General features: G+C 37.8%; 2 protein-coding genes across 2 annotated transcripts; both read right to left on the reverse strand.

The window, feature by feature from the left end:
- Positions 1-858: 858 nt before the first annotated feature.
- On the reverse strand, positions 859-30,491 carry LOC127727799 (mucin-2-like). Its single transcript, XM_052234914.1, is given in 24 exon segments — positions 859-1,409; positions 1,611-1,676; positions 2,004-2,589; positions 2,629-3,509; positions 3,852-3,971; positions 4,242-4,433; positions 4,776-4,895; positions 5,415-5,820; positions 5,863-6,050; positions 6,624-6,743; positions 7,317-7,436; positions 7,855-7,882; positions 8,839-9,284; positions 9,591-9,746; positions 10,320-10,439; positions 11,013-12,066; positions 12,607-12,980; positions 13,554-13,673; positions 14,016-14,597; positions 15,864-15,983; positions 16,258-16,301; positions 20,839-21,082; positions 25,497-25,593; positions 30,486-30,491. Coding segments are annotated over 24 exon segments (6,741 nt in total).
- An 882-nt stretch (positions 30,492-31,373) lies between these two features.
- Positions 31,374-55,188, reverse strand: LOC127727800 (mucin-2-like). Its single transcript, XM_052234916.1, has 31 exons — positions 55,182-55,188; positions 54,465-54,488; positions 51,987-52,282; positions 48,590-48,731; positions 47,068-47,106; positions 46,454-46,892; positions 45,831-46,246; positions 45,651-45,734; positions 44,964-45,395; positions 44,460-44,564; positions 44,046-44,327; positions 43,485-43,916; positions 43,197-43,352; positions 42,783-42,884; positions 42,222-42,653; positions 41,355-41,786; positions 41,067-41,150; positions 40,272-40,703; positions 39,333-39,836; positions 38,937-39,020; positions 38,433-38,630; positions 37,746-38,177; positions 36,918-37,289; positions 36,522-36,605; positions 35,331-35,762; positions 35,151-35,234; positions 34,392-34,895; positions 33,645-33,884; positions 33,261-33,521; positions 32,354-32,428; positions 31,374-31,681 (listed from the first exon to the last, which is right to left on the reverse strand). The coding sequence occupies exons 1-31, from the start codon at positions 55,186-55,188 to the stop codon at positions 31,374-31,376; spliced, it is 7,914 nt and encodes a 2,637-aa protein (XP_052090876.1).
- Between the last annotated feature and the right edge of the window lie 16,901 nt (positions 55,189-72,089).

Here is a 72,089-nt window from a genome sequence, read left to right on the forward strand (position 1 = left end):
TAAGTGTGTAATATAAAGCAGAGAAAAAGAAGGGTATTTTTACAGTCTGGTTGTTTTTTGTGTGCGGTCGGTAGCAAATATTTCATGCATATCTAGGATCAGAACAATTATATATATTGTGTATGGTTGTGAAGCAACGATATTAGTATCTGCATCTTCACTGGTGTCTGTAGTTTACCGATGTTAAAATCTCAGTAATCGATAAAGAAATGAAAAATCAAGGTAACGAACAAAAACCTTAGAAAATCGCATGAACTCTATAAGAAGTGAGATTGTGTACGTCGCAGGGTAAGCGTCTTCTTCTATGCATGAATCATACCACATACAAGGATCTGCTATACCCTGTTAATGCTCTTCAGAAAAAGTATCGGAAGAGCTGAATATGTCACCAAATGTGGTTGTAAATTACTAGACTTGTACTTTCAAAAAAATCTGAACAAAAGTGTAACAAAATTCTGCCATCCAAACATTTCATTAAATCACAAATAATTGTAGAGTTCAATACTTGTGAGAATTTTAAATAGTTCAGTAGAAAATATTTTTAATTATTTTAAATCTTATCAAATCAATTATCAAAGTTAAAAATAACTCTTTGTTAACATTTATATCTATAAAATATTTTCAGCCGTTTTGTAAATTGCAAATAAAATTTTCAAGGCGTTTTGTAAAATGCCTTAAAAATAGTCAAGATATAAAATGCCCGAATCTGACAAAATTTTCAGACATTTTACAAAATGCCTAAATTTAAAAATATCCCTGTTACGTATACATTTTTTCCCTCCCGTCTTCCAAAATGACAAATATCATCGATAAGTTGATCTTTACAAAAACGATTGCAATGATAAAATAAAAAACGTTTCAAAACACATAACGTCTAATACCAGAGACAGTTGTTCCAGTTGAAGATGGTCCTATACTAGATACAGTTGTTCCAGTTACGGATGGTCCTGTACCAGGGACAGTTGTTCCACTTACTGATGGTACCATACTAGTGACAGCTGTTCCAGTAATAGTTGAAGTTCCAAATGATATTCTTGGTGGTGATGTTCCGCCTGCAGCACCCTTTTGAGTAGTTGATACCGTTATTGATGGTCCTGTAACATACACCGTTGTTCCACTTGCTGATGGCCCAGTACCAGAGACAGTTGGTCCTACACTAGGAATAGTTGTTCCAGAAACAGAGACAGTTGTTCCACTTACTGATGGTAATGTGCCAGATATAGTTGTCCCACTTACAGCTGGTAATGTAACAGAGATAGTTGATCCACTAGCTGATGGCCCAGTTCCAGGGAGAGTTGTTCCAGTAACTGATGGTACTGTAGCAGAGACCGTTGTTCCACTGACTGATGACCCAGTACCGGGGACAGTTGTTCCAGTTACGGATGGTCCTACACTAGGAATAGTTGTTCCTGTAACAGATGGTCCTGAAACAGAGACAGTTGTTCCACTTACTGATGGTACTGTGCCAGATATGGTTGTCCCACTTACAGGTGGTACTGTAACAGAGATTGTTGATCCACTAGCTGATGGCCCAGTTCCAGGGACAGTTGTTCCACTTACTGATGGTACTGTAGCAGAGACCGTTGTTCCACTGACTGATGACCCAGTACCGGGGACAGTTGTTCCAGTTACGGATGGTCCTACACTAGGAATAGTTGTTCCTGTAACAGATTGTCCTGAAACAGAAACAGTTGTTCCACTTACTGATGGTACTGTGCCAGATATGGTTGTCCCACTTACAGGTGGTATTGTAACAGAGATAGTTGATCCACTAGCTGATGGCCCAGTTCCAGGGACAGTTGTTCCAGTAACTGATGGTACTATAGCAGAGACCGTTGTTCCACTGACTGATGGCCCAGTTACAGATGTTCCTACACTAGGAATAGTTGTTCCTGTAACAGATGGCCCTGAAACAGAGACAGTTGTTCCACTTACTGATGGTACTGTGCCAGATATGGTTGTCCCACTTACAGGTGGTATTGTAACAGAGATAGTTGATCCACTAGCTGATGGCCCAGTTCCAGGGACAGTTGTTCCAGTAACTGATGGTACTGTAGCAGAGACCGTTGTTCCACTGACTGATGGCCCAGGTACGGATGTTCCTACACTAGGAATAGTTGTTCCTGTAACAGATGGTCCTGAAACAGAGACAGTTGTTCCACTTACTGATGGTACTGTGCCAGATATGGTTGTACCACTTACAGGTGGTACTGTAACAGAGATAGTTGATCCACTAACTGATGGCCCAGTTCCAGCAACAGTTGTTCCAGTAACTGATGGTACTGTAGCAGAGACCGTTGTTCCACTGACTGATGGCCCAGTTACGGATGGTCCTACACTAGGAATAGTTGTTCCTGTAACAGATGGTCCTGAAACAGAGACAGTTGTTCCACTTACTGATGGTACTGTGCCAGATATGGTTGTCCCACTTACAGGTGGTATTGTAACAGAGATAGTTGATCCACTAGCTGAAGGCCCAGTTCCAGGGACAGTTGTTCCAGTAACTGATGGTACTATAGCAGAGACCGTTGTTCCACTGACTGATGGCCCAGTTACAGATGTTCCTGCACTAGGAATAGTTGTTCCTGTAACAGATGGCCCTGAAACAGAGACAGTTGTTCCACTTACTGATGGTATTGTGCCAGATATGGTTGTACCACTTACAGGTGGTACTGTAACAGAGATAGTTGATCCACTAGCTGATGGCCCAGTTCCAGGGACAGTTGTTCCAGTAACTGATGGTACTGTAGCAGAGACCGTTGTTCCACTGACTGATGGCCCAGTTACGGATGGTCCTACACTAGGAATAGTTGTTCCTGTAACAGATGGTCCTGAAACAGAGACAGTTGTTCCACTTACTGATGGTACCGTGCCAGATATGGTTGTCCCACTTACAGGTGGTACTGTAACAGAGATAGTTGATCCACTAACTGATGGCCCAGTTCCAGCAACAGTTGTTCCAGTAACTGATGGTACTGTAGCAGAGACCGTTGTTCCACTGACTGATGGCCCAGTTACGGATGGTCCTACACTAGGAATAGTTGTTCCTGTAACAGATGGTCCTGAAACAGAGACAGTTGTTCCACTTACTGATGGTACCGTGCCAGATATGGTTGTCCCACTTACAGGTGGTACTGTAACAGAGATAGTTGATCCACTAACTGATGGCCCAGTTCCAGCAACAGTTGTTCCAGTAACTGATGGTACTGTAGCAGAGACCGTTGTTCCACTGACTGATGGCCCAGTTACGGATGGTCCTACACTAGGAATAGTTGTTCCTGTAACAGATGGTCCTGAAACAGAGACAGTTGTTCCACTTACTGATGGTACCGTGCCAGATATGGTTGTCCCACTTACAGGTGGTACTGTAACAGAGATAGTTGATCCACTAACTGATGGCCCAGTTCCAGCAGCAGTTGTTCCAGTAACTGATGGTACTGTAGCAGAGACCGTTGTTCCACTGACTGATGGCCCAGTTACGGATGGTCCTACACTAGGAATAGTTGTTCCTGTAACAGATGGTCCTGAAACAGAGACAGTTGTTCCACTTACTGATGGTACCGTGCCAGATATGGTTGTCCCACTTACAGGTGGTACTGTAACAGAGATAGTTGATCCACTAACTGATGGCCCAGTTCCAGCAACAGTTGTTCCAGTAACTGATGGTACTGTAGCAGAGACCGTTGTTCCACTGACTGATGGCCCAGTTACGGATGGTCCTACACTAGGAATAGTTGTTCCTGTAACAGATGGTCCTGAAACAGAGACAGTTGTTCCACTTACTGATGGTACCGTGCCAGATATGGTTGTCCCAGTTACAGGTGGTACTGTAACAGAGATAGTTGATCCACTAACTGATGGCCCAGTTCCAGCAACAGTTGTTCCAGTAACTGATGGTACTGTAGCAGATACCGTTGTTCCACTGACTGATGGCCCAGTTACGGATGGTCCTACACTAGGAATAGTTGTTCCTGTAACAGATGGTCCTGAAACAGAGACAGTTGTTCCACTTACTGATGGTACTGTGCCAGATATGGTTGTCCCACTTACAGGTGGTATTGTAACAGAGATAGTTGATCCACTAGCTGAAGGCCCAGTTCCAGGGACAGTTGTTCCAGTAACTGATGGTACTATAGCAGAGACCGTTGTTCCACTGACTGATGGCCCAGTTACAGATGTTCCTGCACTAGGAATAGTTGTTCCTGTAACAGATGGCCCTGAAACAGAGACAGTTGTTCCACTTACTGATGGTATTGTGCCAGATATGGTTGTACCACTTACAGGTGGTACTGTAACAGAGATAGTTGATCCACTAGCTGATGGCCCAGTTCCAGGGACAGTTGTTCCAGTAACTGATGGTACTGTAGCAGAGACCGTTGTTCCACTGACTGATGGCCCAGTTACGGATGGTCCTACACTAGGAATAGTTGTTCCTGTAACAGATGGTCCTGAAACAGAGACAGTTGTTCCACTTACTGATGGTACCGTGCCAGATATGGTTGTCCCACTTACAGGTGGTACTGTAACAGAGATAGTTGATCCACTAACTGATGGCCCAGTTCCAGCAACAGTTGTTCCAGTAACTGATGGTACTGTAGCAGAGACCGTTGTTCCACTGACTGATGGCCCAGTTACGGATGGTCCTACACTAGGAATAGTTGTTCCTGTAACAGATGGTCCTGAAACAGAGACAGTTGTTCCACTTACTGATGGTACCGTGCCAGATATGGTTGTCCCACTTACAGGTGGTACTGTAACAGAGATAGTTGATCCACTAACTGATGGCCCAGTTCCAGCAACAGTTGTTCCAGTAACTGATGGTACTGTAGCAGAGACCGTTGTTCCACTGACTGATGGCCCAGTTACGGATGGTCCTACACTAGGAATAGTTGTTCCTGTAACAGATGGTCCTGAAACAGAGACAGTTGTTCCACTTACTGATGGTACCGTGCCAGATATGGTTGTCCCACTTACAGGTGGTACTGTAACAGAGATAGTTGATCCACTAACTGATGGCCCAGTTCCAGCAGCAGTTGTTCCAGTAACTGATGGTACTGTAGCAGAGACCGTTGTTCCACTGACTGATGGCCCAGTTACGGATGGTCCTACACTAGGAATAGTTGTTCCTGTAACAGATGGTCCTGAAACAGAGACAGTTGTTCCACTTACTGATGGTACCGTGCCAGATATGGTTGTCCCACTTACAGGTGGTACTGTAACAGAGATAGTTGATCCACTAACTGATGGCCCAGTTCCAGCAACAGTTGTTCCAGTAACTGATGGTACTGTAGCAGAGACCGTTGTTCCACTGACTGATGGCCCAGTTACGGATGGTCCTACACTAGGAATAGTTGTTCCTGTAACAGATGGTCCTGAAACAGAGACAGTTGTTCCACTTACTGATGGTACCGTGCCAGATATGGTTGTCCCAGTTACAGGTGGTACTGTAACAGAGATAGTTGATCCACTAACTGATGGCCCAGTTCCAGCAACAGTTGTTCCAGTAACTGATGGTACTGTAGCAGATACCGTTGTTCCACTGACTGATGGCCCAGTTACGGATGGTCCTACACTAGGAATAGTTGTTCCTGTAACAGATGGTCCTGAAACAGAGACAGTTGTTCCACTTACTGATGGTACTGTGCCAGATATGGTTGTCCCACTTACAGGTGGTATTGTAACAGAGATAGTTGATCCACTAGCTGAAGGCCCAGTTCCAGGGACAGTTGTTCCAGTAACTGATGGTACTATAGCAGAGACCGTTGTTCCACTGACTGATGGCCCAGTTACAGATGTTCCTGCACTAGGAATAGTTGTTCCTGTAACAGATGGCCCTGAAACAGAGACAGTTGTTCCACTTACTGATGGTATTGTGCCAGATATGGTTGTACCACTTACAGGTGGTACTGTAACAGAGATAGTTGATCCACTAGCTGATGGCCCAGTTCCAGGGACAGTTGTTCCAGTAACTGATGGTACTGTAGCAGAGACCGTTGTTCCACTGACTGATGGCCCAGTTACGGATGGTCCTACACTAGGAATAGTTGTTCCTGTAACAGATGGTCCTGAAACAGAGACAGTTGTTCCACTTACTGATGGTACCGTGCCAGATATGGTTGTCCCACTTACAGGTGGTACTGTAACAGAGATAGTTGATCCACTAACTGATGGCCCAGTTCCAGCAACAGTTGTTCCAGTAACTGATGGTACTGTAGCAGAGACCGTTGTTCCACTGACTGATGGCCCAGTTACGGATGGTCCTACACTAGGAATAGTTGTTCCTGTAACAGATGGTCCTGAAACAGAGACAGTTGTTCCACTTACTGATGGTTCCGTGCCAGATATGGTTGTCCCACTTACAGGTGGTACTGTAACAGAGATAGTTGATCCACTAACTGATGGCCCAGTTCCAGCAACAGTTGTTCCAGTAACTGATGGTACTGTAGCAGAGACCGTTGTTCCACTGACTGATGGCCCAGTTACGGATGGTCCTACACTAGGAATAGTTGTTCCTGTAACAGATGGTCCTGAAACAGAGACAGTTGTTCCACTTACTGATGGTACCGTGCCAGATATGGTTGTCCCACTTACAGGTGGTACTGTAACAGAGATAGTTGATCCACTAACTGATGGCCCAGTTCCAGCAACAGTTGTTCCAGTAACTGATGGTACTGTAGCAGATACTGTTGTTCCACTGACTGATGGCCCAGTTACGGATGGTCCTACACTAGGAATAGTTGTTCCTGTAACAGATGGTCCTGAAACAGAGACAGTTGTTCCACTTACTGATGGTACTGTGCCAGATATGGTTGTCCCACTTACAGGTGGTATTGTAACAGAGATAGTTGATCCACTAGCTGATGGCCCAGTTCCAGGGACAGTTGTTCCAGTAACTGATGGTACTATAGCAGAGACCGTTGTTCCACTGACTGATGGCCCAGTTACGGATGGTCCTACACTAGGAATAGTTGTTCCTGTAACAGATGGTCCTGAAACAGAGACAGTTGTTCCACTTACTGATGGTACCGTGCCAGATATGGTTGTCCCACTTACAGGTGGTACTGTAACAGAGATAGTTGATCCACTAACTGATGGCCCAGTTCCAGCAGCAGTTGTTCCAGTAACTGATGGTACTGTAGCAGAGACCGTTGTTCCACTGACTGATGGCCCAGTTACGGATGGTCCTACACTAGGAATAGTTGTTCCTGTAACAGATGGTCCTGAAACAGAGACAGTTGTTCCACTTACTGATGGTACCGTGCCAGATATGGTTGTCCCACTTACAGGTGGTACTGTAACAGAGATAGTTGATCCACTAACTGATGGCCCAGTTCCAGCAACAGTTGTTCCAGTAACTGATGGTACTGTAGCAGAGACCGTTGTTCCACTGACTGATGGCCCAGTTACGGATGGTCCTACACTAGGAATAGTTGTTCCTGTAACAGATGGTCCTGAAACAGAGACAGTTGTTCCACTTACTGATGGTACCGTGCCAGATATGGTTGTCCCAGTTACAGGTGGTACTGTAACAGAGATAGTTGATCCACTAACTGATGGCCCAGTTCCAGCAACAGTTGTTCCAGTAACTGATGGTACTGTAGCAGATACCGTTGTTCCACTGACTGATGGCCCAGTTACGGATGGTCCTACACTAGGAATAGTTGTTCCTGTAACAGATGGTCCTGAAACAGAGACAGTTGTTCCACTTACTGATGGTACTGTGCCAGATATGGTTGTCCCACTTACAGGTGGTATTGTAACAGAGATAGTTGATCCACTAGCTGATGGCCCAGTTCCAGGGACAGTTGTTCCAGTAACTGATGGTACTATAGCAGAGACCGTTGTTCCACTGACTGATGGCCCAGTTACAGATGTTCCTGCACTAGGAATAGTTGTTCCTGTAACAGATGGCCCTGAAACAGAGACAGTTGTTCCACTTACTGATGGTACTGTGCCAGATATGGTTGTACCACTTACAGGTGGTACTGTAACAGAGATAGTTGATCCACTAGCTGATGGCCCAGTTCCAGGGACAGTTGTTCCAGTAACTGATGGTACTGTAGCAGAGACCGTTGTTCCACTGACTGATGGCCCAGTTACGGATGGTCCTACACTAGGAATAGTTGTTCCTGTAACAGATGGTCCTGAAACAGAGACAGTTGTTCCACTTACTGATGGTACCGTGCCAGATATGGTTGTCCCACTTACAGGTGGTACTGTAACAGAGATAGTTGATCCACTAACTGATGGCCCAGTTCCAGCAACAGTTGTTCCAGTAACTGATGGTACTGTAGCAGAGACCGTTGTTCCACTGACTGATGGCCCAGTTACGGATGGTCCTACACTAGGAATAGTTGTTCCTGTAACAGATGGTCCTGAAACAGAGACAGTTGTTCCACTTACTGATGGTACCGTGCCAGATATGGTTGTCCCACTTACAGGTGGTACTGTAACAGAGATAGTTGATCCACTAACTGATGGCCCAGTTCCAGCAACAGTTGTTCCAGTAACTGATGGTACTGTAGCAGAGACCGTTGTTCCACTGACTGATGGCCCAGTTACGGATGGTCCTACACTAGGAATAGTTGTTCCTGTAACAGATGGTCCTGAAACAGAGACAGTTGTTCCACTTACTGATGGTACCGTGCCAGATATGGTTGTCCCACTTACAGGTGGTACTGTAACAGAGATAGTTGATCCACTAACTGATGGCCCAGTTCCAGGGACAGTTGTTCCAGTAACTGATGGTACTGTAGCAGATACTGTTGTTCCACTGACTGATGGCCCAGTTACGGATGGTCCTACACTAGGAATAGTTGTTCCTGTAACAGATGGTCCTGAAACAGAGACAGTTGTTCCACTTACTGATGGTACTGTGCCAGATATGGTTGTCCCACTTACAGGTGGTATTGTAACAGAGATAGTTGATCCACTAGCTGATGGCCCAGTTCCAGGGACAGTTGTTCCAGTAACTGATGGTACTATAGCAGAGACCGTTGTTCCACTGACTGATGGCCCAGTTACAGATGTTCCTACACTAGGAATAGTTGTTCCTGTAACAGATGGCCCTGAAACAGAGACAGTTGTTCCACTTACTGATGGTACTGTGCCAGATATGGTTGTCCCACTTACAGGTGGTATTGTAACAGAGATAGTTGATCCACTAGCTGATGGCCCAGTTCCAGGGACAGTTGTTCCAGTAACTGATGGTACTGTAGCAGAGACCGTTGTTCCACTGACTGATGGCCCAGGTACGGATGTTCCTACACTAGGAATAGTTGTTCCTGTAACAGATGGTCCTGAAACAGAGACAGTTGTTCCACTTACTGATGGTACTGTGCCAGATATGGTTGTACCACTTACAGGTGGTACTGTAACAGAGATAGTTGATCCACTAACTGATGGCCCAGTTCCAGCAACAGTTGTTCCAGTAACTGATGGTACTGTAGCAGAGACCGTTGTTCCACTGACTGATGGCCCAGTTACGGATGGTCCTACACTAGGAATAGTTGTTCCTGTAACAGATGGTCCTGAAACAGAGAGAGTTGTTCCACTTACTGATGGTACCGTGCCAGATAAGGTTGTCCCACTTACAGGTGGTACTGTAACAGAGATAGTTGATCCACTAACTGATGGCCCAGTTCCAGCAATAGTTGTTCCAGTAACTGATGGTACTGTAGCAGATACCGTTGTTCCACTGACTGATGGCCCAGTTACGGATGGTCCTACACTAGGAATAGTTGTTCCTGTAACAGATGGTCCTGAAACAGAGACAGTTGTTCCACTTACTGATGGTACTGTGCCAGATATGGTTGTCCCACTTACAGGTGGTATTGTAACAGAGATAGTTGATCCACTAGCTGAAGGCCCAGTTCCAGGGACAGTTGTTCCAGTAACTGATGGTACTATAGCAGAGACCGTTGTTCCACTGACTGATGGCCCAGTTACAGATGTTCCTGCACTAGGAATAGTTGTTCCTGTAACAGATGGCCCTGAAACAGAGACAGTTGTTCCACTTACTGATGGTACTGTGCCAGATATGGTTGTACCACTTACAGGTGGTACTGTAACAGAGATAGTTGATCCACTAGCTGATGGCCCAGTTCCAGGGACAGTTGTTCCAGTAACTGATGGTACTGTAGCAGAGACCGTTGTTCCACTGACTGATGGCCCAGTTACGGATGGTCCTACACTAGGAATAGTTGTTCCTGTAACAGATGGTCCTGAAACAGAGACAGTTGTTCCACTTACTGATGGTACCGTGCCAGATATGGTTGTCCCACTTACAGGTGGTACTGTAACAGAGATAGTTGATCCACTAACTGATGGCCCAGTTCCAGCAACAGTTGTTCCAGTAACTGATGGTGCTGTAGCAGAGACCGTTGTTCCACTGACTGATGGCCCAGTTACGGATGGTCCTACACTAGGAATAGTTGTTCCTGTAACAGATGGTCCTGAAACAGAGACAGTTGTTCCACTTACTGATGGTACCGTGCCAGATATGGTTGTCCCACTTACAGGTGGTACTGTAACAGAGATAGTTGATCCACTAACTGATGGCCCAGTTCCAGCAACAGTTGTTCCAGTAACTGATGGTACTGTAGCAGAGACCGTTGTTCCACTGACTGATGGCCCAGTTACGGATGGTCCTACACTAGGAATAGTTGTTCCTGTAACAGATGGTCCTGAAACAGAGACAGTTGTTCCACTTACTGATGGTACCGTGCCAGATATGGTTGTCCCACTTACAGGTGGTACTGTAACAGAGATAGTTGATCCACTAACTGATGGCCCAGTTCCAGCAACAGTTGTTCCAGTAACTGATGGTACTGTAGCAGAGACCGTTGTTCCACTGACTGATGGCCCAGTTACGGATGGTCCTACACTAGGAATAGTTGTTCCTGTAACAGATGGTCCTGAAACAGAGACAGTTGTTCCACTTACTGATGGTACCGTGCCAGATATGGTTGTCCCACTTACAGGTGGTACTGTAACAGAGATAGTTGATCCACTAACTGATGGCCCAGTTCCAGCAATAGTTGTTCCAGTAACTGATGGTACTGTAGCAGAGACCGTTGTTCCACTGACTGATGGCCCAGTTACGGATGGTCCTACACTAGGAATAGTTGTTCCTGTAACAGATGGTCCTGAAACAGAGACAGTTGTTCCACTTACTGATGGTACCGTGCCAGATATGGTTGTCCCACTTACAGGTGGTACTGTAACAGAGATAGTTGATCCACTAACTGATGGCCCAGTTCCAGGGACAGTTGTTCCAGTAACTGATGGTACTGTAGCAGATACCGTTGTTCCACTGACTGATGGCCCAGTTACGGATGGTCCTACACTAGGAATAGTTGTTCCTGTAACAGATGGTCCTGAAACAGAGACAGTTGTTCCACTTACTGATGGTACTGTGCCAGATATGGTTGTCCCACTTACAGGTGGTATTGTAACAGAGATAGTTGATCCACTAGCTGAAGGCCCAGTTCCAGGGACAGTTGTTCCAGTAACTGATGGTACTATAGCAGAGACCGTTGTTCCACTGACTGATGGCCCAGTTACAGATGTTCCTGCACTAGGAATAGTTGTTCCTGTAACAGATGGCCCTGAAACAGAGACAGTTGTTCCACTTACTGATGGTACTGTGCCAGATATGGTTGTACCACTTACAGGTGGTACTGTAACAGAGATAGTTGATCCACTAGCTGATGGCCCAGTTCCAGGGACAGTTGTTCCAGTAACTGATGGTACTGTAGCAGAGACCGTTGTTCCACTGACTGATGGCCCAGTTACGGATGGTCCTACACTAGGAATAGTTGTTCCTGTAACAGATGGTCCTGAAACAGAGACAGTTGTTCCACTTACTGATGGTACCGTGCCAGATATGGTTGTCCCACTTACAGGTGGTACTGTAACAGAGATAGTTGATCCACTAACTGATGGCCCAGTTCCAGCAACAGTTGTTCCAGTAACTGATGGTACTGTAGCAGATACTGTTGTTCCACTGACTGATGGCCCAGTTACGGATGGTCCTACACTAGGAATAGTTGTTCCTGTAACAGATGGTCCTGAAACAGAGACAGTTGTTCCACTTACTGATGGTACTGTGCCAGATATGGTTGTCCCACTTACAGGTGGTATTGTAACAGAGATAGTTGATCCACTAGCTGATGGCCCAGTTCCAGGGACAGTTGTTCCAGTAACTGATGGTACTATAGCAGAGACCGTTGTTCCACTGACTGATGGCCCAGTTACAGATGTTCCTACACTAGGAATAGTTGTTCCTGTAACAGATGGCCCTGAAACAGAGACAGTTGTTTCACTTACTGATGGTACTGTGCCAGATATGGTTGTCCCACTTACAGGTGGTATTGTAACAGAGATAGTTGATCCACTAGCTGATGGTCCAGTTCCAGGGACAGTTGTTCCAGTAACTGATGGTACTGTAGCAGAGACCGTTGTTCCACTGACTGATGGACCAGTAACGGATGTTCCTACACTAGGAATAGTTGTTCCTGTAACAGATGGTCCTGAAACAGAGACAGTTGTTCCACTTACTGATGGTACTGTGCCAGATATGGTTGTACCACTTACAGGTGGTACTGTAACAGAGATAGTTGATCCACTAGCTGATGGCCCAGTTCCAGGGACAGTTGTTCCAGTAAGTGATGGTACTGTAGCAGAGACCGTTGTTCCACTGACTGATGGCCCAGTTACGGATGGTCCTACACTAGGAATATTTGTTCCTGTAACAGATGGTCCTGAAACAGAGACAGTTGTGCCTTTTACTGATGGTACTGTGCCAGATATGGTTGTCCCACTTACAGGTGGTATTGTAACAGAGATAGTTGATCCACTAGCTGATGGCCCAGTTCCAGGGACAGTTGTTCCAGTAACTGATGGTACTGTAGCAGATACCGTTGTTCCACTGACTGATGGCCCAGTTACGGATGGTCCTACACTAGGAATAGTTGTTCCTGTAACAGATGGTCCTGAAACAGAGACAGTTGTTCCACTTACTGATGGTACTGTGCCAGATATGGTTGTCCCACTTACAGGTGGTACTGTAACAGAGATAGTTGATCCACTGACTGATGGCCCAGTTCCAGGGACAGTTGTTCCAGTAACTGATGGTACTGTAGCAGATACCGTTGTTCCACTGACTGATGGCCCAGTTACGGATGTTCCTACACTAGGAATAGTTGTTCCTGTAACAGATGGTCCTGAAACAGAGACAGTTGTTCCACTTACTGATGGTACTGTGCCAGATATGGTTGTACCACTTACAGGTGGTACTGTAACAGAGATAGTTGATCCACTAGCTGATGGCCCAGTTCCAGGGACAGTTGTTCCAGTAACTGATGGTACTGTAGCAGAGACCGTTGTTCCACTGACTGATGGCCCAGTTACGGATGGTCCTACACTAGGAATAGTTGTTCCTGTAACAGATGGTCCTGAAACAGAGACAGTTGTTCCACTTACTGATGGTACCGTGCCAGATATGGTTGTCCCACTTACAGGTGGTACTGTAACAGAGATAGTTGATCCACTAACTGATGGCCCAGTTCCAGCAACAGTTGTTCCAGTAACTGATGACACTGTAGCAGAGACCGTTGTTCCACTGACTGATGGCCCAGTTACGGATGGTCCTACACTAGGAATAGTTGTTCCTGTAACAGATGGTCCTGAAACAGAGACAGTTGTTCCACTTACTGATGGTACTGTGCCAGATATGGTTGTCCCACTTACAGGTGGTACTGTAACAGAGATAGTTGATCCACTGACTGATGGCCCAGTTCCAGGGACAGTTGTTCCAGTAACTGATGGTACTGTAGCAGAGACCGTTATTCCACTGACTGATGGCCCAGTAACGGATGTTCCTACACTAGGAATAGTTGTTCCTGTAACAGATGGTCCTGAAACAGAGACAGTTGTTCCACTTACTGATGGTACTGTGCCAGATATGGTTGTACCACTTACAGGTGGTACTGTAACAGAGATAGTTGATCCACTAGCTGATGGCCCAGTTCGAGGGACAGTTGTTCCAGTAACTGATGGTACTGTAGCAGAGACCGTTGTTCCACTGACTGATGGCCCAGTTACGGATGGTCCTACACTAGGAATAGTTGTTCCTGTAACAGATGGTCCTGAAACAGAGACAGTTGTTCCACTTACTGATGGTACCGTGCCAGATATGGTTGTCCCACTTACAGGTGGTACTGTAACAGAGATAGTTGATCCACTAACTGATGGCCCAGTTCCAGCAACAGTTGTTCCAGTAACTGATGGTACTGTAGCAGAGACCGTTGTTCCACTGACTGATGGCCCAGTTACGGATGGTCCTACACTAGGAATAGTTGTTCCTGTAACAGATGGTCCTGAAACAGAGACAGTTGTTCCACTTACTGATGGTACTGTGCCAGATATGGTTGTCCCACTTACAGGTGGTACTGTAACAGAGAGAGTTGATCCACTGACTGATGGCCCAGTTCCAGGGACAGTTGTTCCAGTAACTGATGGTACTGTAGCAGAGACCGTTGTTTCACTGACTGATGGCCCAGTTACAGATGTTCCTACACTAGGAATAGTTGTTCCTGTAACAGATGGCCCTGAAACAGAGACAGTTGTTCCACTTACTGATGGTACTGTGCCAGATATGGTTGTCCTACTTACAGGTGGTACTGTAACAGAGATAGTTGATCCACTGACTGATGGCCCAGTTCCAGGGACAGTTGTTCCAGTAACTGATGGTACTGTAGCAGAGACCGTTGTTCCACTGACTGATGGCCCAGTAACGGATGTTCCTACACTAGGAATAGTTGTTCCTGTAACAGATGGTCCTGAAACAGAGACAGTTGTTCCACTTACTGATGGTACCGTGCCAGATATGGTTGTCCCACTTACAGGTGGTACTGTAACAGAGATAGTTGATCCACTAACTGATGGCCGAGTTCCAGCAACAGTTGTTCCAGTAACTGATGGTACTGTAGCAGAGACCATTGTTCCACTGACTGATGGCCCAGTTACGGATGGTCCTACACTAGGAATAGTTGTTCCTGTAACAGATGGTCCTGAAACAGAGACAGTTGTTCCACTTACTGATGGTACTGTGCCAGATATGGTTGTCCCACTTACAGGTGGTATTGTAACAGAGATAGTTGATCCACTAGCTGATGGCCCAGTTCCAGGGACAGTTGTTCCAGTAACTGATGGTACTGTAGCAGAGACCGTTGTTCCACTGACTGATGGCCCAGTTACGGATGGTCCTACACTAGGAATAGTTGTTCCTGTAACAGATGGTCCTGAAACAGAGACAGTTGTTCCACTTACTGATGGTACTGTGCCAGATATGGTTGTCCCACTTACAGGTGGTACTGTAACAGAGATAGTTGATCCACTAGCTGATGGCCCAGTTCCAGGGACAGTTGTTCCAGTAACTGATGGTAATGTAGCAGAGACCGTTGTTCCACTGACTGATGGCCCAGTTACAGATGGTCCTACACTAGGAATAGTTGTTCCTGTAACAGATGGTCCTGAAACAGAGACAGTTGTTCCACTTACTGATGGTACTGTGCCAGATATGGTTGTCCCACTTACAGGTGGTATTGTAACAGAGATAGTTGATCCACTAGCTGATGGCCCAGTACCAGGAACAGTTGTTCCAGTAACTGATGGTACTGTAGCAGAGACCGTTGTTCCACTGACTGATGGCCCAGTTACGGATGGTCCTACACTAGGAATAGTTGTTCCTGTAACAGATGGTCCTGAAACAGAGACAGTTGTTCCACTTACTGATGGTACTGTGCCAGATATGGTTGTACCACTTACAGGTGGTACTGTAACAGAGATAGTTGATCCACTAGCTGATGGTCCAGTTCCAGGGACAGTTGTTCCAGTAACTGATGGTACTGTAGCAGAGACCGTTGTTCCACTGACTGATGGCCCAGTTACGGATGGTCCTACACTAGGAATAGTTGTTCCTGTAACAGATGGTCCTGAAACAGAGACAGTTGTTCCACTTACTGATGGTACTGTGCCAGATATGGTTGTCCCACTTACAGGTGGTACTGTAACAGAGATAGTTGATCCACTAGCTGATGGCCCAGTTCCAGGGACAGTTGTTCCAGTAACTGATGGTACTGTAGCAGAGACCGTTGTTCCACTGACTGATGGCCCAGTTACGGATGGTCCTACACTAGGAATAGTTGTTCCTGTAACAGATGGTCCTGAAACAGAGACAGTTGTTCCACTTACTGATGGTACCGTGCCAGATATGGTTGTCCCACTCACTGTGGTACCTGAGAATAGAAAAGAAAAATAACAGTGTAGAACATTATTTGAAATCGTATTTTATTCTGTAATTCAGAATTTATATTTATCAAACTAACTATACTGAAAACATTACTTACGTCACACAAGGATATATAAAGACTTTGTAGAAGTGTATATTCCAAAATTTACAAGACATATGACTATAAAGAAATATAAAAGTAATGAGATATGATGTGACTGACAATGAGACAACTATCCGTAAAGGGAAAAAAATGTGAAAAATTACTGGGTTTTGTACGACTTTCAACAGTGAGAAAAACGCATAACGTGTTACTGTAGAAGACTATTTAATGTCCCAGGGTTACAAAGAATGAAACAATTGAAAAGAGAAATTCAACAGTCCGATTTATATTACATCAATAAACCAAAAACCAGTTATGACAGAAAATAACAAGCTAAATCCCATAAACTTATTTAACCATAAACCGGTCACACAAGGCATTTTAACAATAAGTGTGCTTATAAGGAGCACACTCACCACAATAAACAGGTATATATTTATGATACCAAAGACGAATAAATTCCAACTTAATTAATTTTTCCACTGAAATATCAACACGCTGTACTTTAAGATTCATTTGAAATTATCAATGCGCAAGATACACGTTATCTTTAATCGATCAACCGGAAATGACAATTATAACGAACATGAAGCCAAGGTAAATAATTTTTTTCAGTCATGTTTCAGTTGAAAATTGTATCTATATTGCTGTTCATATACATATGATAAGCATGTGAATTCTCTCTCTCTCTCTCGTATTATAAATATAATATAACATGTATTCATTTATTAAAACATTTCACACTGAGTTGTATAAGCATTCAATCAATTAATAGGTCACATAAAGAGATTTTTTACAGTAACAGGGTCATGAGAGAAATAGCTTAAATCGTGAGAATACGATGTCTCTAGGTATCAACTCCCATTATTTAATTGCAATAATAATAATACACTCGCTTAAGCCTCGTTTGTTGTTAAACTAAAATGAGACGAAAAACTGACAAGCGATTCTATTTAAATAATATCTTGTTATGAGACATATAAATAAGCTATCAAAGACCCGACATGAAAAAATGTGAAACAATTCAAACCAGGTAAATTATGGCCTAATCTATACAATAAACAAAAACCAAATATGACAAACACGAACCAACGACAACCACTGAATTACAGGCTCCTTCCTGACCTGGGACAGGCAAAACATCATGTATGTGGCGGGGTTAAACATGTTGTTTGTGATCGCCCAGCCCTCCCCTAACCCGGGACACTGGTGTTACAGCACAACTTAAGAAGAACAAACTGTAAAAATCAGTTTCAAATAGCTTAACTCAATTAATTGGTACGAAGCAAAATAAACCAAATAACATAAAAACAGTGGACACAAAGCACCGATATAAGAGTATTGGCAGTTACTGAAAGCTAGTTCATAGTTCATCCAGTTATGATATATCCATGCATTGTGACAAACCTCCCTAAGTGTGTAAAGTTGAAATTTTAAACTTTTAACTACACAGAATCTGTACAAAAGCATTTAAGAGGTAATCAAGACCTTTCTTAATCCAAATATCGAGATTCAGATTTTAACCAGCAGTTTTAAATTTAAAACTTATTCAAGAGAGAGGCGAAAGATACCATAGGGACACTCATAAGTCGAAAATAAACTGACAACGCCATGACTAAAAAAGAAAAAGACAAACAGACAAACAATAGTACACAAAACACAACATAGAAAACTAAAGACTGAGCAACACGAACCCCACCAAAAAACTGGGCGTGATCTCAGGTGCTCCGGAAGGGTAAGCAGATCCTGCTCAACATGTGGCACTCGTCGTGTTGCTCATGTTAGTACACACCCGGTAATAAGTCTAATTCGGTAGGTCACATTCGGGAAAAGGGGGGACGGGATTGTAGTTACGACATTAGGAACATATCCGCTATCATCTGTGAAACGGATATTCGATAACGCTCAACCATCTCGTGATGGCGTCCGTAAAACTTACGAAGGGATGATTTCAACTTCACCACTTGGAACTCTTGGTTTAATAGCTTCCTTGTGAGCAGCAACCCTCTATCAAGAAAATCATGATAGAAAATACAAGCCCTGGAATATCGTATCAACTGGGAGATATATACTCCGTATGCAGGCGCTGCTGGAATGTTGCTACATAGAAATGGAAAGTTCACAATTGGGAAGCTGAAATCATCTCTTTTGTCGTAAAGTTTTGTTTTCAACCGACCAAATGTATTGAATTATTGAGCATTGAAAAGCACTATTATTTCATGATAACAATATTCCAAAAATCAGAATTTAGCGTAGACAAGAACTTTTTACCCAATCCGGAGCTGCTGCATGATTCAGGATATTTAGCTAGATTATTTTAATTCTACATGCAATAACCCAAATGTTGTACTGGTGTACAGAAATAAAGACACGCTGACAAAGACACGCTGTCAGCGTGTAAAACGGCCATTGAATGAATTGTGTCCGGAGTCCGTAAAGGGTCTGTTTCAAGGCAACATTTCTGTCCCTGTCTAACAAATCCTCATATATTTTCAAGTTGCAGTCGAAATTCGTGGTCTCAATCTCGACCAGCAACTTCGCAACACCTATGTATTGGATTATTATAAGTTTGTCCTGAATATGCATGAAATATTTGTCACTAAGTGTTAGGCATAAAACAATCAATCAAATATTTTGCAATTTGTAAACGTTGAAATGTATTTTTCAATGCCGGTTTACAACTGTTAACCGTCCACTCACAATCATCATCGCTGTCTTTTAGCCGCGCTGAGTATTTGACTCAAATCATTTGCTTCACTAGAAAGAAGCTACGCCACTACATTGATTAAATACATACCGACAAAACAAGCATGAAGTTCAACGTCTACATAGTAAGGTTGATTTGGATTGTTTTTGGTCAAAAATGTAATAATAACTCTGTCTGCATATGTATCAGCTGGGAATATGGCAACATCGTCTCCGTCATAGACCTGTACAATTAAACATCAGTATCATACCAGTACAGGTGTACATACCACTAGAACGTTTTACTCAATCAATTTAGTTCATGCGTTAGTAGAAAGTGTTTTAAACGGTTTAAGTAGAGTGTCATTAAATTTATTTGAATTATTTTTACTTTGTAGTTTTCCCTCCGATTGTATTTATAATGTTCTATTATAATTTACACCAAGATGTTGTTAAATGAAATTGGATATCCTTCATTAATCATGCTTTTAAATAAGATCAAATCGCTGGAAGACCTTCCCTCTCCCCCTTTCCTAAATATTGAAAACTATCAACTTGCATTGACACTTAATAATATTTTTGTGTAAATGACGCCCATTCGGGCTCCCATCAGGTGTATCTAATATACATAAATTTATATATTTCTGATATACCTATAAGCTGTACATGTATTGCTTCTGGTTTGAAATAAACAGTAAGCTTTCAAGACTGGTATATTTCGCAAATTCACCTCTCAAAAATTGTATTTTTATGGTTAGCTCCACTGTATTTGAAATGTTAAACTTATATCAACAAGTTTTTCCCGTTCTTGTCATGTGTGGTGTTTGTTGAGTCAATTAGTTTTGCTTTTTACCATCGATGTGTTATTCCTTTATATTCTTATATATATATATATATATATACAAGTCTAAATTGAAAACAACGTTCAAACCTATGATTGCGTTGGATAAAAACTTTTATACGTGTGCATGCAAAACTAATTTCTTGGTAGAGGGGTCTAAATACAGCACAAACAACATTTTTCAAAAGACCAAAAAGTGAAAAGTATATTTTAACAAAACGCATTTGACTAACAGGTCGAACAACTGATTTTCTTAAACCCTGCTGACTGCCATTGACGATTGCCAAATAAATTGATCACCAGATGTAATAAATGGATCTTAATCATAAATTAAATACTAAAAAGAAAACAATAAACTTGCGGAAAAGATGGTATACCGCAAACAAAAGGTGCAAAGGTTTTTGTACACCATATCCGGATTTCGACAATTAATGTCTCTTCAGTGATGTTAGGAATCGAAACGGTATTTGGAAAGCCATACAATTTAACTCAATTTAGGATAGACTCTTGAATTTTGAGGAGTCAAATTGGATGAACGGATCATATAAACCCGAAGGCAAATATAATACAAGCCCAAACGAAAAAATATAAACAAGTCTAAATTGAAAACAACGTTCAAACCTATGATTGCGTTGGATATAAACCGCAATTTTTATACGTGTGCATGCAAAACAAATTTCTTGTTAGCGGGGTCTAAATACAGCACAAACAACATTTTCCAAAAGACCAAAAAAGTGAAAAAAGTATATTTTAACAAAACGATTTTGAAGGTATATATATATGATATAGAACTTATTTTCCTCTAAATTTAGCATTATGTATGCACGAACGTGTAAATAACATAGAGTTAAATTGCTTACAGGTCCAATCTGCCGAGGATTGACGTCGTCAAAATCTTGCACGCTAACAATATACGAAGCCACATTGCTTTCATCAGAGAGCGGCACAATGTCTATGTTTCCTAATTCTGGTCTTGCATCTAATGTTATGATTATTGATGGATTTTGATCAGGTACGTCCGGTATGATTAATAAATCTCCTCCAGGTCGGATTTCCTCAATATCATTTTGTGTTGGAACGTTTGATGTAATACTTCCTGGAGCAATTAATGCTGGGTCTTCCATACCTTCAACTGTATCACACGGTAGTATCGTAGTCTCTGTAAAAATATAACAAAATTAGTGTAAAAGATCTAATGTTGCTGTAACACATAAGCAATGATCACTCTGTTATGGACACAGTTGTTAATTCTTAATTCGATACAAAAAAAAAAATAGCAAATTTACTTTCCACAGAAAAATAATGTGAGCGCTCGACATTTAGGACACTCCAAATTGATTCATAATTATTCGGACTCGCTCGCTTCAAAATTTTGGAAACATATAAAAAAAGTTAGCGCCAGTCACTGAAGACTCTGTAAATAATCGCATCAATGCAATGAAATCAACTGTTTCATTTTCACTTTTTTTAAATGCCATCGCTCGCTCCAATTTTTGTACATGAAAGTCAGGAGACACACAGTACTTTTAAATGATATCTGGTTGAAATATATTATATAAGCAAGATTGTGTGATAAATTCAAACAGACATGGAGTCAGACTATTCAAAGCTGTTCGAAAGCTTTGAATTACCTTAATGTTAAGAATATACTTTGTTTTGAAGATTATTTCAATATTTCAGAGGAAAAAGATTTTTTTGTGTTTTATAAATTCTGAATATGTAATCATACGTTTCCAGTTGAACTTGGAAGATAGTTCAATAGAAAGTTAAAGTACCGATTATCAGGTTGGCTGCATATTGATATTGTAAAATATCAGCTGCTCGACATTATATGAAGCCTATTTGAAATCCTTCGCTGTGCTCACTCGACAAAAAGCTTCATATAGTGACTCGCAACTGATATTTTACAATATCAATATGCAGACAACCTAATAATCGGTACTTATCTAGACATAGGGGATGAGTGCCATTATAAAATAGAATTTTTTCACATTTTTTATAAGAGAGAAATACATTTATAAAAAAAGAGGTTTAAATGTAATGCCAAATATCATGCTCTTTAATAAAATTATGTTTTTTCTACAAACAGGACAGATATCATAAATTTATGTACGTTAATAAGAATTATAAACAAGCGAGTGTGTCCTTCTGAATATATTGAAATTGTTTTTGTGGTTGATGTTTATATTATATTTATGTTTATGTATTTAATGTGATATTATACATATCTTCTCTGTACCTATGTATTTGGTGATGAGAAATAAAGATATATAGATAATAACATGTATTCAATTTCCCTTGAATTAAAAATACTTTATGACCTGATATAAATACTTTATGCCCTGATATATAAATACTTTATGACCTGATATAAATATTTTATGGCCTGATATAAATACTTTATGGTCTTATATATATACTTAATGACCTGATATATTTTGAAAAAAAATTCACAAAACAATGTGACTCAATTATACATGCATCACCCCGCTATCCCCGCCTACCAACCCACGTCAATGTGACGGACCTCTTTTCAAGATTTATAGCCACAGGCACTTGTCTCTATAATTGTTTTATCTATAGAATTTAATGTGATTAATATATTAAAGTATATAGTTTTATTTCAGAGACAAGTGCCTGTGTTTATATCATGTGTAAGCCTAACAGTTCTTCAGCCACCAAATGTGGGCTCAATCAACAATTGCACATAGCTAAGAGAATCACCAAATCCGAACTAAAAAGTGCACGTCGTTTTAATAGAATTGCTAATGAAAACTGCACATGAAAAAAAAACAAACAAAAAAACATGTAATTAATCTATCAAACGCCAATTATCAAATCAAGAATATATATCCTGTAAGCGAAAGACTTGAAATTTATACCAACGCCATCAAGCAAAAATGCAAAAATGTCTATACTAACACACAACAATGAACACAACGATGTCGATATGTGTTCAGTCAAGAAAAAAGACTGATCATCATCCTTTTGAAGCAATAAAGGATATAAACCTGCTCCTACGTGCCATACGGTAGAAAATTATATCAATTTAACACAGCTGGAATTATCTTTTCTTCAAATAGAAAAAAAATGTGAAAAACAATCTTACTAATGGTGAAAGAATAGCATTACGCAATTTGAAAAATGATAAAACAATTGTAATCAAAAAGGCAGATAAAATATCAAATTGTGTTATTTTAGACAGGCTAGACAACATAGCAGAAGTCGAAAGACAACTGAATACTCAACATTCATAATACATGGCAGAATTAAAAAACCCAGGTCATTGAATATTAGTACTGCAACTGACCTCGAAAAAGACGCTTAGTTAACGAGTTTAATGTTCCGGAATAACACACGGCTACAAATGGTTTTAAACGATAGAATAATATCTATATTTAAATTTCCGTCTGGTCGTAAAAAGTTCCTTTGGTCACATTTTTATATTTTAACCCTTTAATGGGGTACCCCATAATTTACGGTTTTGGGTAGTTACCTTAAAATCCCAAAACAAAATTATTTTGTTAAATTTCCGGCTCTTTTCGTAAATATTTTCGATGCACATATCATGAAGGATCATCGGAATGATGAAGACATAAATATAATACCATCCCCGAGTAAAACTCTCAAACTTAAAGTTTGCAGTTTTTTAGATTGAAATTTAACGCATTTTTCTTTGAAAACGAGAAAACATATGATTCAAAAACAGTATTTGACATTTGAGAGGACAAAATATATCATTGCGATACTGCATGCAAATTTTGTGGGGCAAATTCCAAAGAATTTTGTCAAAAACTCAAAAATAAAAACATCATTTATACCTTTTTTTATTACGGAAATTTCATATCCGTCAATCAGCTCCATCATTTATTTTTTCCTTCACATTGAATTTGATAGTTTCAATGTGATTATGTTCATTTTCTTGGATAAGTTAGATAATTTTAAGTTTTTTGAAGTGTGATTTGTTTATATATAGTAGTTCTTTCGTGTATTTTGTGTTAATAAGTTATATTTTTGTTGATAAAATTTTGACTTTTTATAAAATTTAACCAAATCCTTCAGATAAGATGTTTTTCCGTATAATGACTAGTTGTGGAAGTCCTGTAAAGTTTACTCTTACAAGTCCCAAAAGGAGAAGACTTGATATTGTGTGGAACAAATACATTGTATGTCAATGTTCAACCTCAAAGCAATTAATATGCAAGCGGTCGGGAAAAAAAGTACAATTGATGTTTCGCACAGATTTTGTGTGTGACAAGGTGATGCTACAACTAACATCTCTTGATATTCTGCTTTCCTTGGACGAAAGATTTGTGAATCATTAGTGATGTTATTAGCCTTTCACCAGAAGGCTTAATTGTAGCGTCTTTAAATTAGAAACAACAGAAAGCCAAATATGTGATCAATCTGATGCACATGTATCCTCACAACCTGACACTTTTATACGATCTCGCGCTCAGTTTCCTCCTTGTAGTTTGGATATGAAAACATTTTTTTTTGTGTAAAAGCAAAACATTTAAAAAGAACAGAAAACTACACAAAATTGAGTCGCCTGAACGTGTTGACATTCTTTTGAGGTGTGATAATGTGAGTAATCATTTATGCATGGTAAAAATCGCGAGTACAGATTTATTTTCAAATGCAGTCTACTTTTCAGCATGCATTACCAAGTACTTATTGAAGTCAACACCTGTGCAATCAGGTAAAGCAGTTACTGAAGAATTAGAATATATAAACTTGCTTTCAATTAATTGATAACGATTGTTTATGATGATATGTTCGTCCATAAAAAGGCCTTTCTCATGTAGCACATCCTCGACATATACCGATCACTTTCACCCAAGAATGTCTCTGATGCTTACCAAACTGCCAAACTCCAGAACAAACTAACTAGTTATTATGACACCTTACAATTCAGACACAGCGGGGACAAGGGATGTCAATAATAGAGTTTAGCTCTGTGCTCACTATAGGGGATGCCATATCTGAAGGAGAATTGAAGTCTATGTTATGTCTTTCAGAATTACACCAAGGTGTGTTTGAAGATATCAAGGATACATTAAATGAAGAACAATTACTTCACTCTGCCGTTAGCGCTCTTAGAAGCTCTGTCCTCGTTGGGTGCTTCTATGGAAAAGATGTCCGCATCGCTTTTTAAGTCCATTTGTTAGTTAATTGGTGAAAAATCAAACAAAGTCGCTTCTGAACCGTATTGACCCTAAAGATAAAAAAAAATTCGCAAATGTATGGCTATTACAAAATCAATCGTTTCTGTAGCAAAATCAACATTCGCCCATTACATTTGGGATTGGCCGTGCAGTTATATAATGAATATGGGGATATGGGTCATGAACATTGATATAAACTTTTTACTCACATGGCTTTTGTGTTTCCTATGCAGAGGCAAGACTATACCTGTCAAGCATTGCCATGCACGAGTTTGACCGAATCAAGACGGTATTAATGCTCCAGATGGCATTGTTTCAAAACACCAAGGGGGGTGTTTGATACAAAAAGGTACAGACGATATAGTCATCAACAAGGAGACAATTGATAGTAAGGAACGTTTCATTCCATGGACCAAGAAGACCGGGAAGACAAAAATGGATAAACCCCAACATTTTTCAAGGGATAACTGTCATCAGATTACTTACAAGATTGACTTTGTACCTGCAAAGGTAAATCTTTGTGCTCAAAAGCTGAGTTTACTCTGAACAAACTCTGTCCTTCACCGAACTTGCTTGTGTCATGAAAGGGATGTGTGTTGTAATGCAAATACGCGTACCGAATCCGCATACGATGACGAAGAGATTGATCCATATCCCTATTTAATGAAGACTAGAGCTATTGTATGTAGCTTTTAAAATACAAGTTATATAAGGGTCTTGGCCGATTTTAAATTACAACATTAGCAAATTGGCATTATATTGTATTTTCCATTACTTCCTTAAAAAATTGACGAGTTTACACTTTGTTACCAGGATTATCCCACTAAGACAATGTTCATGCACCAAACTGAGTTTGTTTTACATTCAATCAACTGCTAAATCAATGCAAGTAACACTTATGATTTTTTTTAAACCTCGCATTCGCCTCGGTTGACTATGATATTTTTTGTGTTATAACTGATCTGTCCGGACTTTGCAAATACACAATATTTATTTATCTATAACTAGATACTAATTTTCCCAAAATACATAACCTTTTAGATGCTAAATTAAAAACACTGTTTCAGCGCTTGAAATATGGTTTTTTTCAAAGATAGAAAAAATATTGAAATAATTTGATAAACTGGTGTTTTATAGTTTAGATAATAATTCTGTAATATACTGTAGTGAAAAATTATAAGAAATATGAAAGTTAATGGATGTAAAAAGGTCAAGGCCACTTCTACTTTTGCTAAGTCATAAATGGAAAAAAAATCAGAAGGTTAAAAATCAACGCCATTTTGTAATAGCAGCTCTTCATATGAATAGTCAAATTTATAGTTTTAACATCCTTTGCAGCATATGCTTATGATTGAATCGTTTTTGAGGCATTCTAATGAATAAATATCAGAAATTTTCTGCTTTTGTCCTTGTGGTTGAAATATTGATATTTTTAGGCCTGACCTTTGACCCCAATTTCACAAAAATGTGACCACTCTGGAATTTTACGACCAAACTTTTCTTATTGTACACGTTTTCCTCTTTCCATCGATATATAATTTAGGTGTGTGTTCTTCCGGAACATTAAAGTTTAAAAAAATTAACTCTGGTTGCAGTACTATATGTTAAATCGTTAAACGACCAAGGCATCATTTAGATTTTTAACAAATGGTCAAAAATTAACAGATGCACGCTTATGGAAAATTTATATGCTTCCAATGATTCACCGTCTTGAAACTGAGACGTTCAAACAAATACAACATGTTGGATTAAATAAATGTTATCCAACCTGGTAGACCAATTATATCACAGGGTGGTTCCGTAACTGAACTTATCGGCCATTATGTAGAATATTTTCAAAATCAGAATACATATATAAAAGATACTACATTTTTCATTAATATCATTGAGAAATGAATGATCACAGCATTTATCTTACCTCCTATACATTTCTAGGAATATGATTGGTTAAAAGCGTCCGCGTGGAGACCGTGTATATTCCATATTAGGTTAGTAGGGAGGTGGGGCTTATTTCATACACGGTTAGTAGTGGTGTTACGTCCCTTTATAAAAACAAAACGGTACTGAGAAAAAATCTTAAAGGTTTCAACAGACGAAGAAATTGATGATGAAGCTTGAAATAAATTCATAAAACACATTTAAACCTAACAAGTTGTTATTGTTGGCATCTGTTTTTGCAGGATCAATGGAAGTAGTTTCTTAATGCTAACAGTATTGAAGACTTGCTCATTTTGATAGGTCACTAGTTTAAATTCCACACGTTAAGATAGTCGGTAAGATAAATTCGTTACATAGTATGCTAGTGACGTAATACGGTATATATGGGGTCAGTAAATTCCATATAGGGATTCGAGCTTCGCTCTCACCCCATATGGAATTTACTGACCCCATATATACCGTATTAGGTCACTAGCTCACTATGTAACTAATAGTATTCCGAGGATTTATTAAAGGTCAAGCAATTAACACAAGTGACCGTAGCAAATTAATACACAATCTAACTAATTTCAAATTGAAATTATTAGATAGGGGTTATGAAAACGTTGAAATAGATGATTGTATTACGGATGCTGTATCAATTGACCGTGTTGAACTATTACTGCACAGAAAGCTAAAGGTAAAAGAAAATATTTAAATAACTAAATATAACCCATATATACGTAAAATCAAACAAAAGTATCATGAAAGAAGGTCTGGATGGGGTTTACAGAATAGAGAATAATGGCAAAAAAAATAAAGAATACATAATAATGGAGTGCAAAAGTATAAAAAATAGTTGTGGAAAATTAAAGAATTAGGTACTATAATACTGATTACAGAGAATTAGGTACTATACTACTGATTACAGAGAATTAGGAACTATAATACTGATTACAGAGAATTAGGTACTATAATACTGATTACAGAGAATTAGGTACTATAATACTGATTACAGAGAATTATGTACTATAATACTGATTACAGAGAATTAGGTACTATAATACTGATTACAGAGAATTAGGTACTATAATACTGATTACAGAGAATTATGTACTATAATACTGATTACAGAGAATTAGGTATTATACTACTGATTACAGAGAATTAGGTACTATAATACTGATTACAGAGAATTAGGTACTATAATACTGATTACAGAGAATTATGTACTATAATACTGATTACAGAGAATTAGGTACTATAATACTGATTACAGAGAATTAGGTACTATAATACTGATTACAGAGAATTAGGTACTATAATACTGATTACAGAGAATTAGGTACTATAATACTGATTACAGAGAATTAGGAACTATAATACTGATTACAGAGAATTAGGTACTATAATACTGATTACAGAGAATTATGTACTATAATACTGATTACAGAGAATTATGTACTATAATACTGATTACAGAGAATTAGGAACTATAATACTGATTACAGAGAATTAGGTACTATAATACTGATTACAGAGAATTAGGTACTATAATACTGATTACAGAAATGAGCGATGTACAGAATAAAGAAATGTAATAGTAAAATCATTTTCATGAGAATTTTACAGATAAAGCGTTATTTTTAAAGATAAAGAAAAATGCCTTAAAAATTTAAAGAATACAGAAATTAAGGACCCCCATCCAGACCTTCATGAAACACTGGCATTTATTGCAGTTTGACGAAGAATGTGTATAAATGTTCAATGCTGAAACAACAATTGCGTATAGCAAACATAAAAGTATAGGAGATATGCTTACTAGTTCAAAGTTAAAGACTATAACACAAAATTGAAAGGTTGGGCCCCTGATGATGACAGATCTGTCTTATTCGGATTGCCCATTGATGAATAATTTAAATATAGATATATCAATATATATATATGAATAATTTTTATATTTGATTATATTAAAGTAATGCATCTTAAGATGACCATCCCACTTAAATAGTGTCGGGTCCTATCAGGCTATATGGGATGCTTGGTTGAATAGGTGTTTTATGATAACAAACTCATGGTTTGTGATTGAGAGTACTTTTGACCTGTAGATATTTAGGTTTTCGCATCTGGTCTCACTCCGACTTATCGCTTTTATCCCGATTGGCACATCTTTCAAGAATGTATTTGGTTTTTATTGCCCTTCAACTTTATAATTGATCAAATGTTTTACCCGTTTTGATTCGAGCGCCACTGATGAGTCTTATGTAGACAAAACGCGAGTCTGGTAATCTCAATTCTAAGCCTGAATTGTTTTCTGGGTTCTATTTTATATACCCAGTGGGAAATCTAGTGACAAAATATTACCTCCCCTGTAAACACTGAAAACTAGATCCTCTCAATGTTTGTCCCATTTTAGCAAGGACGCTATCAATTATGGATTCACGGGAAAATGTTCGTGGAAATAGTAAAAATAGAAATAAGTTGTAATAAAAACAAAACTTCCATTTAATGTTATCATTTCCCTCCTTAAGTAGCAAACGATGAGTACAGCAGGCTATAGAAGCATGATGTCAAATTGGTTTAAAATGTTGCTATGCGAATAAATTCCTGGAGTACCATATTCAATTTATTTTTCTACTTTCTGTATACCTCTCTGGAACATGCTAATTATCCGTATACATATGCAGCTAGATCAGAGAAAGTCGGGGAAAACATTCCAAAGAAATACATTGATATGCAGCAAAAATTGGCACTTTTGAAATTAAGTTACCAAGCAAATTCAAACGGACCTTATCTCGATGTAAACATTGAATGTGAATAGATCAAGAAGACCGCAAATACATGTACAAAAATCGCGACGACCTTTTTCTTAAAATTGTATAAAAAATAGTAGAACGATACCTACTTTTTCAGAATAGTTATCTTTAATTTCTTAACCTTCACAGACAGACTTTTAATTTTTTATATTCACGAAAAGACAATATTTCTCTATTAAATGTACATGTGACAAGAGCAGACCGGTGTGCTCGATATCTTAGGTGTGAAAAAAATAGCATACTTTGGGAAATTGTAACATGCTAAGGACTTTGTGGAACACTCCGAAAATTGGTGACCCGAAAGATCTTTACATTTTGTATGTACATGGTTTTTCGCAATTTTTTTTTATCAATATGCAGCAAAGATTGGCATTTTTTAAATTTCAATTTAACAAGCTTCTAATGCAATTATCTCGATAAATACTGAACATAAAACATTGTGTATTTGCATGTATATTTCTAATAACACAGTTTAACAAATAATTTCTTTAAAATGTACAATTATTATTTTGAAATAACTTTTGATCAGTATCGTCACCGGCATTGTTTTATTATTGACTTTCTCGACTCTATCATAAGTAGAGTGAATTTTCTTTTGTTTTCGTTCACTAGATTTCCCACTGTACCTGAACGCGTGAGATATTTTTTTACGGTAAATTACCTTCATATTTAATTCGACACTTTCTATATATCGGCTTCTTTTAAGTTATCAAAGGGGCATACCAGAATTTAAACGATGTGCATAATATTATTGTGTTGCATCATTTTGTCATTTTTGAACGATTGTACACATCATGTTTCTATATTTTGTAACATTTTAAATAAGTTTTGTCAATCATAGTGTTTGTCGTACAATTGCCTGCAGGTAGTTTATTCACTGTCAACAGGTAATTGTACAGGTCATAGATTGTCAATGTACATGTATAAATAAACATTCGAGAGTTATTCAATAAATATTCGAGTATGACAATGGGTAATATTTAGAGTGGTACAATAAATATTAGAGTACGACAATTGGGAATTGGCAATGCATTTTCGAGGACTATGGGAATATTTAGATTGGTGCAATGCATATTCGAGTAGGACTATGGGAGATACATGAGTGGTTAAACTCTATCAATTTGTGGTTCGATCACAATTAAAAATATATTTACGGAGTTTTGGTGTCTGTTTTGTATTTCATTGATATTGAAAATTAAGGTATTTCGTTTATAACTTCCATTTTTTTAAAGATAGTTGATGTGGTAAAGACTCTTACAGGGTAACAGACGACAAAGTAATTTAGTTTTGAAAAGTTAATATATGATCTTCGCTTAGGAGCGCGACATAATGTCTTGATAGACATAGGCGTATCCAGGGGGGCCCTGGGGGGCCCGCCCCCCCCCCCCCCTTTTCGTGGGAAAAATTTGGTTGATTATATAGGGAATCACTGAAGCATGACTGCAGCGGGGCCCTTAGGTCAGTCAGCGGGCCCCTCTTATGAAAAGTTCTGGATCCGCCACTGATAGAAACCATCAATACATGGCAAAACAGTTTCAGAAACAGATAGTCAAGAAGAAGAAATTGTCGTACCTGGAAATTGTGTTCCGGTAGCCGTTGGTATTGTGGTTAATATGCTGGTGCCAGTACCAACCTCGAATGTACTAGAAACTGTTTGCCCTGGAACAGTCGTTGTTGTTCTAAATGTCATTTGTGAAGGAATAGATCCAGCTGCAGCACCTTTACGAGTAGTTATTATTGTTACAGGTGTTGATCCAGATACTGTTGCTTCTGTTGGCGATGGACCAGTAACCGACGGGCCTGGTGGTGTTGGTGGTAGACCAGGTGTCGTTTGGGTACCAGCTGTGGATATTGAAGCTGAAAAATGCATTAAATAGATTGTCCATATTGTTAGACGAACAGGAAAACAATCTCTTTCATTGCATCAAATATTTCTATGACCTAGCCTTTATACAAGATTTTATGTATGATTTTGTCATTGCTGTTCATTTGTTATAAACATGGTTGATTGTCATAAATATATATGCGAATATAATTACTACTAAGAAAAACATTCACCTGATCACGATTGCAACTGCAGTACCGATAACCGTAAATAGGGTGTGGTTCATAAAAAACGGACAAGCAAGTGGAACGATAACAATCGTATGCAACCTCCATACTTCGTTCACTGCTATTTGATTAGAACGTTTGTGTTAATGTGCACATGCGCCTGGGGCATGGGCCCTCGTTTTTCATCATCTTTTTTTGGTTTATTTTTGAGTAAATAATGTTTAATGTTTTAGCCTATTTTGACTTATTTAATGTCTTTTCTCTTATCGAAACGATATTACAATACCAGTAGTTTGGGAAATAAGAATATAGTGGCAGAATATTATAAACTACTGTTATTGTAATATCGTACGAATAAGAGCAAGAATACAATAAATAAGTGAAAATAAGAAAATATTATATATATAAGTTATTCTTATAGGCAAAACCATATTTATATATATATATCTGGGTTACAGTTCAAAGTATCATATTTACCTGTAGTTCGTGTTTGAACAGCTGCAGTAGTACCAGTTGCTGTTGCTCCAACCGATACTGATGTTCCAGGTGCCACTGATGTAATTATAACCAAAAAGTTCAATAACAATCAGATAACACACACAATCCAATATAATGAGACATAAAACTTACATGCCCTTCAACAGTGTGTGTTTATGAAATACTAGTACCCTTTTTCGAAAGTGATTACGTATTTAAGAGAAAACCTGATTATTCCCGGTATTCCTCTGTTATACTGTTATATGAAAACTGGATATCATTAGGCTGTATTTTGTGTACTTGACGAATAGAGCTACCTTGAATTAACTTGAAATACCTTCACAGCAAAAGTATTCGTACTTGTTATAGTTATGACATTATGAATACCATTGACTACCTGCAATCACTTATTAACTATCAAGTTTCTCTCTCGTCTGTGTTCTCAGAGTAAGAAAAACTTGCAATAGCAAAGCTGTAGTATATCTAAAATATTTTATTACTTGATACAAAACAAGAAGGAACGCTCAGCAAATTGTCTTTCTTTATTTTTTTCTCAGCCTCGAAAAAGTATAGATATTACGAAACATCGTGCTCTAAGTTTTTTTTATATATAACCGGTAGGATAATGGACGTTATCGTTAAATTTTGTGAAATTTAATTATGTAATTCACAATATTAAATATCGGCATTTTTGCAAATTTTAATTTTATTTGTATTTAACTTTTGCCCAAGTTTATGAAAATTTATAGATATATTATATATATTTACAAAGAAAGTCTTTACATAATGTAATGTGCATACCGATTATAATCTTTAATCTATGAAACATGCTTTATCCTGCTAACTGTCTATTGCAATGGTAAGGATTGCTAAAAATGTGTCTGAAACAAAACGATTGAGTACATACCAGTTACGGTTGTGCCGGTAACAGATTGTGCTGTAACAGAGACAGTTGTTACTAACGGTCCTGTGCCAGATATAGTTGTCCCTCTAACTGATGACCCAGTTCCAGGTACAGTTGTTCCACTAACTAATGACACTGTTCCAGGGACAGTTGTTCCACTTACTGTTGGTGCTGTAACAGAGACGGTTGTTCCACTTACTGACGGTCCTGTACCAGGGACAGTTGTTCCAGTTACGGATGGTCCTACACTAGAAATAGTTGTTCCTGTAACAGATGGTCCTGAAACAGAGACAGTTGTTCCACTTACTGATGGTACTGTGCCAGATATAGTTGTTCCACTTACAGATGGTACTGTAACATAGATAGTTGATCCACTAGCTGATGGACCAGTTCCAGGGACAGTTGTTCCACTTACTGATGGTGCTGTTCCAGAAATAGTTGTTCCACTAACTGATGGCCCAGTTCCTGGGATAGTTGTTCCACTAACTGATGGTCCTACACTAGTTATAGTTGTTCCAGAAATAGTTGAAGTTCCAAATGATATTCTAGGTGGAGACGTTCCACCTGCTGCACCCTTTTGAGTAGTTGAAACCGTTACTGATGGTCCTACACTAGGAATAGTTGTTCCTGTAACGGATGGTCCTGAAACAGAGACCGTTGTTCCACTGACTGATGGCCCAGTTCCAGGGACAGTTGTTCCAGTTACGGATGGTCCTACACTGGGAATAGTTGTTCCTGTAACAGATGGTCCTGAAACAGAGATAGTTGTTCCATTTACTGATGGTACTGTGCCAGATATGGTTGTCCCACTTACAGATGGTACTGTAACAGAGATAGTTGATCCACTAGCTGATGGCCCAGTTCCAGGGACAGTTGTTCCAGTTACGGATGGTCCTACACTGGGAATAGTTGTTCCTGTAACAGATGGTCCTGAAACAGAGACAGTTGTTCCACTTACTGATGGTACTGTGCCAGATATTGTTGTCCCACTTACAGGTGGTACTGTAACAGAGATAGTTGATCCACTAGCTGATGGCCCAGTTCCAGGGACAGTTGTTCCACTTACTGATGGTACTGTGCCAGATATGGTTGTCCCACTTACAGGTGGTACTGTAACAGAGATAGTTGATCCACTAGCTGATGGCCCAGTTCCAGGGACAGTTGTTCCAGTTACTGATGGTCCCACACTAGGAAGTGTTGTTCCTGTAACAGATGGTCCTGAAACAGAGACAGTTGTTCCACTTACTGATGGTACTGTGCCAGATATAGTTGTCCCACTTACAGATGGTACTGTAACAGAGATAGTTGATCCACTAGCTGATGGACCAGTTCCAGAGACAGTTGTTCCACTTACTGATGGTGCTGTTCCAGAAATAGTTGTTCCACTAACTGATGGCCCAGTTCCAGGGACAGTTGTTCCACTTATTGATGGTGCTGTTCCAGAAATAGTTGTTCCACTAACTGATGGCCCAGTTCCTGGGATAGTTGTTCCACTAACTGATGGTCCTACACTAGTTATAGTTGTTCCAGAAATAGTTGAAGTTCCAAATGATATTCTAGGTGGAGACGTTCCACCTGCTGCACCCTTTTGAGTAGTTGAAACCGTTACTGATGGTCCTACACTAGGAATAGTTGTTCCTGTAACGGATGGTCCTGAAACAGAGACAGTTGTTCCACTTACTGATGGTACTGAAGCAGAGACCGTTGTTCCACTGACTGATGGCCCAGTTCCAGGGACAGTTGTTCCAGTAACGGATGGTCCTACACTGGGAATAGTTGTTCCTGTAACAGATGGTCCTGAAACAGAGATAGTTGTTCCACTTACTGATGGTACTGTGCCAGATATTGTTGTCCCACTTACAGGTGGTACCGTAACAGAGATAGTTGATCCACTAGCTGATGGCCCAGTTCCAGGGACAGTTGTTCCAGTTACGGATGGTCCTACACTGGGAATAATTGTTCCTGTAACAGATGGTCCTGAAACAGAGACAGTTGTTCCACTTACTGATGGTACTGTGCCAGATATTGTTGTCCCACTTACAGGTGGTACTGTAACAGAGATAGTTGATCCACTAGCTGATGGCCCAGTTCCAGGGACAGTTGTTCCAGTTACTGATGGTCCCACACTAGGAAGTGTTGTTCCTGTAACAGATGGTCCTGAAACAGAGACAGTTGTTCCACTTACTGATGGTACTGTGCCAGATATAGTTGTCCCACTTACAGATGGTACTGTAACAGAGATAGTTGATCCACTAGCTGATGGACCAGTTCCAGAGACAGTTGTTCCACTTACTGATGGTGCTGTTCCAGAAATAGTTGTTCCACTAACTGATGGCCCAGTTCCTGGGATAGTTGTTCCACTAACTGATGGTCCTACACTAGTTATAGTTGTTCCAGAAATAGTTGAAGTTCCAAATGATATTCTAGGTGGAGACGTTCCACCTGCTGCACCCTTTTGAGTAGTTGAAACCGTTACTGATGGTCCTACACTAGGAATAGTTGTTCCTGTAACGGATGGTCCTGAAACAGAGACAGTTGTTCCACTTACTGATGGTACTGAAGCAGAGACCGTTGTTCCACTGACTGATGGCCCAGTTCCAGGGACAGTTGTTCCAGTTACGGATGGTCCTACACTGGGAATAGTTGTTCCTGTAACAGATGGTCCTGAAACAGAGATAGTTGTTCCACTTACTGATGGTACTGTGCCAGATATGGTTGTCCCACTTACAGGTGGTACTGTAACAGAGATAGTTGATCCACTAGCTGATGGCCCAGTTCCAGGGACAGTTGTTCCAGTTACGGATGGTCCTACACTGGGAATAGTTGTTCCTGTAACAGATGGTCCTGAAACAGAGACAGTTGTTCCACTTACTGATGGTACTGTGCCAGATATTGTTGTCCCACTTACAGGTGGTACTGTAACAGAGACAGTTGATCCACTAGCTGATGGACCAGTTCCAGGGACAGTTGTTCCACTTACTGATGGTACTGTGCCAGATATGGTTGTCCCACTTACAGGTGGTACTGTAACAGAGATAGTTGATCCACTAGCTGATGGCCCAGTTCCAGGGACAGTTGTTCCAGTTACGGATGGTCCTACACTAGGAACAGTTGTTCCAGTTACGGACGGTCCTACACTGGGAATAGTTGTTCCTGTAACAGATGGTCCCGAAACAGAAACAGTTGTTCCACTTACTGATGGTACTGTGCCAGATATGGTTGTCCCACTTACAGGTGGTACTGTAACAGAGATAGTTGATCCACTAGCTGATGGCCCAATTCCAGGGACAGTTGTTCCAGTTACGGATGGTCCTACACTGGGAATAGTTGTTTCTGTAACAGATGGTCCTGAAACAGAGACAGTTGTTCCACTTACTGATGGTACTGTGCCAGATATTGTTGTCCCACTTACAGGTGGTACCGTAACAGAGATAGTTGATCCACTAGCTGATGGCCCAGTTCCAGGGACAGTTGTTCCACTTACTGATGGTACTGTGCCAGATATGGTTGTCCCACTTACAGGTGGTACTGTAACAGAGATAGTTGATCCACTAGCTGATGGCCCAGTTCCAGGGACAGTTGTTCCACTTACTGATGGTACTGTGCCAGATATGGTTGTCCCACTTACAGGTGGTACTGTAACAGAGATAGTTGATCCACTAGCTGATGGCCCAGTTCCAGGGACAGTTGTTCCAGTTACTGATTGTCCCACACTAGGAAGTGTTGTTCCTGTAACAGATGGTCCTGAAACAGAGACAGTTGTTCCACTTACTGATGGTACTGTGCCAGATATAGTTGTCCCACTTACAGATGGTACTGTAACAGAGATAGTTGATCCACTAGCTGATGGACCAGTTCCAGAGACAGTTGTTCCACTTACTGATGGTGCTGTTCCAGAAATAGTTGTTCCACTAACTGATGGCCCAGTTCCAGGGACAGTTGTTCCACTTATTGATGGTGCTGTTCCAGAAATAGTTGTTCCACTAACTGATGGCCCAGTTCCTGGGATAGTTGTTCCACTAACTGATGGTCCTACACTAGGAATAGTTGTTCCTGTAACGGCTGGTCCTGAAACAGAGACAGTTGTTCCACTTACTGATGGTACTGAAGCAGAGACCGTTGTTCCACTGACTGATGGCCCAGTTCCAGGGACAGTTGTTCCAGTAACGGATGGTCCTACACTGGGAATAGTTGTTCCTGTAACAGATGGTCCTGAAACAGAGATAGTTGTTCCACTTACTGATGGTACTGTGCCAGATATTGTTGTCCCACTTACAGGTGGTACCGTAACAGAGATAGTTGATCCACTAGCTGATGGCCCAGTTCCAGGGACAGTTGTTCCAGTTACGGATGGTCCTACACTGGGAATAGTTGTTCCTGTAACAGATGGTCCTGAAACAGAGACAGTTGTTCCACTTACTGATGGTACTGTGCCAGATATTGTTGTCCCACTTACAGGTGGTACTGTAACAGAGATAGTTGATCCACTAGCTGATGGCCCAGTTCCAGGGACAGTTGTTCCAGTTACTGATGGTCCCACACTAGGAAGTGTTGTTCCTGTAACAGATGGTCCTGAAACAGAGACAGTTGTTCCACTTACTGATGGTACTGTGCCAGATATAGTTGTCCCACTTACAGATGGTACTGTAACAGAGATAGTTGATCCACTAGCTGATGGACCAGTTCCAGAGACAGTTGTTCCACTTACTGATGGTGCTGTTCCAGAAATAGTTGTTCCACTAACTGATGGCCCAGTTCCTGGGATAGTTGTTCCACTAACTGATGGTCCTACACTAGTTATAGTTGTTCCAGAAATAGTTGAAGTTCCAAATGATATTCTAGGTGGAGACGTTCCACCTGCTGCACCCTTTTGAGTAGTTGAAACCGTTACTGATGGTCCTACACTAGGAATAGTTGTTCCTGTAACGGATGGTCCTGAAACAGAGACAGTTGTTCCACTTACTGATGGTACTGAAGCAGAGACCGTTGTTCCACTGACTGATGGCCCAGTTCCAGGGACAGTTGTTCCAGTTACGGATGGTCCTACACTGGGAATAGTTGTTCCTGTAACAGATGGTCCTGAAACAGAGATAGTTGTTCCACTTACTGATGGTACTGTGCCAGATATGGTTGTCCCACTTACAGGTGGTACTGTAACAGAGATAGTTGATCCACTAGCTGATGGCCCAGTTCCAGGGACAGTTGTTCCAGTTACGGATGGTCCTACACTGGGAATAGTTGTTTCTGTAACAGATGGTCCTGAAACAGAGACAGTTGTTCCACTTACTGATGGTACTGTGCCAGATATTGTTGTCCCACTTACAGGTGGTACTGTAACAGAGACAGTTGATACACTAGCTGATGGACCAGTTCCTGGGACAGTTGTTCCACTTACTGATGGTACTGTGCCAGATATGGTTGTCCCACTTACAGGTGGTACTGTAACAGAGATAGTTGATCCACTAGCTGATGGCCCAGTTCCAGGGACAGTTGTTCCAGTTACGGATGGTCCTACACTAGGAACAGTTGTTCCAGTTACGGATGGTCCTACACTGGGAATAGTTGTTCCTGTAACAGATGGTCCCGAAACAGAAACAGTTGTTCCACTTACTGATGGTACTGTGCCAGATATGGTTGTCCCACTTACAGGTGGTACTGTAACAGAGATAGTTGATCCACTAGCTGATGGCCCAATTCCAGGGACAGTTGTTCCAGTTACGGATGGTCCTACACTGGGAATAGTTGTTTCTGTAACAGATGGTCCTGAAACAGAGACAGTTGTTCCACTTACTGATGGTACTGTGCCAGATATTGTTGTCCCACTTACAGGTGGTACCGTAACAGAGATAGTTGATCCACTAGCTGATGGCCCAGTTCCAGGGACAGTTGTTCCACTTACTGATGGTACTGTGCCAGATATGGTTGTCCCACTTACAGGTGGTACTGTAACAGAGATAGTTGATCCACTAGCTGATGGCCCAGTTCCAGGGACAGTTGTTCCACTTACTGATGGTACTGTGCCAGATATGGTTGTCCCACTTACAGGTGGTACTGTAACAGAGATAGTTGATCCACTAGCTGATGGCCCAGTTCCAGGGACAGTTGTTCCAGTTACTGATTGTCCCACACTAGGAAGTGTTGTTCCTGTAACAGATGGTCCTGAAACAGAGACAGTTGTTCCACTTACTGATGGTACTGTGCCAGATATAGTTGTCCCACTTACAGATGGTACTGTAACAGAGATAGTTGATCCACTAGCTGATGGACCAGTTCCAGAGACAGTTGTTCCACTTACTGATGGTGCTGTTCCAGAAATAGTTGTTCCACTAACTGATGGCCCAGTTCCAGGAACAGTTGTTCCACTTATTGATGGTGCTGTTCCAGAAATAGTTGTTCCACTAACTGATGGCCCAGTTCCTGGGATAGTTGTTCCACTAACTGATGGTCCTACACTAGTTATAGTTGTTCCAGAAATAGTTGAAGTTCCAAATGATATTCTAGGTGGAGACGTTCCACCTGCTGCACCCTTTTGAGTAGTTGAAACCGTTACTGATGGTCCTACACTAGGAATAGTTGTTCCTGTAACGGATGGTCCTGAAACAGAGACAGTTGTTCCACTTACTGATGGTACTGAAGCAGAGACCGTTGTTCCACTGACTGATGGCCCAGTTCCAGGGACAGTTGTTCCAGTAACGGATGGTCCTACACTGGGAATAGTTGTTCCTGTAACAGATGGTCCTGAAACAGAGATAGTTGTTCCACTTACTGATGGTACTGTGCCAGATATTGTTGTCCCACTTACAGGTGGTACTGTAACAGAGATAGTTGATCCACTAGCTGATGGCCCAGTTCCAGGGACAGTTGTTCCAGTTACGGATGGTCCTACACTGGGAATAGTTGTTCCTGTAACAGATGGTCCTGAAACAGAGACAGTTGTTCCACTTACTGATGGTACTGTGCCAGATATTGTTGTCCCACTTACAGGTGGTACTGTAACAGAGATAGTTGATCCACTAGCTGATGGCCCAGTTCCAGGGACAGTTGTTCCAGTTACTGATGGTCCCACACTAGGAAGTGTTGTTCCTGTAACAGATGGTCCTGAAACAGAGACAGTTGTTCCACTTACTGATGGTACTGTGCCAGATATAGTTGTCCCACTTACAGATGGTACTGTAACAGAGATAGTTGATCCACTAGCTGATGGACCAGTTCCAGAGACAGTTGTTCCACTTACTGATGGTGCTGTTCCAGAAATAGTTGTTCCACTAACTGATGGTCCAGTTCCTGGGATAGTTGTTCCACTAACTGATGGTCCTACACTAGTTATAGTTGTTCCAGAAATAGTTGAAGTTCCAAATGATATTCTAGGTGGAGACGTCCCACCTGCTGCACCCTTTTGAGTAGTTGAAACCGTTACTGATGGTCCTACACTAGGAATAGTTGTTCCTGTAACGGATGGTCCTGAAACAGAGACAGTTGTTCCACTTACTGATGGTACTGAAGCAGAGACCGTTGTTCCACTGACTGATGGCCCAGTTCCAGGGACAGTTGTTCCAGTTACGGATGGTCCTACACTGGGAATAGTTGTTCCTGTAACAGATGGTCCGGAAACAGAGACAGTTGTTCCACTTACTGATGGTACTGTGCCAGATATAGTTGTCCCACTTACAGATGGTACTGTAACAGAGATAGTTGATCCACTAGCTGATGGCCCAGTTCCAGGGACAGTTGTTCCACTTACTGATGGTACTGTGCCAGATATGGTTGTCCCACTTACAGGTGGTACTGTAACAGAGATAGTTGATCCACTAGCTGATGGCCCAATTCCAGAGACAGTTGTTCCAGTTACGGATGGTCCTACACTGGGAATAGTTGTTTCTGTAACAGATGGTCCTGAAACAGAGACAGTTGTTCCACTTACTGATGGTACTGTGCCAGATATTGTTGTCCCACTTACAGGTGGTACTGTAACAGAGATAGTTGATCCACTAGCTGATGGCCCAGTTCCAGGGACAGTTGTTCCACTTACTGATGGTACTGTGCCAGATATGGTTGTCCCACTTACAGGTGGTACTGTAACAGAGATAGTTGATCCACTAGCTGATGGCCCAGTTCCAGGGACAGTTGTTCCAGTTACTGATGGTCCCACACTAGGAAGTGTTGTTCCTGTAACAGATGGTCCTGAAACAGAGACAGTTGTTCCACTTACTGATGGTACTGTGCCAGATATAGTTGTCCCACTTACAGATGGTACTGTAACAGAGATAGTTGATCCACTAGCTGATGGACCAGTCCCAGGGACAGTTGTTCCACTTATTGATGGTGCTGTTCCAGAAATAGTTGTTCCACTAACTGATGGCCCAGTTCCTGGGATAGTTGTTCCACTAACTGATGGTCCTACACTAGTTATAGTTGTTCCAGAAATAGTTGAAGTTCCAAATGATATTCTAGGTGGAGACGTTCCACCTGCTGCACCCTTTTGAGTAGTTGAAACCGTTACTGATGGTCCTACACTAGGAATAGTTGTTCCTGTAACGGATGGTCCTGAAACAGAGACAGTTGTTCCACTTACTGATGGTACTGAAGCAGAGACCGTTGTTCCACTGACTGATGGCCCAGTTCCAGGGACAGTTGTTCCAGTAACGGATGGTCCTACACTGGGAATAGTTGTTCCTGTAACAGATGGTCCTGAAACAGAGATAGTTGTTCCACTTACTGATGGTAATGTGCCAGATATTGTTGTCCCACTTACAGGTGGTACTGTAACAAAGATAGTTGATCCACTAGCTGATGGCCCAGTTCCAGCGATAGTTGTTCCATTTACGGATGGTCCTACACTGGGAATAGTTGTTCCTGTAACAGATGGTCCTGAAACAGAGACAGTTGTTCCACTTACTGATGGTACTGTGCCAGATATTGTTGTCCCACTTACAGGTGGTACTGTAACAGAGATAGTTGATCCACTAGCTGATGGCCCAGTTCCAGGTACAGTTGTTCCAGTTACCGATGGTCCCACACTAGGAAGTGTTGTTCCTGTAACAGATGGTCCTGAAACAGAGACAGTTGTTCCACTTACTGATGGTACTGTGCCAGATATAGTTGTCCCACTTACAGATGGTACTGTAACAGAGATAGTTGATCCACTAGCTGATGGACCAGTTCCAGAGACAGTTGTTCCACTTACTGATGGTGCTGTTCCAGAAATAGTTGTTCCACTAACTGATGGCCCAGCTCCTGGGATAGTTGTTCCACTAACTGATGGTCCTACACTAGTTATAGTTGTTCCAGAAATAGTTGAAGTTCCAAATGATATTCTAGGTGGAGACGTTCCACCTGCTGCACCCTTTTGAGTAGTTGAAACCGTTACTGATGGTCCTACACTAGGAATAGTTGTTCCTGTAACGGATGGTCCTGAAACAGAGACAGTTGTTCCACTTACTGATGGTACTGAAGCAGAGACCGTTGTTCCACTGACTGATGGCCCAGTTCCAGGGACAGTTGTTCCAGTTACGGATGGTCCTACACTGGGAATAGTTGTTCCTGTAACAGATGGTCCTGAAACAGAGATAGTTGTTCCACTTAATGATGGTACTGTGCCAGATATGGTTGTCCCACTTACAGGTGGTACTGTAACAGAGATAGTTGATCCACTAGCTGATGGACCAGTTCCAGGGACAGTTGTTCCAGTTACGGATGGTCCTACACTGGGAATAGTTGTTCCTGTAACAAATGGTCCTGAAACAGAGACAGTTGTTCCACTTACTGATGGTACTGTGCCAGATATTGTTGTCCCACTTACAGGTGGTACCGTAACAGAGATAGTTGATCCACTAGCTGATGGCCCAGTTCCAGGGACAGTTGTACCACTTACTGATGGTACTGTGCCAGATATGGTTGTCCCACTTACAGGTGGTACTGTAACAGAGATAGTTGATCCACTAGCTGATGGCCCAGTTCCAGGGACAGTTGTTCCAGTTACTGATGGTCCCACACTAGGAAGTGTTGTTCCTGTAACAGATGGTCCGGAAACAGAGACAGTTGTTCCACTTACTGATGGTACTGTGCCAGATATAGTTGTCCCACTTACAGATGGTACTGTAACAGAGATAGTTGATCCACTAGCTGATGGCCCAGTTCCAGGGACAGTTGTTCCACTTACTGATGGTACTGTGCCAGATATGGTTGTCCCACTTACAGGTGGTACTGTAACAGAGATAGTTGATCCACTAGCTGATGGCCCAGTTCCAGGGACAGTTGTTCCAGTTACTGATGGTCCCACACTAGGAAGTGTTGTTCCTGTAACAGATGGTCCTGAAACAAAGACAGTTGATCCACCTCCTGATGGTACTGTGCCAGATATAGTTGTCCCACTTACAGATGGTACTGTAACAGAGATAGTTGATCCACTAGCTGATGGACCAGTTCCAGAGACAGTTGTTCCACTTACTGATGGTGCTGTTCCAGAAATAGTTGTTCCACTAACTGATGGCCCAGTTCCTGGGATAGTTGTTCCACTAACTGATGGTCCTACACTAGTTATAGTTGTTCCAGAAATAGTTGAAGTTCCAAATGATATTCTAGGTGGAGACGTTCCACCTGCTGCACCCTTTTGAGTAGTTGAAACCGTTACTGATGGTCCTACACTAGGAATAGTTGTTCCTGTAACGGATGGTCCTGAAACAGAGACAGTTGTTCCACTTACTGATGGTACTGAAGCAGAGACCGTTGTTCCACTGACTGATGGCCCAGTTCCAGGGACAGTTGTTCCAGTTACGGATGGTCCTACACTGGGAATAGTTGTTCCTGTAACAGATGGTCCTGAAACAGAGATAGTTGTTTCACTTACTGATGGTACTGTGCCAGATATGGTTGTCCCACTTACAGGTGGTACTGTAACAGAGATAGTTGATCCACTAGCTGATGGCCCAGTTCCAGGGACAGTTGTTCCAGTTACGGATGGTCCTACACTGGGAATAGTTGTTCCTGTAACAGATGGTCCTGAAACAGAGACAGTTGTTCCACTTACTGATGGTACTGTGCCAGATATTGTTGTCCTACTTACAGGTGGTACTGTAACAGAGATAGTTGATCCACTAGCTGATGGCCCAGTTCCAGGGACAGTTGTTCCACTTACTGATGGTACTGTGCCAGATATGGTTGTCCCACTTACAGGTGGTACTGTAACAGAGATAGTTGATCCACTAGCTGATGGCCCAGTTCCAGGGACAGTTGTTCCAGTTACGGATGGTCCTAGACTAGGAACAGTTGTTCCAGTTACGGATGGTCCTACACTGGGAATAGTTGTTCCTGTAACAGATGGTCCCGAAACAGAAACAGTTGTTCCACTTACTGATGGTACTGTGCCAGATATGGTTGTCCCACTTACAGGTGGTACTGTAACAGAGATAGTTGATCCACTAGCTGATGGCCCAATTCCAGGGACAGTTGTTCCAGTTACGGATGGTCCTACACTGGGAATAGTTGTTTCTGTAACAGATGGTCCTGAAACAGAGACAGTTGTTCCACTTACTGATGGTACTGTGCCAGATATTGTTGTCCCACTTACAGGTGGTACTGTAACAGAGATAGTTGATCCACTAGCTGATGGCCCAGTTCCAGGGACAGTTGTTCCACTTACTGATGGTACTGTGCCAGATATGGTTGTCCCACTTACAGGTGGTACTGTAACAGAGATAGTTGATCCACTAGCTGATGGCCCAGTTCCAGGGACAGTTGTTCCAGTTACTGATGGTCCCACACTAGGAAGTGTTGTTCCTGTAACAGATGGTCCTGAAACAGAGACAGTTGTTCCACTTACTGATGGTACTGTGCCAGATATAGTTGTCCCACTTACAGATGGTACTGTAACAGAGATAGTTGATCCACTAGCTGATGGACCAGTCCCAGGGACAGTTGTTCCACTTATTGATGGTGCTGTTCCAGAAATAGTTGTTCCACTAACTGATGGCCCAGTTCCTGGGATAGTTGTTCCACTAACTGATGGTCCTACACTAGTTATAGTTGTTCCAGAAATAGTTGAAGTTCCAAATGATATTCTAGGTGGAGACGTTCCACCTGCTGCACCCTTTTGAGTAGTTGAAACCGTTACTGATGGTCCTACACTAGGAATAGTTGTTCCTGTAACGGATGGTCCTGAAACAGAGACAGTTGTTCCACTTACTGATGGTACTGAAGCAGAGACCGTTGTTCCACTGACTGATGGCCCAGTTCCAGGGACAGTTGTTCCAGTAACGGATGGTCCTACACTGGGAATAGTTGTTCCTGTAACAGATGGTCCTGAAACAGAGATAGTTGTTCCACTTACTGATGGTACTGTGCCAGATATTGTTGTCCCACTTACAGGTGGTACTGTAACAGAGATAGTTGATCCACTAGCTGATGGCCCAGTTCCAGGGACAGTTGTTCCAGTTACGGATGGTCCTACACTGGGAATAATTGATCCTGTAACAGATGGTCCTGAAACAGAGACAGTTGTTCCACTTACTGATGGTACTGTGCCAGATATTGTTGTCCCACTTACAGGTGGTACTGTAACAGAGATAGTTGATCCACTAGCTGATGGCCCAGTTCCAGGGACAGTTGTTCCAGTTACTGATGGTCCCACACTAGGAAGTGTTGTTCCTGTAAGAGATGGTCCTGAAACAGAGACAGTTGTTCCACTTACTGATGATACTGTGCCAGATATAGTTGTCCCACTTACAGATGGTACTGTAACAGAGATAGTTGATCCACTAGCTGATGGACCAGTTCCAGAGACAGTTGTTCCACTTACTGATGGTGCTGTTCCAGAAATAGTTGTTCCACTAACTGATGGCCCAGTTCCTGGGATAGTTGTTCCACTAACTGATGGTCCTACACTAGTTATAGTTGTTCCAGAAATAGTTGAAGTTCCAAATGATATTCTAGGTGGAGACGTTCCACCTGCTGCACCCTTTTGAGTAGTTGAAACCGTTACTGATGGTCCTACACTAGGAATAGTTGTTCCTGTAACGGATGGTCCTGAAACAGAGACAGTTGTTCCACTTACTGATGGTACTGAAGCAGAGACCGTTGTTCCACTGACTGATGGCCCAGTTCCAGGGACAGTTGTTCCAGTTACGGATGGTCCTACACTGGGAATAGTTGTTCCTGTAACAGATGGTCCTGAAACAGAGACAGTTGTTCCACTTACTGACGGTGCTGTGCCAAATATAGTTGTTCCGCTTACAGATGGTACTGTAACAGAGATAGTTGATCCACTAGCTGATGGACCAGTTCCAGGGACAGTTGTTCCACTTATTGATGGTGCTGTTCCAGAAATAGTTGTTCCACTAACTGATGGTCCAGTTCCTGGGATAGTTGTTCCAGTTACGGATGGTCCTACACTGGGAATAGTTGTTCCTGTAGCAGATGGTCCTGAAACAGAGACAGTTGTTCCACTAACTGATGGCCCCGTTCCTGGGATAGTTGTTCCACTAACTGATGGTCCTACACTAGTTATAGTTGTTCCAGAAATAGTTGAAGTTCCAAATGATATTCTAGGTGGAGACGTTCCACCTGCGGCACCCTTTTGAGTAGTTGAAACCGTTACTGATGGTCCTACACTAGGAATAGTTGTTCCTGTAACGGATGGTCCTGAAAGAAAAAAAGTATCGACAAATCCTTTAGAATCTATAAATACAAGATATGAGAATTAAAATAAAGCAAAATCAACTAGAGCAATATTTTGAAAAAGTTATTTCAAATGAAATGATCCGTAAGTGGGTATCAATACATCATAATTTACAGATATTTATCGTTTAATACTAACCAACTGTAGGAACTGTCATTACACCCTGTGTAGTGGACTCTACAAAAAAAACAAAAAATAACTGAAAACAAAAAATATTTTACCCGAGTGTTGAGAAAAAGATTTATAATTACTTTTGATAAAATGGGATCTGGTACCCTAATTTAAGACTAAATTAGTCGTAAGTAGATGCAAGCCCTGTCATTGGAAATTATCTATTTTAACATACACGGACGTAAAGTAAAAGTGTCAAAAAAGTTCTATTGACAATTGTGCCTTATATACAGTATAGTACATATCGGTACCACATACAGTTTGGAATCTATTGACAATTATGCCTTATATAGAGTATAATATACTACATATTAGTACCACAAACAGTTGGGAATCAATTGAGAATCGTCTTCCAAACACTGATAAATGTAACTCTTATGTTTTACATGTTCTCCGAACGGACATGTTTTATAAGTTCGCAAGAAAACGCTTTGATAAAAAGTAATAAAGAACACAAATAAACAAACAACAAAATAATTAATTCGGTAGTCTATGTGGTTTACTGTGTGGTATTATTGGGCGATTCCTAGTCTATGTGGTTTACTGTGTGGTATTATTGGGCGATTCCTAGTCTATGTGGTTTACTGTGTGGTATTATTGGGCGATTCCTGCTACTCCCTTTTTATGTATTATAAAAAATAATAGAGAGTTGTCAAATAATGTTATCATTTCCCTCGAAATCGAAACGAGAACCGCAGGCTTTGAGAGTTTTGTGTTAATCTGGTTTAAAATGCAAATAAATAATTCATGACGTACCACCCCAATCATTTTTCTACTGGAAGAATACATGTACATCATTTAAAGAAACATGCTGAATCTCCGTGTATGTATGAAACTCAACAAGAAAACTTTTAAAATATTTACAAATCAGATTCATATGCAGCAGAGAATAACTCTTATAAATTTAAGCTACTAGGAAAATTCAAACGGACCTGGTTTATATTACTCGACAAATCCAAACGAACCTTATTTAATGAGAATATATATAGAAGAAATTGAAAGTCCCCGTGATAATCACTATCCCGGCATGCCGAAAACATAGTTGTAGAATGTAGATTTCGGGAAATTATTTTATGGTGAGAACTATGTAATACGCAAAGAAAGCTGGGTTCTAGATCTGTCTGTACAGTATTTTTTTTTTCCAATTGGTTTTTTATCAACATGCAACAATGTCAATGTAGCAAGCCCATAATAAGTTTTTTTTATAACTAATGAAATAAGGCAATATGCATTTGCGAATATATATTTCAAAAAATATACTTTAACAGATAATTTTCAGAAAATGTAATGACACATTGTCTACTTACACTGTACTTAAAAGGATGACAATATAACTGTTCACTCAAGTTTAGTACGGAAGATATAACATGCACAACACAATTACTGCTATACTTTTTATTCTTAAAATGTAATGTGAACTATAAATAAGAAGAAAAGCAAGATTCCCAACCAAATAATTCCATAATGATTAGACCAACATTACTCTTACCCATAACACAGCCAATTAAATCAAATCGGAGTTTAATAGGCTCGGATTGTGCTATTGGAATGATCTGAATTGCCTTCACTTGTTCCAATGATGGTAGATCTACAGTCACAACACTATCTCCATCTGTATTGCCTACAAACTCCTAAAAGTTACGGAAATAATGTTAATATACTTTAAAGATACTTGGGGAGATTTATGGAAATCTCGTAGAAAGGCCAACATTGTAGACTAGAATAAAGTTCATGACAAACATTACTTTTTGATCACTTTTTCTGTTTACAGTTTCTCTCATTCATCTTTAATTTCTGCCCAAACCACAAAAAAGGGTAATAAAATCATCATTTAAAAGCAATTGCTCCTTCAAAGAGTCTACTAGCGATTTTGGAAAAATTTGAATTATTGTAGATTTTGTCTTGCTGATCATTTTTGTTATTTAACGTGTCTATCTATCTTTCATAGTTTCAAGATAATAGACAAAAAACGCAAAACAATTGGTAATAGTCCTCGTTAAAGAGTAAGAAATCCAATAAGGAGACGACTGACGATTTCAGCTATGGTTACTTTTTATATCATATATCTTGTCTAGCTGATCATTGTTGCTATTTAAAATATCTATCTGTCTATTATTGTTTTCAAGATAATAGAAAAAAACTCTAATAAAAGATAGGTAAATATCGTCATTAAAGAGCAATAACTCTAATAAAGAGTCGAATGATGATTTCGATTTTTAGTATTATTTGTAGATATTGTCTTGCTGATAATTTTGGTTTTAAAGTGTTCATTTATCTTTTATAGTTTATAAAATATTACACAAAATGCAAAATTTTAAAATTGGTAAAAAATCATCATGAAAAGGCAATAACTCCGTCTGACAATTTCGACCATTGGATTTATTTATAGATCTTGTCTTGCTGATTATTTTTATCATTTAAAGTTTCTATATATCTTTTATATTTTTCAAGATATAAGACAAAAATGGAAAAAAAATGACAAAAATCGTCATTAATGGGCAATAACTCCAATAAGGAGTCGTCTAACGATTTCGGCCATGGGGACTTATTTGTAGATCTTGTCTTGCTACTGTCAAATAGTTGTTATTTCAATTTAATATAGTTATCAAGAATGAAAATAAAAATGGTAAAATTCGTCATTTAAGGGCAATAACTCCTATAAAAAGTCGTTTGACAGTTTTGACGTAGATGGACAATAAGTAGATCTCAACATTTTGAACATTTTTACAAGCCTGTCAGATTTTCTCGGTTTTCAAGATAAAAGATAAAACTTTTACCCCTATGTTCTATTTTTAGCCATGTCAACCATGTTGGTTGGCATGTGGGGTCGTCGGACATATTTTATAAACTAGATACCCTTATGATGATTGTGGCCAAGTTTGGTAATATTTGGCCCAGTAGTTTCAGAGGAGGAGATTATTGAAAAAGTTAAGGAACAACGACGGACGCGAAGTGATGAAAAAAGATCACTTGGCCCTGTGGGCCAGGTAAGCTAGAAAAAAACACTCTACACAGAAAAATAAATATTTAGCCACATGAATCCCACGAAAGATTAGAATTGAATGCAGTCCCGCTCCAACATCTGTCCTGTCGCTTTAGTTAAAAGCCGATGAGCAGTCATACTAGTAATCATGGTTACGAGCTGGTATTACTTAATTCATAAACTATCCGTACATGTAACAATGTTTTAAGCTGAATACATGTCCAATTAGGGAAAGTATGATTTACCGGTATATTGGTAGTTATCCGTGTAACCTTATTCATTTAAAAAATGCCTGCATCAAATAAGCACCTAAACTTACGCACAGGTCATTAGACCTAAATGAATAAATTCTAAATTCTAAACATCTAAAGGTCAAATTTGGTACACCGGTTTTGTTTTTTGAATAGACGTTGGCTGCTTTGGATTCACATGCTTATTTACAAAAAGATATCGTTACATGAAATTGGATACCCTGCATTTATTATGCTTTTCAATAACATATGATCAAATCAAAGACCCCCTCCTAAATTATTAAAAACTATCATTCTGCATTGACAATAATATCTTGGTGTAAATTAGATACACTCATTCGGACTTACGCCCTCTAGGTGTATCTAATACATACAAACAGCAATATACATGAAATGTATAGATTTGTTTGTCTGTTATAAAGAAGAAAATTCAATTTAGCTAAATCCGTAACCAACGACACGACTAACATTCATCCGGTACGTTAGGAAAAGACAGACAAAAGCTTCTTCAAAAGAATTGAAAGAAGTCAGTATCAACTTCCAAGATGGAAAGAAGTCAGTATTAACTTCCAAGATGAAAGGAGTCAGTATTAACTTCCAAGATGGAAAGAAGTCAGTATTAACTTCTAAGATGGAAAGAAGTCAGTATTAACTTCCAAGATCCGCTTAGAATAAGTCCTTTTATTGAATAATTCAACGTTTGGTGACGTTGATCGTCTTTTTATTGAATAATTCAATGTTTGGTGACGTTGGTCATCCTTTTATTGAATAATTCAATGTTTGGTGACGTAGATCGTATCTCTTCCAATTGACATGAAATAAAGCATTACTACAAATCTGATACAGTTATAAGACTGTTTCATTTCTTGACTTACATCTCGAAATTGAGGGCCAGTTGTGTCAACTGCATTATGTATTTGAACGAGAATTTTGATATCGTTAAACCATAACTTGTTGTATATATTTCATGTCGGGGCCTTTTATAGCCGACCATATGGTATGGGTTTTCTCATTGTTGAAGGCCGTTCGGTTGCCTATAAATTCTTACATCCACTTCATTTGAACTTTGGTGGATAGTTGTCTCATTGGAAATCATACCACATCTCCTTATTTCTTTATTTTATTTAGATAGACCTGTTAATCAAATATATAAACCTTATATATGTAAATATCGTAAATCTGCCCATAGCCTCAATATCGAGACAGGCAGATATTACAATATAGATAGAGAAAATAGATTATGTACTAAGTCCAATAGCAATATTGTTGAAGACGAATATCATTTTATTTTAGAATGTAATAGATATACTAATATAAGAAAACAATATATTAAGAAATATTATTGGCAAAAACCATCAACTTTTAAACTTATACAGTTGTTATCAGTTCACAATGTGAAAGAACTTAATAATTTTGGTAAATTTTTGTTCAATACCGAAAAAATCCATAATGTAATACGTACATTTTGTAGTTGTATTCCTTATTAATCATATGAATTTATTGTCATTCTCCGCCATATGTGTATTTTGTATTATTATTGTTATTAATATTACACTGATGCATTTAAAAATTTGATGTAAAAATGTATATTCTATAAGCTGTATTGCTTCTGAATAAAGTATTATTATTATATAAATTATTATAATCCTTACCATGGGATTTCCATCGATATCATTTATATCTTCCCACTGTCCGTCCAAATTTTTCACCTTCACATAAAATTTCTCCAAGTAAGAATCATTAATTCCACCGCCTTGTACTAAAATGGCATTCACGATTGCAGTAGTGGGGAAGTAAACGGTGACATTCGGGCTTTTGTCATTCAATATGTCAGGGGTCCATGCGGTTCCGTTGATTTGGGAATCTACTTGTGGGTTTATTTCGTTGCTGTAATCTACATATTGATCAGGAATAGCTCCAACATTTCTCATTTCGTCTTCACAAAACTCTGTAAAAATGAAAAACATATCGTGAGAGATCGTACAGAGGGATGATCAATATATTGATTGTTTTGTTTAAGCCTATATATTTAAGGAAAAGAAGATAAGGTAATATGTAACACAAAACTGTACTTTCCAAGAATGTATACATTTTCACCCATTCTTGCAATAATCCCGAACATAGTGAATTAAGTCCAGTTTTAATGGATAAGAATTATAAATAAACTTTTTTTATGTAAATGTCTTGCAGAAAAATGTGTATGGTCTCTTTGTAAACTTTTTTCTAATGTTTAATTTTAATTCACTGATAGAGTTTTAATATTAATGATTTGATTATGTGAGGGCTGTATTTATTCAGTGAAATTATTATAATTTTCTCATAATTATTCTTCACCATACTTTTTCATAAAAAAAACTGTTAAAAATGTTTGTATCAAAAAGTCAAACAGTTACTTGCCAAATGTGAAGCAGGAACAGCTTACCCTTCCGGAGCACCTGAGTTCATCTTCTGTTTTGTGGGGGTTCGTGTTGCTCAGTCTTTGGTTTCTATGTAATGTTTTGTTTTTGTTGTTTTTATTTTTTGGCCATAGTGTTGTTTGTTTTATTGGACTTTTTATAATGCCCCTTTGGTTTGCCATAGTGTTGTTTGTTTCATCGGGCTTTTTATAATGTCCCCTTGGTTTGCCATAGTGTTGTTTGTTTCATCGGGCTTTTTATAATGTCCCCTTGGTTTGCCATAGTGTTGTTTGTTTTACTGGACATTTTATAATGTCCCTTTGGTTTGCCATAGTGTTGTTTGTTTCATCGGGCTTTTTATAATGTCCCCTTGGTTTGCCATAGTGTTGTTTGTTTCATCGGGCTTTTTATAATGTCCCCTTGGTTTGCCATAGTGTTGTTTGTTTTATTGGACTTTTTATAGTGTCCCCTTGGTTTGCTATAGTCTTGTTTGTTTTATTGGACTTTTAAAATGTCCCCTTGGTTTTCCATAGTGTTGTTTGTTTTATTTGACTTTTTATAGTGTCCCCTTGGTTTGCCATAGGGTTGTTTGTTTTATTGGACTTTTTATAGTGTCCCCTTGGTTTGCCAAAGTGTTGTTTGTTTTATTGGACTTTTTATAATGTCCCCTTGGTTTTCCATAGTGTTGTTTGTTTTATTGGACTTTTTATAATGTCCCCTTGGTTTTCCATAGTGTTGTTTGTTTTATTGGACTTTTTATAATGTCCCCTTAGTTTGCTATAGTGTTGTTTGTTTTATTGGACTTTTTATAATGTCCCCTTGGTTTTCCATAGTGTTATTTGTTTTATTGGACTTTTTATAATGTCCCCTTGGTTTGCTATAGTGTTGTTTGTTTTATTGGACTTTTTATAGTGTCCCCTTGGTTTTCCATAGTGTTGTTTGTTTTATTGGACTTTTTATAATGTCCCCTTGATATCTTCTCTCTCTATACATTAAACTAGAAGTTGATGTCAACAGTTATACCCGTACTTTCATTATCGATTCATATCCTCAAAAAGCTGTTACTACACATTAGGTTCCTTCATTTAAGACTTCCAAGATATTGATCAATATTGGATAAGCAATACTTTGAATTTCATATGAACTATCTAACTGCGGATGACTGCTGTTAACCATGTATCGATGGTGGCACGTGCTTTGAAATAATCAATTCTCATACAACCCTCATACATATGAAAGCAAATAAGTACAATAACATGGAGATTCGGGTCTCCTGGGTTAAATATTATAGGGACTCGGGGTTTATGGATTGAATAACATGTGGAATTGGGGTTTCTGGATTGAATAACATGTGGACTCGGGGTTACTGGATTCAATAACATAGGGACTCGGGATTACTGGATTCAATAACATATAGGGACTCGGGATTACTGGATTCAATAACATAGGGACTCGAGATTATTTGGTTTACTGTTGAATTATTTCCAGTATATTTTCAACAAAGAATTACCTTTTCAATGTACTACCGTAAAAACCAAAATGTGAATGTTTATAAGAATTTTTCAGTATAAAGAATGTTGTTGATATAAATGTAGGATACCGAATATTGATAATACACGTTTAAATCTAGAACATATGAACATGGATGCTTTAATTATAAAAAAAATGTCTGCAAGGATTCCTAAATTGATATTCGTTGTATTTCCTATATCTGATCATATCTTGAATACATACCTGCTGTTGTTACTGGCTGTTTACCTGCAAAATCAAGGTAAAGAGTATAGTTTATAGTATAAATAGGCGATGATATTAAGATATCCAGGTGTTTGTTCAACCCCTGTTTTGTCTTCTAGCGAATTTTAAATGAATTTTCTATTCTAATTTTTGTTATTCAAACAAAATAGTATTTTTCTATTTAAGTTTTGAAAATTGCTTCATGAACCCCCTCCCATTAAATAAAATGAATGAATGGCCGAAGACAAAACATGAATGGAAGCCTAAAAATTAGATGTTAATATATGAGAATCCGGAATAATAAAATGAAATTTGCATATTTATTATAATTAATAAAATGAGTGTGAGGCTCTGGTAAACATAGCAATTTTTCATTATTACCCGTTTTCTCATTGGTATATTTAAATATAATACTATAATTAATGTATAACATTGGTAAAAGTCGATAACGTGAACAGTAATTAATGATATATATACTTACAGTATCCAACAAAGCAGTGGAAAAAAAGATAATTAGTTATTAGTGATAGTACTCACCAGGTTACCAGGCAGCATGAAATAAAATGTTAAAAAACTATATCAAACATTCTATTTAATACTTACTTTTTTGTTGTCTTGGTGATAGCGATGTGTAGCATTTTTCACCAGTTTGACTTTGATGCCTTTCCCTGAAATACACCACACACAGCACGGATCCAAATCATACTATATACTTACCATGCATTTTACTTACAAAGACGGATCTCTTATTATATCTTCTTCATTTTATCTACTGACATTTTTGCAATAAGTTTGTTTCCTGTAATGCATTACAAATAAGTATGTTTAATATATATTACAGGAAATATACAAACTGTAATAAGTATGTATAATATATAACACAGGAAATATACAAACTGTAATAAGTATGTATAATATATAACACAGGAAATATACAAACTGTAATAAGTATGTATAATATATAACACAGGAAATATACAAACTGTAATAAGTATGTATAATATATATTACAGGAAATATACAAACTGTAATGAGCTAACAACTCGTTACACAACATTTTAAATTCTGTCAAAATGAACTAGAATGCTTACCCAAAACAATCCTCTGCATGGCAGGTAAATTCGTTTTTTTCCAATCTATTTAATCATAAATGTTTGTTATACAAACAAAATTCAAAAATCCCAAGCTAAAGAGGACCACAAATAATCATACTTCTTCACCATAACAACAGACAACCCCTTTATCGTTTTATCCTTAATCTGCAATAGATGATGTGTTTGTTACGACTGCTTCCGTCAAATACATGTTAACTCCTCCTTCCTAAGGTATCTTTACTTGTCATCTATTGGCCATTCTTAATGGTGAGTTTGGCTGCATAGTACTTCATTCATCACCCGTCTACTGTCTCTGAAGAAAACAAAATTGGGATCCCACTATACTTTTATCATTTTAAACTGTTCTCGAACTTCTGTTTTATCTATTAAATCCTACTTCATGTTTCAAAAGAAAAAAAATATTTGGTTCGAATATCTGATTGGTGAATTATGTCTTTCCACGTATGTAAGGAAGTTTTTAACTTGTATGTGTGTCCGTTCCAATGTATATTGTCACTGCAAGTTCATATATAGTTAGAAATTCCAGTTATTTTTTTGTTTGTTTATCAGAGTGTTGTTTTTTTTAATTTCTAACAAAAAGTGGACTTAACCATTAGCTAAAATTTGGGACTTTGTCAAAGCAAAATCTACAAATTATATGGGTTATTTTCAAAAAATGTCGAATTTTAAAATTGCAAAATTGATTTAAAATTACTTATTCAAACAACCCTCATCACTAGCAAATCAAAACAAACAATACTTATAGAACAACATATAAAAAGATGCAATCTTGATTATGTCATACAAGAATATTTTGAAACATTCTTTGATAGGGGGTGCAATATTTTATCTCTCCTGTTACCATGTTCAGAAGAAACTTTGGGTTATTTAGAAAAGGTTTCGATAAAATTTGAAGTTTGTTTTTCGAAGCCAATAAGATGGTTTTCAAGAGTAAAAACTTCTATATATATTCATTCTGTAAAATAATAGATTGTTTGCCAATTTTCCATGTTGTACTGAAAAATGCCTCTAAAAATTGGTTTTCAAAGGTTATAAAAATAACAACCAGTAATGCAAGTCTAAGATAGCAATATATAATGTTCCGCATTTTCTTTTCGGACTTAAATATATTTTAATCTTATCAAAATAGATCTAAATCGTGTTTATTATTAATGTCTTGACTCGTAAATCCTACAAACTTTCATTTAAACCCTTACAGCTGCAATTTCCATGAAAAATAAAAATTTTAGCATGGGTGTACTGAAAATTCGACATTTTTTGAAAATGACCCATATAGGAACGGAATTACTTCATAGTACATATAAATTTTCTTTAGAATACACGCATTGTTTTATGACTGTGGTTAAAATTGTCAATTAACAGTTCAAGAAGATGAAACTGACGTTCTAATTATTTTAAAACGAAAATTGAAAACCAAAGACACGTTTTTATTACACGATAAGGAAATCTGAAGCCTTATTAGATAAGATTTAATTTATCTATCAATGAGGAAATCTGAAGCCTCATTAATTAACTAAGGTTTTATTAAAATATCAATTAAGAACAGAAGATGATATAATAATGGGTATAGTGTATAAACCGCCTGAAAATACTCGTTATACATCTGAAAATGCAATGTCAGAAATTGAAATAGAATCTCTTGAACTACAAAAGAATAGTAGCTGTATTTTTCTTCTTAGTGATTTCAGAGACATATAAACACATATGTGTATATATGTCTCTGGTGATTTCAATAGCCGCACTGAAAATGAACAAGATTTTTTCGATATATCTGATTAACTGATTTTATAGATGTAAATGAGTTTAATGACATTCGTGTCTTATACTATCTTAATATACCTTGAATAAGTAATAGTACTGGTACTGTTATCAATAAATATTGAAGAAAATTAATTGAATTTTGTAAAAATAATCACATGTATATTTTAAATGGAAGAGTCGGTAAAGACCGAGAACTTGGTAAACGTATAGTCGAAGAGTTAGTGTAGTAGATTATATAGTATGTACTGCGAGTATTTTATGTTAAGCAGATAATTTTGAAGTTTCTGATTTTTGAAATTTATTCTCAGATATACACTCTCCTTTGTGATTGTCTTGAACTGTAAATGGTTTTAATAATACACAAGGTGAAAGTAAAGTAATTAATGACAGTAATGTACACATTGGTAGATGGAAACATGAAAAGACAATTGAATACAAAAACAACATATGCATGTTGATAAAGTAAACGAATTATTGTTAAATGTAATGTCTAAATATGAAGATATTAGTTTAGTTGATCAAGGTATTGTAGATGGTATTGTAAGTGATATTATGACTGTTCTATTGAGTACTACAAAAGACACATTTTGGGTATTTACTAAAAATTCTAAAAACACTGGCGGGAAAGGGAACTTTTCGAACAAATATTGGTTAAATAAAGACGGTAAAAAAGTTAGACACGAATTTCGAAAAAGCCGAAGACTTTATAAACATCATGTATCTAATTTATTTAAAGAAAGACTTCGACAGTCAGAAAAACATTACAAAAAAGTTATGGCCGAGAATATCAAACTCTATAACGAAAACTAGCGCACGAAGATAAGAAATATGCAATTAAAAAACCCAAGGGAATTTTGGAAAATTTGGAATAAAGTAAAACATAAAAACAATTGTAATATCACCACTGTGTCATTTTTTAACTTTTTTTTAAAGATATAAACAAAAATAATTATGAGGGAGATACTTATGATATTAATAATGATATTGGCCAAGAATCTTCAAATTCTATGTTAAATGAAAGTATAACAGCTGAAGAACTATTGAAAGCTATAAAAAATATTAAGTATAACAAATCGTCGGGTGACGATATGATTGTAAATGAATACATTTCTTCTTCTATTGATTGTATGATTGATATTTATTTGTATATATTTAATATTATTTTTGATTCGGGTATTTTACCCGAGGCATGGATTATAGGTAAAGTCACACCAATCTTTAAGAACAAAGGTAGTAATACCGAACCACAGAATTACCGTTCTATTACTCTTTTGTCTTGTCTTGGCAAGATTTTTACTTCTGTTTTGAACACTAGATTATGTGATTATCTTGATGAGTATTCTATTTTACTAGATAACCAAGCCGGTTTCAGACATGAATATTCAACTACTGATCATTTATGTTCATTGTATGCACTATTTGAGTAACTTAAATTAAGGAAGAAAAAACTTTACTTTGCCTTTGTCGACTTTGAAAAGGCCTTTGATTTTTATTCAGAGATATTTTTTATTATTTAAACTTTTAGAGAATAATATAAACGGCAAACTTTTCCGTATTATACAAAATATGTACGAAAATGTAAACTCACGCATTATTTTTAATGGTGATAAATCAGAGTTATTTGCTTGTGAAATGGGTGTAAGACAGGGAGAAAATCTTTCCCCTGCTCTTTTCGCAATATTTTTAAACGATTTATGATCAATGTATGGTATATTAAAAATGTAGACAAAACAATTTAACTAGAGAATGTCAGTTAGACATGTTTGATAAAATAGTTTTACCTATCTTCTTTATGGTTTGGAAATTTGGGGATTTGAAAATTTTGATTTGATAGAACGTGTTCATTTAAAATTTTGTAAGCTTGTTCTACACTTAAAACAGAGTACATCTAGCTGTATTGTTTATGCAGAATTGGGTAGATATCCTGTGATTCTTAATGCCAAAGTTCGTATGGTTAGTTTCTTATGTAGATTACTGTGTGGTAAAGAAAGTAAAATTTCATGTCTTTTATATAAACTATTGTATATTAATTTTCACAACTATGTCTTAAATCTAAATGGATATCAATGGTAAAAAATGTTTGTGATATTTGATACGGGAAGGTGGAACAACATATTCAGAAATGATAGGTTGTGCCATCTTTGCAAATGAAGAGACATCAGTGATGAATATCATTATGTCATATCATGTAATGTTCTTCATCAAGACAGAAACAGGTTGTTACCACACCTTTGTACTGTTTGTCCAAATATTTATAAATTTCAACAGTTAATGAGCTCGAGTAACTATATTGTTCTTGAGAAACTATGTAGATTTATAAAAAAAAATAAATGTGAGGGTTACTCTTCCTGGTTACATGTAGTCTGTAATTCAATACTTTATATAGATATAAGAAGATGTGGTATGAGTGCCAATGAGACAACTCTCCATCCAAGTCAAAATTTATAAAAGTAAACCATTATAGGTCAAAGTACGGTGTTCAACACGGAGCCTTGGCTCACACCGAACAGCAAGCTATAAAGGACCCAAAAATTACTAGTGTAAAACCATTCAAACAGGAAAACCAACGGTCTAATCTATATAAAAAACGAGAAACGAGAAACACTTATGAACCACATCAACAAACGACAACTACTGAACATCAGATTCCTGACTAAGGACAGGTGCAAACAATTGCAGCGGGTTTAAACGTTTTAATGGTACCAAACCTTCACCCTTTTTCCTGAAACAATAGTGTAACATCACAACATAGAAAGACACACTATAAAATATCAACTGAAATAGGTCTGTATATTTAATGTAATTGTTTATATATATATATTCTCTGTAACTTATAATTTTTAGTTAATGAGAAATAAAATTCATTCATTCATTCATAAATGTTTGAAGCCTCATTAAACAGGGTGTATTAAACTATCAATAAATGTTTGAAGCCTCATTAAATAAGGTATTATTAAACTATCAATAAATGTTTGAAGCCAAATTAAATAAGGTTTTATTAAACTATAAATAAATGTTTGAAGCCTCATTAAACAAGGTGTATTAAACTATCAATAAATTAATGTTTGAAGCCTCATTAAATAAGGTTTCATTAAGCTATCAATAAATTAATGTTTGAAGCCTCATTAAATAAGGTTTTATTAAACTATCAATAAATATATTTGAAGATCGTTCGGGATGCTTATGTCCTGAAGATATAATAAATTGCGTACTGTTTCTGATTGTTCTACTTGTGTTAGAAGATAATAATAAAGTACGTAATGTTGCTGATTGTTCTACTCGTGTTATTGCAGAAAAGAAATTACTGTTATCAATTAAAAAATAAACGATAGCAGTTTGAGTAAACTTATGTGGGTACAATTAAATCTTTGGATATTTTTGTATAGATAAAGTTTCTTTTCTTAATATGCAGTGTTTGGTATTACTATAAATTTTCACTTCTTCGTACTATGAACATCAAAATTATTTATTTTGTAAAAATATTTCCTTTCTCCATTTGAACTGTACACGTATACCTAACAACAAAATTATTTTCATTTACCTGTGTTTAAAGTAATTGCAAATGCCTGATATTTTTGTTCAAGCATATTGTTTTTCTTAAATTGTTTAACATTTCACAGCGGTATAACATGTTACTTTAATTATTCTTCCCTTAGTTTATTTATTTTGTATTTACATTGTATCATAGATCAAATTTATTTGTTCAGTGTATGTTCACTGGTGTTAATATGTCTTTTGATTGAGTTAAACAATTTAAATTGATATTTTATAGTGTGTCTTTCTATGTTGTGATGTTACACTATTGTTTCAGATAAGGGTGAAGGTGATGATTTTTACGTGTTTGGCTGTTATTTTGCCTATTATATTGAATAGATAGAAATTTTAAATCACAAAAATCAACAAACAAGTCAACATGGCCTGAGGTCACTATAATACGTGTGTTGAATCTCAGACATGGCCAATCAACAAGACAAAATAATCAAATAAGTCAACATGGCCTGTGGTCACTATAATACGTGTGTTTAATCTCAGACATGGCCAACCAACAAGACAAAATAATCAAATAAGTCAGCATGGCCTGAGGTCACTATAATACATGTGTTTAATCTCAGACATGGCCAATCAACAAGACAAAATAATCAAATAAGTCAACATGGCCTGAGGTCACTATAATACGTGTGTTTAATCTCAGACATGGCCAATCAACAAGACAAAATAATCATATAAGCCAACATGGCCTGAGGTTACTATAACACGTGTGTTGAATCTCAGACATGGCCAATCAACAAGACAAAATAATCAAATAAGTCAACATGGCCTGAGGTTACTCTAACACGTGTGTTGAATCTCAGACATGGCCAATCAACAAGACAAAATAATCAAATAAGTCAACATGGCCTGAGGTCACTATAATACGTGTGTTTAATCTCAGACATGGCCAATCAACAAGACAAAATAATCAAATAAGTCAACATGGCCTGAGGTTACTATAACACGTGTGTTGAATCTCAGACATGGCCAACCAACAAGACAAAATAATCAAATAAGTCAACATGGCCTGAGGTCACTATAATACGTGTGTTTTATTTCAGACATGGCCAATCAACAAGACGAAATAATCAAATAAGTCAACATGGCCTGAGGTTACTATAACACGTGTGTTTAATCTCAGACATGGCCAAAATCGTCAGGCGACTTTTTATAGGAGTTATTGACCTTAATATGATGATGATTTTTACGTTGTTTTTGGCATTTTGGGATAAAACTATAGAAGATAGAAAGAAAACGTTAACGGTAAACTTTATCAACAAGACACCATCAACAAATGTATCAGCAAAGCCGAAATTGTCAGTCCATTTCTAATAGTAGTTATTGCCTTTGAATCAGGATTTGACTTTTTGGCAAAAACTAGTATAATAGATAGTGAGAATCGCAGAAAAAATGACCAACAAAAAAGAGATTTTATCCATGAATTAGATTTCAGTCTACAATGTTTGAAAGACTGCAACTGTTAAAGATGCACACAAAGATCTATGTGAGCAACAAAGGCTCTTCAGAGCTTCTGGCATTAAAGGGAATTAAACTTCGCCAAAAAATAAATAAATGATATTATGTTTATTCTATAGAGATATGCATTTGCTTCGCATCACGGTGTGAAGCTATTAGTTTCATACGACTATCAACTTTCGACATGTCACCATTTTTATAGATTATTGATACAAATAATCACGTGAAATCTACATACTACAACGTCCCAAAATAAGAGTGTCATTTCGAAGTGATCATTTAGTGTCAAAATAATGTAACTATGTCTCTAGTAAACAACTTTATATGTACATGCTATACATTTTTATGGCACTTTTACACTAACATATTAGTCCTAGTCTTATTCATTCTGGGTTCTTCACTAATTTGAAAATCGGCATAAATTATTGCCAGAAGTCAGTCGTGTCAAAGTGACACATTCTGGTATTCTAGTGACTACTTGGCGGGATTACAAACTCATTACATTATATAATGCGGTTTACATGCTTAGTGAACCAGCTGTGCACAAGGTGTACAAGTTTGAGCTTTCTAAAAAGCTGTGGACTGCTTCGCTCTATCCTAATTTAAGGTAATATGTGTGCATGTGGTTGTTAAATTAGTATACTGGAGGTGTGCCTCTCTTTGAAGATGTGCCTAGATTGGCATAAGTTATAAAATACAGAAAATGCATTATTGTAAACATTGTATAGGAACATTGTTTAGCAAAACAAATCGTGCATATTGCAGATTAACAAAGCAAATAAACACGTATTAATAATTGATATTTCAACATTGAATTTCAGTGTGCAATATATGCATGATAAAACGAACATGAATTAATGACAGTTGATCGGAACTGAAATACACATAGTTAATTTTCCCGCATTTGATGTCTTATCCTGAGACAAGAAAAGTCTGTAATTCTTTATCTCATTTAAGCCAATGGCTGTTGCTGTATCTCAGCCGCATCATAAAGCAACCAATCAGAATCTTTATGTGATTAGTGATTATTTCAAGATGGCGTGTATATCGACTGAAATTTAAAGCTCCGCACCGTGATACGAAGCAAATATGCATCATGTGTATAATTTTGTGAACGGAGTCTGATAGTAATAGCAAGGAATTGTAAATTTAAATATACCCGTGATCCCTTATTTGTATTTTATATTTCCTGTTTTTAAACCACTGTATTGATTATACATGTTTGTAAATATATGCATATTTCTGTACATACTTTGCACATAACTCTTTTATTTTTTGGACTAGTTCCAAAAGTCCATGAGAATTTTGAAAATTATATATTTTTCAGTAAATGAAAAGAAAAAAAGGAACATATCTTATTCAAAAAAATGAAATAAGTTTACTTGTGCAATAAAAAGAATCTACATATAACCATTGTATCTAATATAACTGCTGGTAAAAAAAGATTAATTTCCAGTATTCACAAAGATATGTTATATAACTGCTTCTTTTTGATACAGATAAATGATAATAAACTTGTACATCAGAAACCTAGAGAGGCCTTGTATTTGAATCTTTCGATACATTGCTTGTTTCGGATGAAAACGACAACACTCCAAGAGGGCGGTAAATTCCTTATAAAAAGCATAGCTGTTTTAGTTTCTTCAAAGTCATCGTGACATGAACAGCAGATAGTTAAAAAATCAAATTTCGGTCTTCACAAATTGAACGAAAACTTAATAAACTATGATGGTTGAGCTCCTCGGACTTTCGAGATAATAAATAAATCACAAGAGGAATATAGTTTCCATTTTCAAAAACATAAATGGTGTGAAGCTGCTTGAAGAATTTAGGGCAAAATTTGAATGTTCCATCCATAAGATTTCTACTACTAGTAGTCTTAGGTTTAATACACAAAGATTCAAAAATCGTACATATTTTTGTCTGTATGTTTTTCGGTTCTATTTCAATCAGGCATAATTTACCTTAGATGGTTTTCTATATTTCTTAAATATTCTTTCGTCAAATAGATCAAATATTTAGACATCGAGAGATTTTAATCATTTAGATTACAACGTTCCCTAGTCCTATTGGGTGTGTTTTACGACCATGACTGGCTATCAAGCACTTGTACGGTCGGCTAGAACGTTCCCGATGAGATTCCTGATGAGGTAAGTGAAAAGCGCTTCAGAGGCAATAAATGAACTAGACATCATTGAGATGGGAGCCATCTCTGTGGGCCCTGCTGTAAATAACGTGTGGTAAAAAAAATGTATGGATAAGCTGATATGAAGCACTTTATTAAGTTTTGACCTTGAACTTTGACCTAGGAAGTTGTACAAACATTATGACACACCCTCTGGTGTTGGTTAATATACATGTCAAATATAAAGTATGAAATTATAACGGTTCTCTAGATATAGAGCGGACACAACTTATTACGGACGGACGGACGGACGGACGGACAGACTGATCACTATAGGGCGACCCGCCACTAGTCGGAGCCCTAATAAAATGCCATATTTTCCTTTTCTATAAACATTTAATTAATAGCTTCCCGATTTTGATTTAAAATTCAAATTTCATAGCCGTCATGTTCATTCACATTCATCACAACGCCTTTTATATTTCTCTCGTCGGTAGGGCCCCTATCAACGGACGGAATTGAAATGATAACGTTATGATGAATGTGATTGAACATGGCGGCTATAAAATTGGAACTAAAGTTGGACAAATAAAGGATTATTTGAGTAGAAACCAGGTTCAATGTATTGCAAATGCAACGTTAGATGTGTCTGAAGTATCAATGAGTGATATGAGTGTATCTATTAACGAACGCGAATTTAACGACGCCTTCACGAGGTATTGCCAGAGAATAATACACAGTCCAAGTTGGGAAATGTTAGCTAAATCAAAAGGTCAGAAAACGTACATATAAAAGTGTTCACTATAGCTGTCAGAAAAAATATGTATTAAAATGTACACAAAATAATTATCGGCATTTCAAAATTCGATAGATAAACCTGCCTTTACAATAAGAACTTATGAATTTTAAGTCTGTTCGTTATATATTTTTATACCCTTGGTATTGTCCGCCTCTTTTTTTATACAACATTATTTAAAAAAATGAAATATCTAAAATATCTAAAATACTAAATTTAATAGTAATATATATATGGACATTCTCATGACTAAAACTAAATAGAGCAACAATTGAAGGAACATGGTAAGGTTGACAACAACACTGTAAAGAAAAACTAAAAATTAACTGGGCAAATGGACTAATAAAGTCTGAAGGAATAACTTTTGGTCTGAAATTCTGAAAAGAAAAGAGTGCCAAAAGCTGAATTTCAAAAACACCTAACAAAAACAGAAATAATATTAAATGGTTGGATGAAAAGAAATCTAACGCGTAAATGTAGAATAGCTGTAATTATAACTCATAAAATCCCAAACTTGACATATTTAGCAACAGAATCCAAACTTGGACATATTTAGCAACAGTATCCAAACTTGGACATATTTAGCAACAGTATCCAAACTGGACATATTTAGAAACAGTATCCAAACTGGACATATTTAGCAACAGTATCCATATACAATAAATGTTAACAGCATTAAACACAATTTAATAAAACTTCATTTGATTTCATTTGGAACAGTTCAATAGAAACGGTGAAAAATTCAGTATTAATTTGAGTATGACAATGTTAAAAGGGGTATGATAAATATTTTAAAATTTAAATAGGATGGGTCAAAAGATTACATCTCCTGAAACTATGACTTCCGCCGGAAAATAAGATTATGTTAATATTTTTCGTTATTCCAAAAGTAAAATGCATATATTTGATTGTTTCTGTTAAATTAATTCATTACATTTAACAAGTAGGAATGAATAAAGCTTGAGATAATGTATAGACTATTGTAGAAGTATGTTTTGGCTACTTTTTCATTGAATTGCTGTCTCATTGACGCATTCTCCACATCTTGTTTACTGATGTTGAATAGTAGCAAACATTTTGTATTGCAACAGGCCACCTACGGACCTCTTAGAGAGTTGTTGCCAGGCTTATTTTACGTACAGAAAGCATAGCACCCAACCTTCACTGGACATCGGATTAAAAGTCCCTTTCCCGACTGGGCGTAGCTACGTATTTATACATCGTACAGAGACAAACTGTCGCTGCACTCCAGTAAAGATATTTATGTACTGCCGGACGCGAGAAATCCAGGGATGGCAATGTTTCTATACCCACATTATCCCTTGGGGTAGCATTTATACTAAATGATATTGAGATGGCAATGTTTCTATACCCACATTATCCCTTGGGGTAGCATTTATACTAAATGATATTGAGATGGCAATGTTTCTATACCCACATTAACCCTTGGGGTAGCATTTATACTAAATGATATTGAGATGGCAGTGTTTCTATACCCACATTAACCCTTGGGGTAGCATTTATACTAAATGATATTGAGATGGCAGTGTTTCTATACCCACATTAACCCTTGGGGTAGCATTTATACTAAATGATATTGAGATAGCAATGTTTCTTATACCCACATTAACCCTTGTGGTAGCATTTATACTAAATGATATTGAGATGGCAATGCTTCTATTCCCACATTAACCCTTGGGGTAGCATTTATACTAAATGATATTGAGATGGCAATGTTTCTATGCCCACATTAACCTTTGGGGTAGCTTTTATACAAAATGATATTGAGATGGCAGTGTTTCTATTCCCACATTAACCCTTGGGGTAGCATTTATACTTAATGATATTGAGATGGCAATGTTTCTATGCCCACATTAACCTTTGGGGTAGCTTTTATACAAAATGATATTGAGATGGCAGTGTTTCTATACGCACATAAACCCTTGGGGTAGCATTTATACCAAATGATATTGAGATGGCAATGTTTCTATACCCACATTAACCCTTGGGGTAGCATTTATACTAAATGATATTGAGATGGCAATGTTTCTATACCCACATTAACCCTTGGGGTAGCATTTATACTAAATGATATTGAGACGGCAGTGTTTCTATACCCACATAAACCCTTGGGGTAGCATTTATACTAAATGATATTGAGATGGCAATGTTTCTATACCCACATTCACCCTTGGGGTAGCATCTATACTAAATGAGAAGATGATAATTGTTGTTGTCTTTACATTGTCCCAAATCTAAGAGAAAATATTTGTTCATCCTAAAATGAGATACGATTTCTTTTCATCAGCTGAAGTACTGAAGTTAGAAAATAGGATAAGACGGCAGTGGAATTTTTTGGTGTAGCCAAGAAAATGACAGGAAAGATCAAGGGTTCTCGTCCCGGATTTGGAGGATTCGAAATTCAGAACTCTTAACATTTTAGACTGTTTTGTTAGCCTATATATATCATTTAGTATAAATGCTACCCCAAGGGTTTATGTGGGTATAGAAACACTGCCGTCTCAATATCATTTAGTATAAATGCTACCCCAAGGGTTAATGTGGGTATAGAAACATTGCCATCTCAATATCATTTAGTATAAATGCTACCCCAAGGGTTAATGTGGGTATAGAAACATTGCCATCTCAATATCATTTGGTATAAATGCTACCCCAAGGGTTTATGTGCGTATAGAAACACTGTCATCTCAATATCATTTTGTATAAAAGCTACCCCAAAGGTTAATGTGGGCATAGAAACATTGCCATCTCAATATCATTTAGTATAAATGCTACCCCAAGGGTTTATGTGCGTATAGAAACACTGCCATCTCAATATCATTTTGTATAAATGCTACCCCAAAGGTTAATGTGGACATAGAAACATTGCCATCTCAATATCATATATATATAAGAAAATTAATATAAGATAATGACGGTTTCAATTCATCACTTTAACTAGCGCTTTCACTGCTTTCACAGATCTTCAGGTAATGTGACTTGTATACATAAATGTTATAATTTATGTTTTATAACATTTATGTATACAAGTCACATTACCTGAAGATCTGTGAAAGCAGTGAAAGCGCTAGTAAAAGTGATGAATTGAAACCGTCATTATCTTATATTAATTTTCTTATATGTTACCAGCATACGGATTCTATTTGACTTTTTTCTATGTATATATATATATATATTAAAAAAAATAGGGAGACGGGATCAAAGTCCATTTGTTTGGACAATTCGCCGCATATAAAAGAAGATAAGTCCCGATAATAAAATTTACGATGTTTACGTTTATATAATGGTCTTTAACGCAATTTTAGCGCTTGAAGAAATATTTTTTTCCCAATTAAGGTGTAGATTCCAGTAAATAAAAGACGAAGCATGCTGTAAAATCCATTAGTTTATGTATCTTTTTATCAAATAATTAACTCTTGAATGAATATTGAACCAATAACTAATGTTCAAATAACAAACTGCCAATTTTTCTGTTACATGTAACACCTACCTTAACAGCCTGTTGATATGTGCGCACCTCAATATGGTCCCAGCATTATATATATAACAACCCTGTCTTATACGGAGTTTGTAATTAACAAATCAAAATTTGACTTGGAATAATAATGAATTGTGTCTTTTCAATTGACAGTTCATAATCAACATCTGCTGCTTGTTTTTTTCTTTTCGTATCCCATTTTTCCTTTCCGGTAAATCATTATTCAGAAATGACGATGAATATGCATGCTAATGATTTAACGTGACAGAGTTGTTTCTGAGCACGTTGTTGTACAATAAATTATATCAAAGTACTGATTTACTGTCTCTGCTTATTGTAAACTTCTTTCGTGTGACGCGCAATTTTCATCGGCAATCGAATGACTTGTTTTCAGATATGAATTAATAGCAGGTGTATGTAAAGTATACGTAGAATAATATTTTATGTTAAATTGTTAGTTTGAAACTTGATCATACTTTATATTACATTTTATTTGCTAGGCTATCACAATCAAGTCTCCGTGAATGCATGTAGTTTCAACGCATTTCGGTCATTTGGAAAATTTGCAGAAAACGTGTTCTTCAGAAAAACAATAATAAAATACAAATAGCTTAACTTAGCTCAACTCATCAGTATAAAGACAGACAAAAGCAGGACCAAAATTGACGAAAAAACAAACAACAGTTGTTTAACTAACAATATTATTGTTACATCTACATGTGACCCGCCATGCCATTTCAAAGCTTATGTAGGTAGAACGTGATTGCGAGAAAAACATGACGTTCATTTTGAACATTGTACGTCAAACTTTGTTTGGTGAAATACGTGATTTTTTCTATTTTGAGTTAAGGGGCTGTTTTTTAGCATTGAAGATTAAGTAGGATTTAAAGTTTTTCACCATAACTGGAGAATTAATCAAATTCTGCAAAATAAAGTTGGGACATTTTACATGTTTTATTCAATTATAAATCTGGTGAACTGAAATTTACAATTACTACCTTTTTCTCTTAGATATGTCCTATTTTACGTTCTATTTTGATTTCTGTTTTAACCCGTTAAATGTGCTTCATCATACTGTGTTAGGTAATTTCGTTTATTTTGAAAATCATTGTACATGTAACATTTGTTTTACCTTGTAAGTAAACATCAAATATGGAACAATTACGCTCTTTTGTTGTAACATAGAAAACAAATGCTTTTTTCCAAATTTGTTGTTATTAGATGTCCTTAAAGTTTTTTCAGCAGTTAGGAGGTTCGTTTATATAGCCACATTTCAGCAGTTAGGAGGTTCGTTTATATAGCCACATTACAGCAGTTAGGACGTTCGTTTATATAGCCACATTACAACAGTTAGGGGGTTCGTTTATATAGCCACATTTCAGCAGTTAGGAGGTTCGTTTATATAGCCACATTTCAAGCGTTATAATTTTGCATGTCTATTGTATATGTATAAAAATTAAGAGATGTGGTATTATTGCCAATGACACAACTATCCACCAAAGTTCAAATGAAGTGGATGTATGCAATTATAGGCAACCGTACGGCCTTCAACGATGAGAAAATACATACCGTATAGTCAGCTATAAAGACAGACAGAATATTTCATTATAGTGTCACATACCAATATAAAACAATATCATACATCATAATATAAGTATAAAAATACATATAATATTTAAATTTAAGTTAAAATGTCGGTATCCAGCCACATCTGACTTATGAGACACTTTCGATTAAAGACTTATTCTAAACATTCATTAATTAGCATGACACGGGTTAAGTTCTTCTCATATATTTTATGATGGTATAATACTAAACCCCTAACAGGAGGGATTGTGCCTGATATTCATATGATGAAGACATAATCTTTCAATCAGTTTAATTGAGGTCTGGAGCTGGCATGTCAGTAACTGCTAGTAGTCTGTTGTTATTTATGTATTATTGTCTTTTTGTTTATTTTCTTTTGTTTCCTATTCTGACATCGGACTCGGACTTCTCTTAAACTGAGTTTTACTGTGCGTACTGTTGTACGTTTGTTTTTTCTACATTGGCTAGAGGTATAGGGGAGGGTTGAGATCTCAAAAAACATGTTTAACCCCGCCGCATTTTTGCGCCTGTCCCTTGTCAGGAGCCTCTGGCCTTTGTTAGTCTTGTATCATTTTTAATTTTAGTTTCTTGTGTATAATTTGGAGTTTAGTATGACGTCCATTATCACTGAACTAGTATACATATTTGTTTAGGGGCCAGCTGAAGGACGCCTCCGGGTGCGGGAGTTTCTCGCTGCATTGAAGACCCATTGGTGGCCTCTGGCTGGTGTCTGCTCTATGGTCAGGTTGTTGTCTCTTTGACACATTCCCCATTTCCATTCTCAATTTTATTAAAAATGAATAAATAAAGCTTTTACAATAAAAGAACATACTATACACAATATTTTCTGCGATTAAACATAAAATATAAAGATTTCGCTAAAAAGGGTTGTATAGAGTCATATGACATCAGAAAAATGAATTTGTCATCATTATTAAAATCGTTAAAATTTTGGTTAATTGCACTTGCTTTAAAAAATAAATCAATAGAAACGTATCATCCTAGTTATTACATGATTCGATGCTATTGCATGCCGATTCATATTCTGTTCTCCACCTTTCAAGCACGGTATCAGTGTCATTTGTAATTTCATCGTTTTATGTTCGAACCTGATATGTATGCTGCGTTTTACGTTCATTTATTTGTCCTAGCTTCCCTATCGATTTCCAGAAATCTTTCAAATTATGTCCCTCGAGATAATGTAACTGGTTTTTCTAGTTGATACCTACGTTTTGTTTCCTGTTAAATGTAATTGATTTTACATCTTAACAAATTCTGACATATTTTTATTGAAAAACGCAAAAACTTCGATATATCCGTCCAACAGTCGAAAAGACAATATTGGCACAGAGGCCGGGAAGAACTGGCTAAATTGAGTGAAACTGACTGTAAACAATTATGGCAAAAAGTTGGCAGGATTGGCATTGGCCATGAGAGGCAATCGAATATACCTAATGAAGTGGTACAAGATGATGGTTCAATAACAGACAATTTAGATACATGTATAGTGTTAGATAAATGGAAAAACTGTTTTCATAATTTACTTAACCAAAATGTGCTTTTGAATGTAGATAATAATTGTAATAAGATTGAAAATTTTGACATAAGAGAAAATATTATATGTAATCAAGTTGATCAAGGATTCTCGGCGCTTTTAACCGCTCTTGTTTACTTAATTGTTCAATTGTATCAGTGTTTTCAGCATATGTTGATATCGTGCATTCTAACAATGAAT

The sequence above is a fragment of the Mytilus californianus genome, unplaced genomic scaffold (genome assembly GCF_021869535.1).
Source record: "Mytilus californianus isolate M0D057914Y unplaced genomic scaffold, xbMytCali1.0.p SCAF_2, whole genome shotgun sequence".
NCBI classification, from domain to species: Eukaryota; Metazoa; Mollusca; class Bivalvia; order Mytilida; family Mytilidae; genus Mytilus; species Mytilus californianus.

Excerpts from the sequence above, each read along its gene's own strand:
- LOC127727800 (XM_052234916.1), bottom strand. Across the intron at positions 52,283-54,464 it reads ACAGCCAGTAACAACAGCAG|AGTTTTGTGAAGACGAAATG; the intron begins GTATGTATTCAA and ends TCATTTTTACAG. Across the intron at positions 33,522-33,644 it reads AACAACTGTCCCTGGAACTG|GAACAACTATTTCTAGTGTA; the intron begins GTCCATCAGCTA and ends CATCTGTTACAG.